Here is a 55162-nt window from a genome sequence, read left to right as displayed (position 1 = left end):
GGGGGGTTGCTTGGTGACTTACCATGAATCACTTGGCCAAAACAGGTTACTAAGTAAAAACCTACTCAATAATGAAAAGATTAAAATGAAAAAGAATTATTAAATACTTACTTTCAATAAGTTTCCGAATGCGATGCATATCTTGATAATTATAGTAAAGAAAACAATGAGATGTCTTTCCATCACGTCCAGCTCTCCCCGATTCTTGATAATAACCTTCGATAGACTTAGGTAAAGAATAATGAAAAACGTAACGAACATCTGGTTTATCTATTCCCATACCAAACGCAATTGTAGCACAAACCAACTGAACAAATAGTTGGAAAATGATTACATACTTTAAACTTTTAATAAATATGATATTTATGAAATTAGTTTTGATAACACTTGAATAATAGTAAGTAATAAGTACATTGACTTTGTTTGTGATCCATTTCATTTGAACATCGTTACGTTTAGGATCAGCTAGACCAGCATGATAGCTAATTGCTTTGATCCCTTCATTACACATATAAGTTGCTGTATTATCACATTCTTTTCTTGACAAACAATAAATTATACCAGACTGGTTTTTATATTTTTCTTTGATGAGATTAGCTATTTCTGCCATAGCAGATTTTCCTTTTTTAGGAACAACTTTGTAAAGCAAATTGGGCCTATTAAAACTAGATAAAAATCTGAAAACAACAATTCAATATACATAGTTCATAGACAAATAAGATTTTTCTCACAAAAGTATTTTGTAGGTTCTTTTAAACAATTTTTTTTTAATATATAGTTATTAAAAACTACTTAGAATTACAATTTTGTTCCACTGATCTGTAACTGGTGTAATACATCTTCACGGACACGAGGTGTTGCAGTAGCAGTTAGAGCCATAATTGGAACATCTGGATACTTTTTCCTGAATTCTCCCAAACGTTTATAATCTGGTCTAAAAATCAATAATTATTTTAAAATTAAATGCAAATTAAAATTTAAAAAAAATAAAAATAAAAATCATTTAAATTTTAACTAACAATCAAGTATAATATATAAATTTTACAAACCGAAAGTCATGACCCCAATGAGATACACAATGAGCTTCATCAATAACTAGACGAGCTAGTTTTCCACGACAATGCAAATTGTTTAAAATTTGTCCTAATTTCATACTAGCAGCAATTTTTTCCGGTGTCACATACAACATTTTTAAACCTTTACAACAATATTTTAAGTAAGTAATTTACTAATATAGTATCACAAATAATAAAAATAATGCAAATTCAATTACCTGGTTCAGACATACACAACTTTGTGAAAATTGAGTTTTCTTCTTCGTGCGGCATATTACCCAACAAATGTGCTGTTGGAATCTAAATATAACATAGTTAATAAAATACCTTAGGATAGTAAAAATAATATTTACATCTAATGATTTCAATTTCTCTGTCTGATCAATGACTAATGATTTCAAAGGTGAAATCACAAGTGTAACTCCTTTGGATATAACTGCGGGTAATTGATAACACAATGATTTTCCACCACCAGTAGGCATCAATACAAAACAGTCATGGCCAAGTAACGCTGCATTAATAGTTTCCAATTGATTGGGGCGAAAATCATGGAGACCAAAAGTTGACCTAAATACCTGTAAAATACACACAGCAGTATCACATTATAAGCTATATATAAAAATGAGTAGTTCAATTGATAATTATTTGATATACATACAGTAAATAATTCTCTTGAATGAGGATAATTTGTTTTGCTGAATTCTCCCTTAGAAACTGGTATGTTTGAGGATGGCATTTTATTCACACTACAGTTAGAGGTTGGTCGAGAAGTATTCCCAAAAGAAATATTACTGGCTAACATTTAAGTAAAAATAAATTAAAATTTCTGAATGGTTTAAAAATACTATCATCTTTAATTTACTACCTTCTTCATAATTATACGAGGATAGCATTTGTTTAGTCTCATAATTGTTTTGCGTATTCAGATTGTTGTCATACACTGAACGACTCTGAACATCAGACACAGAATATGAATCAAAATTATTGTCATTGACAATAGAGTCCAATTCATTTATGCTTAGACGTTCTCGAGAACAAATATCAGTATTAGTTTGAAAATCTGACTGACCGTCAAACCATTTATTGGTACTACTAATATTAATCACATTAGTGTTATTGTATGATGTGTTTAATCTAGAATTATCAGTATTAGTTGTTCCGTATTTTGAAGAATTGAATGTTTGTTTTTCATGATAAGGATTGTTTGATGTATCAAATCCGTTTGAGAATGATGTTCTGGATTTATTTTCAGGATTACACCTATTGTTATTACTTGAAGTAGTTGGTTCATTCATTAAACGGGTATTACCAATTTTTATTTTATTTTTTATTTTTTGTCGCATTCTCTTAAGCTCAACCAAAACTGAAGGGCTTTTGATACTAGGAATAGAATATACAATAGTATCTGATATGTTTAAGATTATATTATATACCTCCTCCAACATATCTAATTCTAAATTTTTCAAGCTCATCAAATGGTTTTCTAAATTAGTAATTGGAATCTAAAAAACAAATAAACAATTTCAGATTAATACACTTTTTTCACTATTACCTAACCTAACCATTATTTGACATAGTTTAACAGTATTGTACTACCACCTATACTCAATTCCAAATTAGTTTGGAAAAACTGAGCATCCTCGGAACAGTAGCACTGGCAAGTAGTTAGCAGTGCACTAACGACAACCAACAAGGCTGTATATGAGCAAACCGCAACATGTTTCTGTTGTCAGTTTTTCCAAACTTATTTGGAATATAATATAGTTGCAAAATATACTTTATAATAGTATTGTACTAAATATATAATTTACATATTTATAAAATAACTAGTTTAATTTTTTTCTAAAAAGTGTAGAACAACAAGTTTAATACTTACGTCAGAAATTGTTTCACATAATAAAGAATTATTATTTAGATCATTAAGCCAAATGCCCAATTCTGAGGATCGATTTTCTACAACCAAGACAAATAATATAAAGAAGATAACAAAACACACAATAATGAACAAATTAACACAAACCTGTATTAATAATAAATTCTCCACTGTTTGTTGGTGTTTTTTCACTTATGACATCTTCAAAATTGAGTGTTGAAACTGTAGAAAGTGACAGGTTTTTTTTTAATTTTTGAGGAGTTGAAAATATTGTTTTTGTTAATATTGATGGACTTTTGGATACATCAAAATTAATGTCATTGCTTCCTTTAGAAGTCTATAAGTAAATACATAAATAACAATCTTATCATAACATTCACTATTTTTCTGATGTTTTTAAACGTCAAATTTGAAATCATTAAATAAAATAATTAAATGGTGTCTAATTGTTTTAAAAGATTAGGTTATCTAAAAAAAATATTATATGGTTCAACATTTCAAATATAGCAAAATATAGCAGCTTATATTTAAATTGTAATCAAATAGAATTAACAGAAAACTATTATTATAAGTAGATTTTTTTTTTTAAATTATAAAAAAATATGAGAATAGAATTAAAACATTTTTCAGCATACTAAATGGAAATTAGGCATTAGTAAAATAACAAACCTAGTCCAAAATTATCTGAATACATTTGTTACTTACATTATTTGAATTTGATGATATTGGCTTCTCTGGGCTAAAAATAATACTTTCACCGTCATCATCATCATCAACAACAAAAATGTCGTCATATTTTTTATTCGTTTGAACATCTTTTGGAAGTCCTGACACAAAAAATAAGCAATTTTTAACTTTTGCATAATATTGATCTCTTTGTTTTATAAGTTTATCATAGGTAATATTACTATTGCCATAAAAAAAGTACAACAAATTATTAAATATTTACCTACTCAAGTTGTAGATAATAAGTTTAAACTGATTTTTAGCAATTCAGTAGGTTTATTAGTAATGGTTACATCTCAGTTATATCCAAGGATATTTACACACTTTAATATGGATTTTGAATCTTAATATTCACAAAATAAATGTAATTATCATGGTTTAAAATGTAATAAGTAATAAATAATGATATATTATGTAGAACAGTGGTGCACCCAGTTCACGCATCCTGCCCAAAATATTCATTATTCATACTTCTACCAAAAATTAGATATAATTGTTTATTTGTGTGTAGGAAAAGTAGAACATTTTATATTTAACCCCCCCCCCCCCCCAAATAAATAAATAAATCTGAGTGCACTTGTGTAATGAAGTATAAATATATATAACATTTCAGTAAGTGAGTACACTTATTAAATAAGAGTGAAATAATTTTAATGTGGTATGGCATTATTTTAAGCTAACTAAATTGTTCAATTTCACTTACCTTTTTTAGCATAATATGTAGGATTTTTGACTTTGATATTTTCTTCATCACTATCTATCAAACTTACTATAGATGATTTGGGTTTACTGAAACAAATCAAACTGTACATGTATTTTTTTCCAAGTGCTTCTTATAAGGTATTAATTTTATTGTACACAGACCTAACCTAAATTACAGTCAAGAAACAATTCTATAATTTATATTACTATAATGTATACAATGTTGTGTTATTAATATTTATGTTGTAATGGTGGTTTATTACACATTTTTACAGACTGGGATAATTGATATAAGTAGTACAATAGCAGCTCATCGCTCATGTATTTTCTTTTTTGGTACTTTTCTGTTGTCGTACTGTTTAATAGATATATCTTGTTCTACTAGACTCTAATGTTGTCTACCAGAGAGTTAAAAAAATATTTATCATACGTAACACATTTAACGGTGTATTAATGTATTTTTACAAATTTCATACATTTTTGAGTTATTGCATAATTTGGTATACTCTAGTAATAAATGATGATATTAGACATTATGAATTTATCATTAGTTTTTTAAAAAATTATATTCATCATTGACAGTGTAGATGTTTATTTTTCAACATAACTACCATTTTTAAATAAGCCTTAAACAAACGGCAAACAGTCATAAACAACAAATCACAATGTACCCTGTTAAGTATTGACCTAACAATTAGTTAATCGTTATCAACCAAATTTAGAAAGTAGAGCTAAGGTAGAAGTAAGATTAAAAGAAGGTTATAGTACTTAATATTATTATTGGGTAATTTGATTTTCCATTCCTATAAAATTATTTATTTAATTAAAAACACTGCCGAAAATATAACTGCATGAATATAAGCGTGTTTAAGCTGCCAACTAGGCCAGCCGATATATTCATATTTCATACCATATATTTTATTAAAATACCTACTAATGATACACATTTTCATAGATAAAAATAATTATAAAATAATTATGGGTACCTACAATATTCAAACTCAATTTAATCATCATATAATCTTAAATAAAATCTGTCTTTAAGGTTTTCAAATTAATATTTATAGTTGTAGTCTATTCAAATCAAACTTAAGTGATAAAAACTGCTTTTACCATTGACTTCCTTCTGATTCGTGTTTGACATTAGTAGAACCAAGACGTTTTAAAACATTACTTGGTTTTTTTAAAAAAAATTCCATGTTTAAGATTAATTTAGAGTAAGTTAATTGAATTTAACAGTCTCAAACATTATTCACGAAATGATTCATTATAACTTGAACAAATTCGAAATAACTATATAAAATATACTAAATATAACACTATAAGTACAACATCTTTCAAATTCCAAAATTCACATTGAAAGTTGAAAAAATTTTGATAAAATTAGTATTTGTTAAAGACAAAGATTAGAGTTTTATCACACGAGTTTATTTGGCGCCAAAGTGTTAAAAATTGATAACATCATTGAATGATTGAATTTTTATCATACACTCCATAAGACCATAAAGTAATATTACCACCACGGACTAAGATATCCTTAGGTATATCTTAGTCCGCGATTACCACAGAACAATATTACTGGCTGCTCTTATTAAAATCCATGATTTTAAACAACTTCTATTCAATAATATTCGTGTTAAAATCTAAATGATCAGTTCCACTTTCCTCCTGGGCCCTGGATTAGGTTATCTATTTTCTAGTTTTCATGACACCACGGACCACGGTCTTAGAAGATAGATCTTCTAAGACCGTGCTTAGTCCTTGCTTCATGATTGTGGCACTGCAGCTTTCTACTTTTCTAGTTTCTACTACAGTTGAAATATTTGTATGGAACATAACACTTGCGAAAAACAACTGCTCGCAAATGTCTTCTTTTTTGTCGCTAGATAGATAGCGCTGTTGTTAGCGATTTTTGTTTTCTTGTAGATACTAGATGGCCGAATGCCGAGTGCCTGTAGATCATAGTATTCCAATTAAACTAAAGTTTAGTTTAATTAATAGGTCTATGCTGTACATAATAGTGTAAGACCACGGAATAGATTGAATACATCTATTCTATATTTCTATTTAATCCATTATGCGGTAACACCACGGTGTAGAGAAGATAAGATGACATCGCTTGTATACACATTTCGGTCGCAAATTTTCTCGACAGTTTGGTAGTACCACACAATAAGGTACGTATGTCTCGTGCAGGTAACACCACCATTCGCATGACGACCGGTTTTTATATTGTAAATAATATGTATGTAATACGTTATTTTATTAAACAACTAGTTATTCTATAAAATTCCTAATTATGCTCGTTAATATATCAATTACACGGTTTTACTAATTAATATTCATAGGATACCGATTGGGTTTTCGCTAATGTATGAAATTTGTATCGTTTGGTAGATATGCCAACAAGAGTGCACCGCAAAACGGTGCATATTATGTTTAAAAAATAATTTACTTTGTAACTGAGAGTTCTCAATGCCAACCGAAAAGTTCATGTACTAATAAATAAATTCTAAATTGTAAAAAAAATAACAATTTAATAATTGTAACCATAATAATAGAATAAGTTTATTTAATTCTATTATAAAAAACCATTGATGACTATTGATTTTTTATTTTTATTTGTATAGTTTGTTTAAGATTTTAATAATTCTAATTCTGATTTTTTTTGTAATCTGTACCAAAAATAATGCAAATAAAATAATAGTATTAAATACATTAACTAAACCCTTATTGTAAGTTTATAAAATATCTAGTTAATATGTAGAATAACTAGTTTAAGTATGTGTCTATGGATTCACTCAATACATTAACTGAAAGTACCCATAATTCTATAGAATAACTAGTTATTTTATAGAATTACTAAGTTTCATTCATTAACGCTAACAAATACATTGTTTAAAATTAAAAACAATTTGTATTAAAAATTCCACACATTTTTGTCGTTTTTGATACTATTAGTTATTACTCCAAAATTAGAAATAGTAGCCAAGTAAGAATTATTTTAAAGTAATTATTCTGTTCAATTAGGTATAATTTAAAATAGTTTAAATTAAGGAAGTCTTATTATATTATATTTTAGCAACTATATTATAATCTAACACGGTTACATCAGTTAAGGCTGCTTAGCTAATTTTTTCTGTATTTAATTTGTCTGTAGTAACGTTCTTTGCATCACATACAAAATGCATTCTATTTTGTAAATAAAATGTAATAATTATTTAAATTCTGAGCGTACCAATGAATGTAGTGATTTTACAATGATGTGTGTGTTTTTATTTTTTTGTCTGCCATCACGGTTTGAGGCAGTAATAGTGCTTCTATTTTCTTCAACACTAATTTTTTTGGTAGGAAAGTGAATATAGTTGGTGCATTTGGTAGGTCAAAATTTGAACTTCTCAATAATTTTCAAGAGCGACAGGAAAAACGTAAAAAAAATTAAGGAAAAGCTGGAATTTTTACGCAAAACCAGTTTTTGATAAAGTTGATTTTGGTTTTTAGTGTAGGCTCTAAATAAAATGACCGCAAATAAATGAAATGTTTACTAAATGTTTATGTTAGCATTTACTATACATCACCATAAAAGATTTTGACTCTTGTTGAACTATTTATAGGCTTATGCAATTTTCGATTATTATTTGTCTTTTAAAATTAATGTCGATAAAAAATGTTAGCTCCGTCAAAAATCTTGTAAATATAATACAAGGTTCCTCGTAAGTAGTTGTTAGTGGAAATTTTAAAAAAGTTTTGCGTAAATCCACAATAATTTTATACGAGCGTTTGAATTTAAAATTTTGACAAAATTCGTAAAAATCAAAAAACTAGGAAATTATTTTAAGTTAGAAATGTATAATCAATTTTCTTTTTATATCTATGATTTAAAAATTGATTACGAGATTCCTTATAAGTTTGTCCATCTTAATTAAAAAAATATCTATACCTAAAATTCAAATTACATTTTTACGAGTGTTTGTTGAAATTGAAGTTGACATTTTCACAACATTGAATATTAACTCGATTTCTCATGTAGCGATTTTTTAATTTTGTTGTGATTCAAAAACGAATAACTGTAGATACTTGAAATTTATACCTTATGTTTATTTTATCAATTCATGTACTTCATCAAAATATTGTGACACGTTTGAGCTGTTCAGAGACATTTTCAATTTTCGTTTTTATTCTATAAATGTCAATAAAATTTTATTGGTTGGATCAAAAGCATGAAAATTTAGTACAAGACTCTTGATATATTGCAACAATAGCAGTTGAAACATATTAAAAATAAATTGGCACAATTTTTTTTTATAAGCATTGAAAGCTCAAATTTTGATAACATTTATCAAATTGAAAATGATTCTGTTGTTAAAAATGTATAACATTTTCAATTTTTGTAGCTAAGGATGAAAATTTAAAACAAGGTTTCCACTTAAGCAGTTTTTTTACTAACTAAGAAATCTAAAAATATATGAATACAGTTATTTTTTACAGACATTTTAAGTTCAAATTTATACAAAATTGCATATTTGCACAAAGAATAACGTTTATCATTTTGTTGTAATTCGGTTCCAAAACAGCCCAATTTTACATAGGTATATTTAATATTTTTCCAGCATCACTGATAGTTTAAGAATAATATTAATTGAACTTACCGGCTACCATATTATTTAAGTAATAACAATAGGTATAAAATATCCTAAACTGACATACCGTCTCCGCTCAGAATAGTTTTTCGTATAGGTACAATGACTTGATATCATTGAATTCAAATGTAATACCATCCATTACAGTGACCTTCCACACACCTAATGTACAACATAGTGACATCCCCTTACCCGCTTTTTTGATTTGTAGCTAGGTGTTGTAATCCAGTGCTATAGACCATAGATGAATAATATTTTTTGGAGTTAAATTTATTCTTTAAAGGTACTAAAAATACTATATTGAATGTGATTTTATAATACAGACTTTCTGGGCGGGGAGCTTTAAAAAAATACGGCCTTCGGCGTATAGGTCTTTCTTTGGTTCGTTAAAGTATTGCGCCGGTCATTATAGCTAGGCTGCGGCTGTGGATGAAGTCTATAGTCTCACCCATATGAGCTATATTATATTGCATTTTCAATAATTAAATTGATTTCGAATGAAAATCAAATAATCTACATTTGTGTATGAGTTTCGTTAGAATCTATTATAATTTAAGAATACTAAAAATATTAATTTTCAATTTTTTTTTTTATTTAAATAGAATATGTACAATCTATAACATTTATACAATAAGCAAATATAATATAAGGATAATTATTATTTACATGACGTCATAACGATATAGTATGAGGAGGGGGAGGGAAACAGTCAAATAACAGAACCCTCAATTTTAATGTTAAAAAGAAATATTTCAAGTGATAATATTTATTTTGTGAGAATTAACACAATTTTTAGTGGCGTTATTTATTTTTATCAACCTTTAAGAGCTCTAAATAGTTAATGTCTATGATCAACAGCTTTGGTTACAGAGTGAAACTCAGAATCTATAAAATATAAATGCATACAACTGCACATGCAGTCTGCAGACAGCAGGTTTTTATTAATATCGTATCAAAGTTACCAAAACGCTAATGAAGGTCGAACGTGTGAAAAAAAACTGTCTAGTGGGATCGCCGCCGTCTCTATCAAATCCGGCAGCATGCGTTGTGTTGAAACACTCGAATTTAGTAGGTATAGTTACTAACATTTAAATATAACATAACGTAGTCGTATTTTACATTTTTACCACTTAAAACCGATGAGTAACCATAAACGGTTCAAACCGAGTCACTGCGGTAAATCGCCTACGATGCGTGGACATGTGTGATATTTTATAACTTCTCATGTGTTTTTAACAATAACGATTTGGATTTGGCTATGGTTGAAATATTTGTACATAATTTTTCTTAAACATTTTCCGCTTATTACATTTTATGAACCCACGCAATAGTCAAAAACATGTTAAACAATTGTTTGAGGAAATATAGCTGCAGCTATTTACAGAAAAAAAAATTGACTCAAAAGAAATGCGTTCGTATGATTAGGTATGTAATCGTGTTATAGAATGTAGATACCATTTATTAGATATTAAAACTTAAACTATAAGTATAGCCGTATTTGTTATTATATATATTCATATGCACACAAATACACAATAATTATTGTATATTTTATACAAGCGTGAAACGGGGTACCTATATGGCTATTTGTATTTAAAGGATTTGACAGTTTTAATGCCACGTATAATAAAATTAATAATTCACACAACAGTCTACTGTACAATTTACGACGATTGCCGATATTTTTCACTTAACATAAAATACTTGAAATGTTTTACTAACAATCACTACAACTTATGACAGAAGCCAACAAATTTTAATTACATTCATTTAAATGTTTTGGTTATAGTCATATGACTGCAGTTATTACTAATTCGAGTAAGACTGCAGAGTATATCAAAATACAAGTATTATGAAAAATGAATGGGTGATTAATTCCAAATAATTCTCACATTGGAATGGTCAATTAACCGTACATAGTTTTTACACATTTTTTTCTTCGATGCAATTAAAAAAACATATTCAACAACTTAGTCAGCTGACAATAAATTATTGTATAATGAAGGCATTTTTGTCACTACATTATACACAGGGGGAGGGGGAGGGCGGGTCATGCTTTTTGTAGTTGGCGGGCCAATGTATACATTTATACAAAAACTGGGGGCTGCCAAAAAAAAAATTATAATTCATATTTTATTTTACAGCAAGATGTTATTACTATTATTTAACATGTTATCACTTCACAGATTAATATTAATTTAGTATAATTTATTATTATTTGTCGGCGATATGACCGACTATTGCCGCCTTTCATCGCCTTATTCTTGATATTTACTATGTATTATTATTATGTCTTCTAAGAAGAGCCAAACATCTGAGGTCCATGTGTTGGTCCGCTCTATTATTCACTATTAAGCGTCAGTTGTTTTTTTTAAAGATTGCTCATGTGTAACTACCTGAAACCTGAAGCAGGAAGGATTTGACAGTTTTAAAGTCACGTTTAATACATTTAATAATTCACGTCTATAATATTATATTCTATTGTACGCTTTACGACGATTGTCGATATTTTTTACTTTACATAATATTTAAAGCGTTTAAGAATATATGCAATTACAATCACTATAATATGCGCTATAACTTATTGAAAAAATCCTATGAATTTTAATTTAACTGAGCAGTAATTTTAGTTAACATCTAGTTTTTACGCAATTGTTCTACGATAAAATTTAATAAAATTATTTAGAAACTTCGTCCGACGAGCGACGGATAGTTATTATTGTAATGTAGGCGTTTTGTTCGTCACTATAGTACTATACTGCACTATTAGGCGTCAGTTGTTCTTTTAAAGATTACTCATGTGTAACTACCCAAGCAGGAAACGGGAACCTTCGACGTGAATACATATTAATTCCTAACCTCCCACTAGTTCCGATGCGAAAGGGCAGAGCAATAACGTTGGCATGATGACATCGTATAATGCTACACACTCGCAAATACTATAGATATAAGTGAAAGCATTCACTGTTCAAAATTGGTTTTCATGCATATTTCAGTTCAAATATAATGAATGTTTTTCGTGATATTTCTCTAAAAATATCAAATAGATAAATTGGAAAGTTTGTCTTTGCTGTCATGTACATATGGGTACCTACTACCTACACATAAATGCTAATAAAATTATCGTTATTATTGTCGGTACCCGCCATGTAGGTATTATTATGTATATGGACACGTATTTATATTAAAGTATACCCACTTAGGTAGTACACTATAATACACAGTTAAGTTAGGTTAGTCTATATACAGACTTTGTGAAGATTTCTCATGTTCGTCCGAAAATTGTCTCATTTGTAATTTTGTAAATATCATTCTACTAAATTCAAATAAGAGGCGTTGGTGTTCGCGTGCATTATTGCTTCTATTCGCATCCTAACCATATTCATTTGCGCATTGTTGTAGTCTGCCCGACTCCGGCGTATTTACATAATACAACAAATTGCTGCAAGGTCAAAATAACGAATGTCTACTTATCTAAACCAAAGCCTACAGGTGCCTACTGGCTACTTTCATATAATATACGTACCTATACATACCTAATTTAATTTACAACATAATATATTTTATATTATTTACATACACGGCACGATCAGTGCGCAATAATAATATCAATAATGTAATACGCATCTCTACGAAATATATTACACAGCAGTTTATTAAAAACATAAGACATATATTGTACACTTATTTTTTTAATCAAAAAACTTATTATTACTAATTAATACATACAGTCACTATGGTTTTGTTGGTAACATTATTTTCTTACTTAAAAAACTTACATAACTATCTTACACAAATACAAAATACAAAAAATTCATTATGTTGATGCATTTAGATTTTTTTTTAAATTACCCCTCGATTAACTTTTTATGTTTGTTTTTATTATAATTGGGCCATATTTATAGACTTATAGTCACACTTTTACAATTTATATAACAGGTACCATTATTATGAAAAATAGTAAAAACTTAATTTAATTATCGCTGCACCTCTGCGTTATGGAGACTTTACGTGTATATATGATATATATAGATCATAGGTACCTAATTAAATTATTATAATATATATTATATAGTAGGTATAGGAAAATAATATATGAGCTAATACGCCATCATAAAAAATTTGTGTCGATAAATTTTCAGAAAAAAGTTAAATTATGATTTTTGAATTTATGACTCCTTTTTATACTAATGGCCTCTCCGTACATCAATTTACTGTATGAAATAATACAGATTTACTTGATGTTAAGATATATACAATGTACAAATCGGCAAACCTACTTAGATAGTAAACACACTAGTCACAAATCACAATTCATATTGAGTGATTACTAAAATAAAAACAATTTATAAAGACTAATCAAGAGGATTCGTACAAGTAAAAAAAAAAAAAATGTTTTGTGGTGGGCTCTAAACGAAAAAAAAATAAAAAGTTCTTAAATTCGACGATGGTCATAATTTAAAACAAATAAAAATAAAAATGTATATTTTCATTGAAAAATGTAAAAAATTAAAAAATTGATAACGATAAAAAAGATGTAAAAATCGTTTTTTTTTCTTGAAAATATTTGTAATAAATTCAAAGCAGGTACCTATGTAAAAAAAATATTTTCAAAACCGTTAAAGAATCACTGCTACAGTTTTTTATGCGTAGCTATAGGGGTAATATGAGGGTCAATGTCAAGATATATAGCAGATTATATTTACAAAAATTAGGTTTACAAATTAAAAAAAAAAAAATACCTAATATAATAATACTAACATACGTACAAGGTGTACAGTTAGTTAAAACTAAGTGGTTTGACGATTTTCCGAAATTCCGACTTAAAAATGTCATCGGTCCTCCGACTCAACGTCTTGCTACATTCATCATAATATTTATGATTCATTATTATAAATAATATATTATATGTAGGATGATATAATAATAATATATTTTGCAGTCTTGACATAATATGATATTTAATTTAGTTCACGCCTCGTTCCAGAGACCAATAATATATTATAATAATATTGTAATCATCGCGTCCGGACTCCGTTGTTGTTGTTACCGTTATTGTTATCGTCGCCGTCGTCGTCGCCGTTGCCGTCACCGCGTTCGTCGGTCGTGGCGCTGTTGTTGTTGTTGTTGTTGTTGTTGTTGTTGTGGTTGTGATTGTGGTTGAACTCTTCGCTCATGTTTAGGAACTTGGCCAGCGTGACCGTCGGCGGCTGGCACGCCGTGGCGTTGTTGACGTCGCCCGGCACCGGCACGGCCGTGAACCCGGGCCGGCACTCGCACTTGCCCATCTTCCAGCCCCTGCCCTTCCTGGTGCCCTTGGCCCTGTCCGGCACCACCCACTCGCCGGGTTCGCACGGCCCCTGCAGGTACAGCTGCTTGCACGACAGATCGGTCCAGGCGACGGTGCCGCGACGGTGGCCGCACGGGTCCTGCGGCTGCAGCAGTGCGTCCGCCCGCCGCGGGCTTGCGCCGCCTGTACCACGGGCGTCGTGCTGCTGTTGCTGCAGTTTCCTGGCCGCGGCCGGCGGCTTGCAGGTGAGCGCCTGCGACGACGAGTAAAACGTGCCGGCCGCGGCGTCCGCGTTGGCGCAACCGCACATGCCCAGGTACGACACGCCCTCGATGGACGTCTTGACCGTGTCCTGGAACAGGACGATCTGACCGGACGGGCAAGGGCCCTGCGTGCCCACCCGGTGACAGCCCTTGCCGCCCGGGAAGTACAGCTTGCCCGCGGTGCACGGCAAGTCCACGCATCCGACCGCCATGCCGGTGGCCGTCGTGTTCACGCTGTACATGTTGCCCGCGGCGCACGGCCCGCGCGTGTACGGTCTGTAGCACGCGCCGTCCCCGAACCACTTTATGTGGCCCTCCTTGCACGTGCACTCGGCCTTGGAACCGCCGGCCGGCACCAGGAACTGGTGTCCCGGGGAGCAGGGTCCGATGCCGCCCAGTTGGTAGCACTTGCCAGTGCCGTTGTGGAAGTGCGGCAGCGACGGGTCGCATCCGCACTGGCCTCCTGGCAGGAATATTCCCCCGCGTTCCTGGCACGGTCCCATCGTGTAGTGTTCGTGGCACGTTCCTATAGAAACGCCAATGTAATATTATGACTTACGATATGGGTCGTGTGAAATTAAATATTATTTAATATTAAGGCTGCAGACAATATTTTGGAATATTGACAAAATGTAGTATTCGTGGAACCTCTATTATACGAGTAGTTGAGTAGTGTGTTAGCGTGACAGAGTTAAAAAGTAAAAATCTCTTTGAATTCGAAAATATTTTGAATGTTCATCAAGGTCCCCCCCCCCTAAACCTACGGGTTTACAAGTGGAAACTGCTGAGAGGGAAAGATTTTTTCATGTAGGTACTAATGATCCGATTTAAATGTTGTCATAAGATTTGTATTCATTATCCCTTTCTCTAGGTTCTTAATTATAATCAAAATTATTTTTCTCCCATAACCTAGAAAAGAAGCTTAGAATACAATATTGAAACTTAGGTAGTATTAGTTGGTTTTTATTGTATAGGAAAACATCATAAGACTAAAAGTTTATTGATAGAAAACAAGAAAGTGTGACTGCCGAATTTGGTGGGATTAATATTATTGACACATTGAAGAAACTGATTCCTCTGAAGTTCACCTATTGTCTCGATTTTTATCAAAAATCTATTCTTTACTGTAAATATATATATATTATATTCTACAGCTGTTGGCAGTGGCGTAGCCAAAATTATGAAATAGGGGGAGGAAGTCTAAATTAAACCAAGATTTTCAGTTTTCGTATACAAATAATACATTTATTAGGGCGGGAAATGACTATGTGGTGAGGGTAGGAGGGTTTACAATGTCTGAGGGCTAACCCCTCTGGCTACGTCACTAGCAGCTGTAGGTGTATTAAAATCTATTTTTTACTGTAAATATATATAATATTATATCATGTAGCTGTACTATTATTTCTAACCTGCAGGTGCCCAAAAGTAAGTCGCGAGCTCTGGAACGTTTTCACATCTACAGTCGCCGATTAAATCGTTCATGGTGCTGGGCACCAATAGCTGTCCTTCGGTGCATGGTCCTCTGGCGTGCTTGCGATAGCAGCGCTTGTCTTTGGGCCAAAATAGTTCGTCTTTTTCCGCGCACGGTGATGGATCCTCGCATATTCCCCACCTCTCCCGGTCATCCCTGTGGAATACACAATACAAATTTAATATAATATCACATAAATTTTTAGCGGAGTGAGTTGAGAGTTGGATACAGTATAGGTATTATATTGTTTTAATGAACTATATACTGATCGGGCTTACTCTGCAATATACTAGGTTAAAGCTATAGGTTATACCTATAAGAGAGTTGATTTATTTTAAAGATTTTACTTAAACCGTTTCAACCCTTAACTGTGGACGAGGTGGACTGCTTTCGCATTAAGTACAATCTTTGATTAGAAAACCAACCATAGTAATAACTATAGCTTTGTATAAACTATATTAATATATTATACACTACCACTATACTTTTTATTAAGCGATCGAGATTCGAAAGACAACCGAGTAACGAAGGGGGCGGGTGTTTATTTAACTAGTCAAAATTTTCTTGTTGTTATAAATAATTATTTTTACCAAAAGAAAAAAATATTTATAATAACCAATTATGTCTCATATCAGTTGGCAATTTTTTGTTTTAAGAAACTGAATAATTGTCTAGCTACGAAAATGTGTTACAAACGAATATGTTTATTTTTTTTACAAAAGTTTGTCTATTCTAAAACTAAATGTACATAAATATTGGCCGTTGTAATCAGCAAAAGTTGAGTTTCACTGCTCATCTTGCGCGTCCTTTCAAACTCAAATGTCGATAAAAAAAAAATGAATTGTTTGATATTTGGCAAATGTATACATATTGGTATTTTTAAAAATGTATTCTGCTGCGAGATCAAAAATGTAATATTTGTCTAAAAAAAAAACTTAACGAAAAACGACTAGGAACACGTTGTCATCCAACTTATGTATACTATCATTATTATCAATACAGTATTGAACGGTGGCCAATTAAAAAATAGAACCGATCGACTATCGATGGACGATGATGATCACTTACCTGTCCAGGTCGGGTGCGAAGTACTGGCCGTCGTCGCAGGGACCACCGAGCCGGAATAGCGGATGGCAACGAGAGTCGCGAGCGCTACGGACGCTGCCGGGCGGACATGCGCACTCCGCGGAACCCTTGCGGTCCGGTCGCGGCACCAATTCCATCGTCTCCGGGCATGGGTACCCTCTTTGGAATATTCGGTAGCACTTCTTATCGTCTGGCCAGTAGAGCAACTGCCATCCGCCCGATGGTTCAGCGGCACACGGATTTTGAGACGGGTCCGCCCAAGGGGGTGGTAGCACCGCACCCGTAGTAGCAGCGGCTAAGCATGCCAAGCAGTGTAGTAATAGCATCACCTGTGCATTATATCAATTGTTGTTAATAACAATATGTCACACGTGCTTATAGGTAGGTTATGTTTATACAGTGTCTACAAAATAAGGGTGCATCGAACAAATATATACCCACCCCTTTAGTGAGCCACAGTGTTTGAATCGAGAGGGGACGACGGAGGATGGAGTCCCTTTGAGACGCATTTAAATATTCAGGTAGGTAAGTGCTTTTTATTTACGCTATTGCATCCCTCTACTAATTGTTTTCCAATTCAAGAAATTCGAGAGTAAACATATTATATTTTCGAATCGCTATTGTGTTCTACAAACATACCTAACCTATTCGTGTTATCTGTAGGTACATATTGTAACTGCACGAGTTGTAATAAAAAACCAAGTAAAACTTTATAATTGTATACAAATAATGTAATATATAATGTATATATATATTTCATCAGATCAAATAACTGGGGATAATAATGATCAAACGACTTACTTGGGGTCCTCATCAAGTCTAAAACGCAAAATATTATCAATAACTACCATCATTTCCTTTGCCTTATGTTTAAACCTTAACTATCAGTTCACACGAAATCCACACACCATACAAATCTTTACTGAGGCCCATTTGGGCTTACGGTAGCAAATCTGGGGACACGCTAAACTATCTCAGACAACACAATTTAATTGTATTTGGACGTTTCCTCCGTTAATTTTAGCGGTACTGGACGTCCCCCCTCCCCCCCCGGACAGAGACATTTCCCACCTGAATCAATATATACATATTTTTGTACACATGAAGCCGATGAATATAATAGGTCGGAAAATGGGTTCTTTGGTTTTACCCGAAATATACAATCATCATTCACGTTTTTATTGAAGCTCTACAGATGAGTAACTCAAGCGAATCAATAGACATTTTAAACCATAGAGAAGACGCTTTTTGTAATGATTTAGATAAAGAAGACAGGTTAAAAAAAATATGTAAAAGTTTTTCAAATGATGATATTTGAGCTGTATTACCAGGATAAAAAGTATAATTGATACGTTTTGTTTTACCTGTATTATTTAATTATATCATATTTATTTAAGTATTTATAATTTGTACTTTTATAGTGTTTCATATATTTTTTAATATTTATGTAAGTGAATTTTGTATTGGCATTTGGCAACTTTTTGTTTTTGTCCGGGGGGATTTTGTCCCGTTCGGGGGGAAACATCTTAAATTCCAATCGCAGATTTGTAATCTATGACTATTTACATTAAGATTTAAATATCGATCCTGTTGACCAACTACCCAAAATCTACTTCAATCGGTTTCACTCGAGACTCTAACACCATCCAAATCCAAAACCCTTTAATCTTTCATTTACCATCGTGTGATGGTAAATTCACATTCTTTTTATCACATTCTTTCTGATAACCCCTCGCGTCGCATCAAATTTGTTGGTGTCGAGACACCCTGAATTAACTTATTTGAAATTAAATTTAAAACGCTGTCATGAAGGGTTCTATCAATGAATAGGGCTTCCCTCATTATGTTTTTTTACGAACATTATTCAATTTACTTATTGCGTCGGAATTTGGAATAAATATTGGAAGTCTTAACAATGATAGAAAAAAACAACTTTATATTCGTTCACAAGAATTGTATTTATAGACTCGCCCACCGAATTTGAAGGTGTCGTATCACGATGGAATATGAATAGGTATACCTTGACTGCGGGATAACACTATTAATCGTCAAATTAATAAATTAATAGCGATATGATTAAACGGGACGGGGTAGATAATAGGCACACAAGTTGTTTTCAGGTCCACCACATAGAATAGAATATACGTCACAAGAGCGATACTCTGGGTATCCACGATTATAATCGTCGAATAGAGATTGTGGTGCCTCGAAACCATATTCCTCTTATAAAATCAATTCAAGAGACAATATACACAGTCCTTGAAAGTTTAACTTCAAGATAGTATATTGTTCGTATCAATAAAAGCATCTTGAAGTAATTAATAATAAATATAATACACACATATACAGTCTATACAAAATCAATAAAATACTTCATTGCAAAAATTGATGAGGATTAATTAAAATCAAATGCGATCTCCGCCGATTTTGTAAAGCATAATTTGACTAACGATGTATAATATATTGATAAAACTGCAACAAAATAATATTGATCTATTTATAGACGTACAATGTATAGTACATACATTATATAGGTAACTCTATTATAGTGTATCAATGTATGATATACTCTGATCCACCATCCGCAGCCCGCAGGAAACGATATTAAACAAAAAATAATTTTTTTAATAAGCACTTAATGGCTCATACGAATAAAAAGTATAAATACCTAATTATAGTAATTATATATTTGTTTTCTCAGCCAACACATTACCATACACCGCATAAATTATTATTATTTTTATATTTATCACCTATTATGACTGCAAGCGCACCGTATATTTTTAAACTAAATTATCGCAAAGATATTTCAACGACTTACTAAATATTTGAATATCAATACAAACAATAGTTAATAATATTCTCTAACAATCGTTTTACCAAAAGTTCAGTAAGATATTCCATAGTTGTGCAGTTTCATGGTCATGTGGTACTTGCTATGTATATATCAATATATACATACGTATATTATAAACGACCCTGAGAAATCTATCGGAGGCTCCGATCCGGAGCCTTCAAATGGTTGTACAAAATTCAAACTCTCAAACATTTGTTACTTTGTTAGTATATATTATGTAGCCAATATACAATATATATATATATATGAACAAGTATAATATATGCATCAACAAAAATATTAAATTGTTTTCATACCTGAAGCAGTATACGGTTTAACGTGCTGAAAATTCCTTAACGCCAAATTAAAAAAATTAAAAATAATAATAAAATTGGTATATAATATTTTACAACACGTTAATGTTTAAATATTTTGAAACACTCGCGTAAAAAAAGTTAAACACATATAATATATATTACATACAAATATATTGAAATGGAAACTAGGGTTTTCACTTTCGTTCCGTTCGATAGGCAATGACAACGATGACTGTTATGGTTTGTCTGTCAATTCTGTATCGGGTTATATTTCCCTCCCGCGTTTTACGTATACACATATATATATACGCGAACCACCAGCCGCACTCTTATTCCATTCATGATGTCGACATTGTATTATAATTTTTTATCCATTTTCTCTAGTTTAGACGGTTAGACCACAACACTACGTAGACGATATGGTCATTTTTCTTCGCCGACACGCAAGAACAGTCGTTTTGTATACAATTTTTAAATTTTAATTACCGATATAGCTGCAGGTATACACAAGAGGTGCGTACCTATATTCCTGCGTATATATCACATATTACGTTCGTCTTGTTTGGAGTTTAAACACAATGAGAAAGACAGAATAATATCGTAAGTCGTAACCTTGTTTCGTCCAAATTGTATAAATAATGAATAGGATACCTCCAAATCCAGTGATGGACACAGAGACAAAAGACATTCAGTATAAAGTATAATGACTAATAAGTATTATTCAGGTGTCAGCATTTAAACAATGGAAAATAAAATGAAAAGTAATTTTATTTTAATTTCTCCCACGCACGTCATGAAAACTGAAAAGAGGAATCTAAACTGCAGCTACACTACTACGGTGTATATACCCAGGCAATAAATACAAACTCTATACCCGTCGAAACTAGGTACACTTCAAATTTTTTCTACGATACATGTACCTACTGAACATTTTGGTATACAATAACACGATATTATGTATTTTAGTTTTACAATACGTCGACATAATATAGTTATTAGTAATATATTAATATATAGGTGCATCGCGCATGATATAATGTACACAAGCAACACCGCACACCTACGCGTCGAAGCGAATTAAATACTTTCACGTTCGAATCTGCAATAAGCGCGTACGTCTCATCAAGTCAAATTGCGTTTTAAGTGCCTTCGATAATATTCCAATATAGCAGATCCGCAAAAACACCCATTTATAGAATGACATTCCGCTAAGGCATAGTCGACGGCCCTCGTACGCGATAAAGGGGGCCACCTTACACACGAGCTAACTCTGTAGTTAAGCATAGGTGTGTTACATGTTTCTTATAATTCGTATTTATATAAATACACGATATGAGCGTGCCAACACGTAATAACAATGTACAAACAGAGAACAGATGATGTGTGCATATTATTTAATATTTATTGTAATACATGCTTATATTGTGTACGATTTTGTCGTTGTTTCAATAAGTCGTTAAAAATGCTAAAATGTAAAAAATACTTTGGTTGCTACACAGTTAGTATATAGTTATACGACTATAGTCTGTACATCTATGCCTAACATAATAATATTAAAACATTCTATGTACGAGGACCACGTCATCCGTTGGTACGCGTAAATCGACTTACAGAATGTGATGCGTACGTGTTTCGGTGTTTTGAATTGTTTGAATCCCAGTCGATTTTTTATACTGTTTAGTGTTGACGGTCAAACAATACGAATTACTATAATGTGCCTATTCGCTCATACCTATACGCTATTACGGTGCTATATATATATATAATATATATATATAACTATGTATATAATATTATAATATGTTTTATTCTATCGTTGAATTTCAACTCATCGCGGCATTTCACAAGCCGTTTGAACTCTCGGTGTATTGTGAACACGATGTTATTACTAAAATTGAATAAAATATGATATAACAAGTATCGATTCATTGTCAATTATGTTACTGCCCGTGCTTTCTTTTTCAACAACAACTATTCCCAGAGAAAAACGTGTCTGCATATAACATATTTCGTTGTAATTCTAATTCACGTATTGAAAAACGATAATTTATTGTCATTTTTTATCATCCAGATTATCAGAAATGTAGTAGGTAGTAAACTAATAAATATTCAGTATGCACAAAACGAATAGTACAATGTTGGTACTATAATTAATTATTATATAATTTAGAACAGCACCTTAGCGATTTATTTTTATTTTTAAACGAAATCGCAGTTCAAATATAATCAATTCATTGCGAAAAAAAAAATGTAGTTAAACAAACTACAGTTTTGTTTTGTTGACTGTTTTACCGTAACAGGTGCGATGTGCGCAATATTATAAATATATAAATATAATGATTCGCATGAGGACAAATAATCAGGTTTTACTTTCGAAAACACACAAACCAGTTGACTTTTTTTTTAAAAGAATACCCGTAATTCGTAACTATAATTAGTAAGATTACGGCGAAAAAAACGCATGTTACAGTAGGAATTAAAAATATTTAAGAACAATTAATAACACAAATAAAATCCACATCAACAATATGTGTGATTAAAGTAATTAAATATTACAATCACAATGTTTATAATTTGATGACCCAAAAATTCGTTACATGTACATTCAACATTATTTTAAGAAATTTGATAGGTGCTATAATAAAATCTTAGTTTTACAATTAAGATTTATATTTATAATGGCATTTTTATTTTATAATGGGAAATCATTGTAAAAACATCAATTGTAAACGTGGCCATCATATTTTAGACATTAAAATATGATGTCTAAACCGAGCATACATTTTATATTTTGAGCGGAGTGAACAATGAACGAGAATCTATTTATATCTTCGAGGATGATATATGATAGTAAATTTGATCTATAATTGGGGGTCAAAATTAGGGAACCTGTTCAAACCTTAAGAATTGGGGTAAAAACCATTGAAAAAACTAAATACTTTACAAAAGTATAATTAGAAAGTGTTATAACAATTGAAAATTAACTTGAACCGAAAGTCAACCAGCCCTGCCACCCTATTAGGTTTTTTTTTTCATTTAATCATATATAATTTTCGTTAGTCTTTGGGCCTATTATCTTTTGAGTCTTCTAGGGAGACTTATTTTCAATAAAAGATGTGGAGGATAATTACCTTCGATTCGTATTATTACCTTTAATTTTTCAGCGATTAGCTCATAAGCTAATCGTGTATAAATGATTTTGAATCATTAATCTAGCAGTTACAGGGCAACGATTTAACGCCACTATAAAGTGTGTCGTCAGAAAATGTGCCTTTAGGAATGCCTAGAACCCATGGAGTACAAAAAAGATTAGGTCATCGCAGCTTCGATTGAGTTTAGGTATATTTATTGGTTTTAAGTACATTGAATATGTTTTGTTTAGAGTTGTACATTTTATGCAATATTTTTAGAAAAAATCAGTTCAACCGATAACACCAATATTTGCCTAAAAAATATAACATGTAGTCATGAACTATACTTAGAAATAGATACTGATTCACCAGTCTCATTCCCTTCAGAATCATGTTTCGCGGTATACAATTAAGTAGGTGTTACCATTGGTTTAAAATACAACACATCCATTACAGTGACATAGTGGCATACGTAATTTACATGCACACTTCAAACTTTCTAGGTGTACAACAGAACTAGTTTTTTTTTAATTTTCATGTTATTAAATAATTAATGAGAATCATTATGTGCCTATATTATGTAGTACAATTTGTTTTTTTTTTTTAATTTCAAAATATTATTTTTTATGCAAATTCATAATTATTTATTTTTAAATAATATAAAGTTCATAAGCCATAATAATTTCAAGTAGGTCATTCTTCATTCACTATTTATTCATTTACACTTCACTTTATTGAATTTTTGTCATCGCTGATACTGACATAGGGAACTACACTGCGCATTTTTTCCACTATATAGCAACATATAGCAACTTTCAACCATGTGGTTTGTACACAATAATGATACATTTTTTTTATCCGCAGATTAAACTGCAACACATAATTTTATCGGCAAAAATTAATATCTAGGCCAAATTTACATATACCTACGAATTCTGTTCTAAGTTTACATAAAACATAATCGAAATACAATTTTAATTAGGAATTTTTTAGTGTATGTTTTTTGAGAACAAAAATATTATGACATTGTATACGTTTACGTCTTGTACGTCCGTCTTTACCTACGTCTCGCACATTATTTACAATACGTAGAAAAAATATCAATTTGAGTTGATATTATTTAAACTGCATTGTTATAGATCAACCTTGGATTTTAAATTGAGAATCAATTGTATAATTAAAATAGGTACGTACAACTTATACAGTTTGCGTAAACTGGCAATTTTATTTAAATGTCTAAAATCGCCCGTATTTCTAGTAGTATGTTACACAAATATACGCACATATTGCCACCATAAAATATATTATAAATTATAATATTATGAAACTATAAACAAGAATAATATAATTAACCTGCACAGAATAAAATTTAAATTATTTAAATGTGTTTCATTCAAAATGTGACAACAAAGTTATACAAATAAGTACTACTTTGTAAATTTGCAATAACACGTACCTATAGAAAAAAAACAATAATGGAAATCTATTAAAATGTATCATTATTATTATTATTATTATTTTAAGAGTTATATTTAAAGTAATGTCTGCTGAACATGCCTATTTTTTTCAAGAACAACACACCCGCCTTTTTCTTTGAAAATGTTGCACAATAACTACAAGTTGGCTCATTGTCTAAATAGAATAGAATATACCCACAGTGTTATCGATTTAATCGTTTCAATTTATACTCGTTTTTTAATTTCAATACCTATTATCGAAAACGCAACATTAAATATACTAGATATACATAATAAAATAATATATGTTTTTTTTAAATTACTCGTACCTACGAATATTGCGAAAGATGCATAATATTATATATAATATAATATGTATCAGGTATACGCTCTACACACATTCGTCTCGATTTAAACAATTGTTCTCTAATAAGACTATTTTTTTTTGTTTTGCGCAATATTTATCATGTAAATACAATAAACTATATACACAATGTACATAATATATACACACCTTCCCCCTTAGTCCCCCAGTTATTATACCTATATTTATGTTATATCGGTAACGTTTGCGGCGTTGGCGGCGCGAGGCGCGAGAATTAGATTTGTTACAATTATATAATAATAAAATCTAAATGTATATAATATAACATAACACTCGTACACCAATTGGCACGCGTCCTTGCAGTGACGAAAACGACACTGTGACTTACATAAATAATAATGTAAACGTTTATGAAAAATCGAGATTTTAATAATCTGTATATTGTAGGTAATAGCGGTATAATACATAGATAACTATAGTACCTATTGGCTATTATAAATATTCTCTCATAGTCTCTCCGGTCTGCACGCACCAATACGGTTTAAGTATATTGTATGTTTTGAATAATTATTGTGATACACGAACGCGATATTATTATAGTTTCTAATAACGCCATGTATATGTTATTGAAAAAATATATAATTACAATAATATAATATTATATGGAACCTACACAGCAAAACGTAAAATAATATTTGGTAAAAATGAAAATAAGTACTTATTTATGTAAAAAAATATATTTATTTTATGGCAATGGCACGACAATATTTTATAAGTATACATAAATATATACACAATGCACATGGCACATGTATAATACAAACGGACAGTCAGAAAATGCGTCTCAAGGGTCACATGTAGGATTTAACTCTAAAAATTGTATCATTTTTAATTATAGGTATCATCATTCATTAAAGCGTTTTTGTTTAATGAGTATATTTTTAAGAATAGTTGCAGGTGATTTTTACAATGTCGAGATTTCGATGCAAGTAAAAGAATAATTCTGCATAAATACGTGTTCGCGAAATAATTGGACTTTGGAGTTTGGAGGACAAGGCCGAAACGTGACAAAATGTGTAGCCGTGGAGCTAAAACATATTTCCAATGAGAATTTTTTTATAAGTAAAATGGTATGGATGTATTATAAATAATGATATTTAAATTGATTTATAGTCAACACTAACAATGTTTATACCAGACTAGAAGAAATACATTTGCGTCACATCGATTTACGACTTATAGGTATGCGTTGAGGTTGGTCGTTTTAATTACATTACAAAATGTATATTAGGTGCATTTGTGTGTTACTCACACGTGACACACATACCGACATACTTACAATTAATATCCCATTACTTAGTATACAAAATAGTTACATCAGGGGCGTCATTACAACTTTTTTATTGTTGGTGCCAAAAATTTTGCAGGCCATTTTAAATCATTACCGGCCACAAGGCACCTTTTTTTTGAGGGGAGGGATTAAGTGGGGACAAAAACTATAGGATATTTGTATAATTTATTTAATATTATGTAATTTGTATTATTTGTGAGCTTTCTTACTATCACAATATAATGAGTAGCCGATATTATAAATTCCCAACAACCTGCGAACGGTCGATGTTTATAGGTTAGGGGTATCTCGGGACTCGGAGGTAGCCGCTCAGGCCTCGGAGTAAATAATTACGTACGTAAAAACGGACTACAGTCTAAAAGCATCATTAATAGATTATTGTTCTGTACTACAAGCCGAGTAGCTATTTACCAATAAAGGCGTATCTGGGCCAACATTTTTAATATTGCATTATTGCCCAGACTGACAATCTATGTACTTTTAGCTCATTCTTACAAATTAAAGTATAAGCATTAAATATTATCATGACAGAATAGATCTATGTTATGGATAATATTGTGTTTGTTATCATTTGTCTTTAGGTTGAAAATCAGTTATCATAATTTTCTGATCACCTTGAATATTTTTTGAAGTAAAACGCATTAGCAAAATACATTTTTTTTTTAATCCTACAAAAATTTAAAAATTAATAAATAAATAATATGAAACACTTAGGTATATCGACACACAAAAAAAGTTAGTGCAAATGTACACCCTGCACCCCCCCCCCCCCAAATGACGCCTCTGAGTTACACCATATACTAATAAAAGATGGGTTTATGTGTTACAGTGATTTGGAAAAAAATTAAGTTTTGTCACATTATACATTTCCGGCGTGAGTTTACGTATAAGTACATACAAACTCAATACATAGCTTATCGCTAAACAGGGTAATTCACCGAGCATTCTCACCATGGAATAATTATAGATTTTAAAAAAATCGTTTACTGTACGAGAAAAAAAAATAGATTTTACAATAATTTTGAATCTACCCAGCTCTTTAACTGCGCAAAGAAATTTATTGTAAATTAATAAATTGTAAAATGCTAATAGATGATTACTGCAATTTTAAAATCATACAGGTATAATAAGCTTGCAATCTTCTAAACCGCTATATTATTTCGTTTGTTTATCGAACCTAATACATACACTATATAGTATATACATTATAATACAGCACCGTACTATATCATATAGATATGTATAAATGGCCGTATTTCGTATCGCATAAAAAGGCGTATTATATATATGCTGCGAATAATATTTACTATAATAATTATTGTACACGTTATGAAAGCGTCGTGCGATAGGCGAGGCGGGCGGGTCGCGTGTCGGGTGTGCAATGACATTATAATATATATATAGGTACTCACGTATATTATAATATTATATTATTGCGGGCCGTCGTGCAGCGTTTGTTATAGTTGTCCGTGGACGACGCGCCGAACGCGGGCCATGTATAAGAGACGTGAGTACAGCAACGGGCACGGCTGCGGACGAAAAGCAAAAAAAAATAACAACAATAATATCGCCGGCGAAACAGCAGCGGCTATGGGTGGTGGCCGAGAGGAGCGTCGTCCGCGTCGCAGTCGCAGTCGTTTCACAGCGTTATGTCAAACGCGCTGTTGCGTCCCGAGTTATGTATGAACGCCGCCGACCGTCGATACCGTCATAATGCGCCGACCAAGATCCGGTTACGCAATGGTCAAGGCTTTGGGGGTTCCCCTCGGCGCGGCGGCCCGTAATGCGCTCCAGTCTGTGCGTATGTGTGCGCGTTTATGACATGTAATTCCCGAGCTCGTGATCTTGACCCGAAAAATCAAAAAGCTTTTTCACAACGATATCATATCGATATTATGTATGTGTATATTGTATTTTTATATGCGCGCACGAGTTATAGGCCCTTACGGTCTATACGTACAGGTATATACCGTCGGAACTCGTAGTTGGGTACAATAATATTATACCTTGTGCCGGCCCAATGTCGCGATTTTTTTTTTTCTCATTACGAATTGCCTCCTATATAAACCTATATATACCTATATACATAACATAATTTTTTATCGCGCCGTGTCGACACGGTAATAATACACATCGTATATGCACACCGTGTTATTATTGATGAATTATATGAGTTTCTGGTTTTTCCTACCTACTTCCTATTCAAAAATTTCAAACGTCGGTATATAGTAGGGCAAGGCGCACACGGTGAAATATTATATTATATTATACATATACACGAGAGTAGCGGTTCACGGCCGGTAGTCGCGATGGTATAATATACAGCCATATATAGGTGTTTGGTATATAATGGTACATCGTACAGTGTATTGTATTTACAGTACAAATATTATGTACAACAGGTGTATCGGGAAGATCTGGAAATTTTACATTAATTAAAGTGTCTGATCATCATGAATCATGATGCACGCTCCGTACACATAATATGTTATATATTATATTATGCACAGGATGTATTTTGAAACACGGCCACCCCGCTTTAAAGTAAAACTATATAGGCAATAAGGCATATGATTGTGTACAAATTCTGATTTTGGAATTTGTAGTTATAGGCTGTGCACTACCAAAGGATTGGACAGGGGTCACCATGGCGAGTGCGGACGAACTTATATGGGGCCAGCAGATTTAAAAAATTTTTTTTAGTGGTGAAATTAAAAAAGGTTTTCATTGTAGGTACTCAATTAAAATTAAAATTTGATTTTTTGATTTTGTCTTTACATTGTTTGGGTAAACATGTACATATAGTACACGATTATGACGGGCCCTGAAAACTTTCTAAATCACAGTGGTCCTTCAAAAATATTAATTGATGATCCTTGCCATGTATAGATACTTAAAAGTTAAAACCATATTATTTTCAAATACCAAGATTTTTTACAGCATTGACGAAAACTACCTTGGCGGCGGCGATTGGCATCGCAAAATTATTTTTAAAAATGAGAATCTGCTTTTTTTCTACAAATTTTTAAGGAATAAGGAGATCCGATGAAATAGAATATATTAATCTATAACAAGTTATAAGTATTGACTTATACTTATAAAGTCATGTAGTGAATGTGTTTTTTTTTAATTTGTTTGTTTATCTGTATAAAATATTAACACAAGAGTTCGGAAGTTCTTAAACTTGTATAAGGTCTACTAATGGTAATATAATATTATAATATCGTCAATAGTCAATATCGAAAATTATGTTCAGTAGACCTTTAGTGATTTGAACAAGATGTCTGTACTGTAGCGCTTTAACTGGACAGAAGCTACTAGTTCGAAATTAAATTCGTACGTCCATGTACATTTTAAAATTAATAATCTGCTTAACAATTCACACTTCAGAAAGAAATTATTTAATCATTAGAAAAAAAGTTCCCGTCGTGTTAGGACAGCTGTTATAATTATTTAATTGTAAACTTAATAATAGTTTTAAAAAATGTAAGCCATTTTAACATTTGACTAGATCTCCAGATCTCCGCCTATATGACGTAGGTACATTTACCGGCTACTGGCTACTATATATACACATGTTATTTATATACGCGGGGAAAGTGTATGAACTCTACTGTATAATTGTGAATATAATATCTGTATATATTATAAGATTATAGTATTATTATTATTATTATTATTATTTATTATGTATACATACGCGACTATTATCATTATTATACACACAAACATAATATACATAAATATATGATTTATACATTACGCATGTACGATCGCTCGCCCATAACGTAAATTATAAACATCACTGCGAACGCGTTTGACGACGACGTACTTAAGCGACGCCCCGAGGGTTAACGTCCCGACACGATATTATATTCAGATTTCAGACATACACGCGGGAGGCGTATACACACCACGACGTCTAGTCGTGACGTATAATAAGTTTGTGCATTATATCATGTAGGGATAGATAGTAGTGTATTATATTGTTACGTATATTACTCGATCGCATAATATCATTGTCGTTAGTGTGTTCATAAATATTTTGTGTGGGTACGTTAAAGTGGGTAAAACACTAAATTATAATTATAAATGTTCACGTTATATTGATGAACAACTCGAGAGCAAAAAGTCAAAGTCACATGTTTCATCATCAAATACGTAATATTAATAATATCCAGCGGTGCTAGGGTTCCGGAATCGATAAGACCGTCGCCACCAAATAAATGTATGACTCAAAAGTGCATACAGCATAAGTTTATAATGCCAATATTGCTACAGAACACGTCTTAACTCTATTAGTTGTTAATAATATAAAATATATTGGCACAACTCTTAAGATATTGAAGATGTACAAAAAAATTAGCCCCCAAAAATAATTTTCCTCTAAAAAAAAATGTAGTACCTACTAATATCCACTACCTATATTTATTGTAATTTAAGTATCGGATTTACCACAGAAACTTTTTATAAAAAAAATTGTATTGACTAAGTTCAATAAGTTTTACCAGCATGAAGGTTTTTAACTCCGCTAAAATTATTTTCGAAAGCAAAATTTTGATTTTATACATCGTACCTAATGAAATGTACAACTGCGTAAATTAGTAATTATAAGTGTTCCAACCTGTAGTTTATATAATTATATGTTGTATCAGTTAGCAGGTTTTACATTAAAAACTTAAAACGTATAAAAATGTCTAGTATTTATAGTACCTGTGCTGATTTAAGTAAGTATATCAATAAAGCTATTAACTTTTTACATGCTAAGTAATAAGTATAACCAACAAATCTAAGGTCTCAAAATCAGTTATTTTAAAAACTTATAGGAAGCGGTGAGATAACTAAAAATCTAAAAAGTAAAAAAATAAAGAGTTCAGTAAAAAAGTTGGCAAACACTAAGCTATACCGTCGTATAGTTGTAGAAATGTATACTCGTATAGCTGTATCTATATATGAGATTTAAGTAGGTAAGTATATGCCCATTTAAATACGGTTCATACCACGGCAATGGCATTTATAGTTATTAGTCATTACTCATTACATATTTACACATTAGGAACATGTGGTCGCTGCAACGATTTTCGTGGGTGGTAAGTGGTAACTGGTAACTGGTAAGTACTTATTTAATACCTATAGTACCTACATACCTATATAGGTACAACAAGTATATATTCAACTAGAATAATATAATATTAATACGCGCTTAACATCTGATCAAACGTCGGTTCAGTGGTTACGAAACAATATCTATATAATACTTATCAGTTATCAGAGCTATTACCCTTGAGTATAAATGTATTATGTACTTTAGCAAGTACAATATAATATGTATAGTGACATTTAAACATTATAAGTTATTACTTTATACGATTATAGTAGTCATTATCATAGTCATCAACATCTATAACACAAAAACCTAACTTTATAATTTTTAAACTTAACTCATCAATGACTTTATCTTGTATAATTTTGATATTCCAATGACATGTCTGCAATAACGCCGGGTTAGACTTGTCGGATTTTATGTAATTTATTCTATTATATCCAATTTAGATCGTTCGGCTAGTTAGACAATAGCCATCCTAATTATTATTATAGCTCAAGCAGTAAAGCCTAAAATAATGTTGAACGCATAACATTATAGACGTATGGTAGGATAATTCATCAGGCATGCTCAACCCCATTTTTTCATTTAATAATGGTTTTTTGCGATCAGATTTTTCTTGAGATTTTTGATATTACTTAAAGAGTCCTGTGACAATACAAATGAAACCCCCTGTTTTTACTGTGAATTATTAAGGCGATATTTTCCAAAAACATATTGATGTATTTAATTCAAAATTCTAACGAGTAGTTTTTTAGTTATAAAATGTTTTAATAATAATTTACAAAAATATAAAATAAACACAATATTGGATATATACAGTATTTATTATTCACGGACCAATTTTAAAAGTTATATATATTGATAAATTAATATAAATTGGTTAAATTTTCGAATTCTCATCGTCGGCTTCCCATAATGTTCCAAATCCACCATCATGTACCTATTATTGTCACATTATAACTTTCGTTCCATGTAAAAACTAATTCATATTAATTAATTAAAAATGTACATTAACAACTATTTTAATGTATTTAATTAATATAATATACAGTAGACAGTAGACGGACCAAAAGGAGGACGTCATTAGACGTATAGGGAAATAATTGCTTGGAAAGCTTGAATTGTTTATAATGGAGTTGGTTTGGAACAGCTTCTGAATTGAGCACCATAATTGGTGGCCCAAATTGGTCTTAGAAATAATTTGAAAATAAGAAGTTTATTATTTTAAAATAGAAGTTTGGATTTTAGGTACATCTTAAAAATTGTAATAAGTGCGATTGAGCATTTAATGTCTTTCTTTTTAATTTTAAATAAAGACCAACCTATATGGTTAGTCTCTTATCAAAATTAATACCAAGATATTCGACTTGATATGAAGGGAATATGAATTCCTTGGAGGCAGCAAATGATGGATGTAGTTTTTTTTGTTGAGAGTAAAAGGATTTATGTGAATTTGGCCTCGTGTTGTTTTTAATTTTCCGGTTTGATAAAAAAAGTAACAACTTCTTATATTATAAGGATAAAAAATAGTAAAAATAAACATTCAAACATTTATTTTTGTGATAAATTCAAACCATATAAAATTGAAAAGAAAATATTTTCAAAAACAAATACTTTTCGAGAAAATGAGTGTTTAATATTAAAATAATCACCCTGTATAGCAGATAGCTGTTTTTTACCTTGATAACATGATTATGATTTATGACATACAATATAATTAATATAGTTGTTAATTTAAGGTCATTTCATTTCACTTCCTTAGAATCCTTAGCCGAATGAAATAGCATAATAGGTATATAAAGTGATAGAATTTAAGAAATATTGACATAATAGTCACCTTTCCCCCCCTTTTGAAACCGGGAACGGGTGGGAACTGTTTAGCACACCCGAGATGCCACCCGAGATATTGGCATAATAGTCACCTAATTTATAGAGTTAACCAACTGTTTATATAGATTAAATAATTATATTTAAATAATGATTTGAAGTATGTAAATTTTACGTGCGTGTACATTGAGAAAAAAACACAATTCTCAAAAAACCGTCAGTCGATCAGTAAATAATAAATTATGTTCATACAAATATTATTTATAGTACATATATTTTTAAATCAAATTTCATTATTTTAAAATAATATTTAGTTTCAGGATATATGATTTAGATTGGTTGCTTGCAATATCTACAACTTTGTGAACTATACTAAAAACGTTAATGCTCCCACTATATGAATAGATTTTGTGTAATCTAAGGACTAAAATAGTGAGACACTTATGTAGTTATGCTGCAGTACCTACAGAATTGTTTACAAAACCAATTACCAATGACTTATCAGCTAATTTACGGTTAACAAAACTTTACTATTAAATTTAAAACAGTGATCCACTCGACTCATATATTCGTAAGGTCACTTAATTAATTTATTTATTAATATTAATTATAGTACAAACATCACGACACCGAAAGTATAAAATATGCATAATATAATACAACAATACGTTAGTGTTATAAGTTTAAAACTTAATGATTTAGTGTAACGATAACTAAAATATAGGTTTAATGCGTTTTAAGGGTTGTTTTTACAATTGTACTATTTTATACTTAGGTCTTAAGTACAGCAAATATTGTTATGAATTAAAATAATATTTAAGTCATATAGGTCAACCGAATAAATGTTACTTTTACTTTTCATTTATAGATATTGTTTTAGCATAGAAAACTCATTACGTGTGTCACTGTGTCATGGTAGATAGTAAATACTAACTTATAGACTATAGTAATAATAACTATAGGAATATACTTATAGAGTAAGATTATAGTTAATGTAAATAATATATATTATATACCTAGGTAAATACTTTAGTGGTTGCCAGAATTTTTATTTTTATTATTTATTGGTAATAAACGATTGATAGGATGACTAAAATTTGAACTTGCGTCCTAATCTATTTAAATCTACAAACCGTGCACAAAAACAACGACGAGTATGAATCAAAATGTAGGTAATTCCAAATCCCTGCAATAAAATATTAAAATTCCTTAAAATACCAACTTAATAGGTACCTAGTTATAATGTTTGATATTACAATATTACATTATACATTTATACATTACAGCTTATTGGTGAAGTTATTACGAAGTATAACATTTTTATGTATGGGTGCTCAATGCTCATAATGAAATAAACTAAATAATTAATAGGTAATAAAATTGTCACAACGACATACCTAATTAAATATTTGACTAAATCTACAAAAAATTGTGATCGACAGCTCGTCAGCGTCTCTGATGTTATAATAAGCGTAGGTATAATATATATAGGTACAGGGGCGTGCCTAGAAATTTTTTCGGGGGGGTTTCTATCTCCTGACCTAGCCTAATCAAGCTCCACATATATATTATATTATGGTTAACTTTTATTAATAATAATTTTTATTTTTCGAGGGGGGTTTGAAACCCCCACCCCCCTAGGTACGCCCCTGTATAGGTAGGCACTTACACATAAATTATTATTAAAATAAATAATAGTAGGTTTATAGTTACCTGCGTGGCTGCGTGTGTTTGGTATATTAAAACGCGTACAGGTAGGTAGTTATAGCAGGTGGTACTCGGTATTATATGCTATATTGGCTGTAGACTCGTCACGGTGTATTCAGTCACTGCGCGTAGGTACGTTGATTTCACTTTCTAATGGTCGTGATCCTCTTCCTATGATGTAACACGCGCGGTCCGTGCAACAGGAGGAGTCTGCATATGATGTTTGATTATCGTCGATATGCATAATATTACTGTAATAATACGCACGCGACATCGTATATTTTCATATTCAGTACCGCGTTATTATAATATAACCTATATTGCTACACATTATACTATGTATATTATAATAAACGCATGCGAAAATAAATGCAACCGTTAATATTATTACTAGGGCTGGGATTTTGATGCAAAGGCATCTATTTTTCTGATGTTTTGGAACGTTGATCCGTAAGTATAAAATGTGTTTTGGGTGATACTGATTATTTTAAAGTATTTTTTATTTTGCATTTTTTTTGCATTTTTTGACAAAATTAATTATTAAATGCATTTTTAGGACATTTTTTATGTTTTTAGTGCATTTTCTTGGTTTTTAGAGCATTTTTCATAATTTCTTCATAAAATGAACGAAAATTGTTGCGATTCACAAACAACTTTCGACAAACTGCTGACGGTACGAATAATAAATTATATATAGTATCATAAATTCATATATTTCATCATAGCTAGGGTTTCCCCGTAAATTATCACCGTTAAAAAATTTAATTTTTTAAATTATTATCTTAGAATGAATGATTAAGAAAACAGAAGCATAAAAAAAACTAAAGAAGTAACAACGTACAATAAACAAACAAAAATAAATTACTGTAGTATAATTTAAATTCTTTTTCTAATTTTTAACCTATAATAAATATAATTTAAATGCATTTTGTTAGTGCATTTTTTGAGTTTTTTAAGTCATTTTTGCATTTTTTTAAGGGCATTTTTTGAAATTTTTTAGGGCATTAAAATCCCAGCCCTAATTATTACGTTATATTATGTATAAAGGTTGATTCGTTTAGTTCACTTAAGAGACACTAATCATCTCAGAAAACAATAAAGTTTTTGAAAATATTTCTCTTGCATAATTGAAAGTCGTAAAATGACAACGAATATTTTTTATTTCATACTCCGAAGTAGACATAGGTATTATTCGGAGTGTTTCAAACTACAAAAATCAAGTTTGGTTTTTTTAATTAAGTACCTAGTTTATTATAGTGGGTACCTATACAATAAGTATTTAAAGCTTAAACGAGTGGAGTAGTGGGCCAACATTTTGAGGGGTACTTGGTGTATCGCTTCAATCCACTCATCTAAACTTTAAAATGCAAATACTTATTGAGTTTTAACTCATAAACTGGCAAACTGCTCATCCAAAATTCCATTTTTATTAACTTTAAAGTACCTGCTCCAAAAAATTTTCTCTTTTGAAGTAAGAATTGAAAATGCGTATTGTCATTAAAAAATTAAAAAAACATTCAAGAACGATAACGATAAAAATAGTAAAAAATTGTTTTTAACGACCTAAATAATTATTTTAATGAGTGTCGTATGTTAGATGAATCAACCGGTACATGTCATTAATAGTATGATTAATCCACTCATAATTATAAATTGTAATACATTTATACAATTGACACAACGGTTGGTTAAATACCTTCAAATTAAAAATGCTTATACCGTATGGAATTTTGAATGCAATGCAAACGATACATCGTATAATCGTGTAGGCGCAATACGTAACAGATGTAAGGGGTAGTACCACGTTGGAGAATGTCAACTAATTTTTCAAATTTAAAATATTCGTACAGGTAAAAAATTAAAAAATAGAAGGGAAATTAAGTTCAGGTTATTTTACGAATTATTCAAGAAACATATAACTAAGTATTTGTAGATAATATTCTTATTGTTGTTAGTGAAAATTACAAACCGTTTTTACATCTAAAAATCAGTTTTTGAAAATATTTTATCACACAAAATAACACATAATGTTGTCATGTATACTCTTGTACGGTGTACCTATGGTATACTTATAAATCATGAAATAAGAAATAATCCCAATAGATTGTGTAAAATACCATACAAATTAACTATATGTTGACAATAAACAACACGTATAGTGTACCCCAAAGCAGCAACTTGGGGTGGGGGTGGTGCAGTCTATATATATACTTTTGTATATTTAGAATATATATGTTCAATCCACTCAGCACCATAGAAATTAAAATAAAAGTTGAGTGTTTATCCCCAGTAAGTTTTAATGATTGTTTTGAATTAGAATTTCGCCAAGATCAAAAATATGTATAAGTTATTTTGCAGGCAGTTTGAAATTCATAAAAGTTTTAACATTTATATTTTATATACCTAAGGTTTGAAAATTTAATACAAGATTCCTCAAAAGTTATTATTATTACGGAGATTAAAAAATTAGTTGTGAGTTATAATTCAATAAAAGTTAAAATTTTGCCGAAATTAGATATTTTTATCTTAATTCTATTCCTGCGTAAAATAATAGTTTTTCATCAAAGGTTAAGTATTTTGTTATGATTCAAATTTTAAATTTTTCCCTAATGTCTATTTTAGCATTTTCTATACATGTGTAATTTTCAAAATTGTCTGACTCTTATAGTGCTATTCTTAGACCTTTGACATTTTTTTTTCACTAAATATCGATAAAAAAATGTTTGCAGGATTAAGAAACTTGAAAATCAAATACAAGGTTTTCACAAGTAGTTCATACTTGAACCAATATATCTGAAAAATATAAACCATGTGTTCACCAATTTAGGGAACACTGAATTTCTCGGCTGGATTATGTTGGAATAAATCGAATTTTTTTTTACAAGGTTGTGGTATATAAATACACATTTTCAGATAAATTTCAAATTTTTAAACCCTTCGGTACGCGCATGCACAATGCAACTTGCTTTTTTTTAATAGCAACAAGTAGTTTTGATACCAAATTCGAATAGACTGAATTTTTTTAAGTCATTTTAACCAATTGACCATGGCTCTAAAACCAAAATTGACTGAATGAGAGCCATTCAAATTTCAATGAATAATACATTTTTATAATTCACTATAAAATGCATAAAACCATTTATAATTATTTATTATTGGTTACTTTTTGAATATCTAAGTATTTTTTTTTTTTATACGTGTTATAAATAAGATTAACATAATATGGATATAAAATTATTCAATCAATATGTTAATCTTATTTATAACATGTATAAAAATAAAAAATACTTTAAGATATTCAAAAAGTAACCAATAATAAATAATTATAAATGGTTTTATGCATTTTATAGTGAATTATAAAAATGTATTATTCATTGAAATTTGAATGGCTCTCATTCAGTCAATTTTGGTTTTAGAGCCATGGTCAATTGGTCAAAATGACTTAAAAAAATTCAGTCTATTCGAATTTGGTATCAAAACTACTTGTTGCTATTAAAAAAAAGTAAGTTGCATTGCGCATGCGCAGGGTTTAAAAATTTGAAATTTATCTGAAAATATGTATTTATATACCACAACCTTGTAAAAAAAAATTTGATTTATTCCAACATAATCCAGCCGAGAAATTCAGTGTTCAGTAAATTGGTAAACACACGGTGTACATAATTTTGACAAAATTAGACATCTTAAAAAAGAAGAATGATTTTAGTTATTTAGGTAGTTATATAATTTAAAAATATTATTCATTGGCACTTGGGATTTTCAACTCCACACTTACTATACTGCAGAATAGTTATCTACCGTTTTTATTTTAACAATAAAAATATTTTGGATCAATGAATTTAAAATAGTTGATAATGTATTGGTTACCTATACAAGTCATTAAATACTGCATGCCTACAGACATATAAAACATAATTTTATATATAATAATTAAATGAATAACTTTTTAAACATATTTACTCACAGTTGTTCCTGGATTCTTTCCATTTTTATTTTAGTAAGTATCAATATTCATTAATTCTTAAGCATATTTGTTATTATTCATTGACATTAATTGCAGTTTATGTTTCCATAGACCATACTGTTATTATATCTAATTACATTTTTTTTTTATGTTGTACACAATGATCTTTTCTATACTTGAATTGTTTTAGATAAAAATAACCCAAAGAAAAACTAAAAAAATGTATGTATGAGGAAAGAAAAAAAAGCACATTTTATTTATATTAGTTATAATTTATAATAAATTACCATAATGCTAACACAGTTTTAAGATGTTACAAATAATGATGAAACTTTTATACACAAGTCAATTTACAACATAGTTGAATACAATTATTTCAAAATGAGTAGCACAATGGTTTTTAACCTTGAATCAATCAAAGGTTAAAAACATATGGCATAGCATAATATTATACTTGCAATGTTGTTTTATCAACACTAAGTATAATTTTATAATAAAAAAGTTCAGTTTGATTATTATTAAGATAATTTCTGTCAGATCATACAATAAATATGTTATAAGCAACTAAAATAATCGTATCAGTTCAAAAAATGTTAACACAAGTTTTAAATAATTTGTTCACACATGAAGTTCAGTAGATTAAATAAATTATATTAGCTAAAATTAGTTCACATTGGGAAAATGTACGTACATTTTTAAAGACTTGTGATAAAAAAGAAGAAGAAGAATGTGGTCGTATACCATGTGTTAAAATAATTCCAGTTCAACAATTAATTTTGGGTTACTTAAAATAATATTGCTATAAAAAGTAACTATTTAATTTGTTGATAGATTAAGCATTTATCAAACAGTATTTTAGTTTAAAAATAAAGTATTCAAACGAATTAATAAAATTAGGTATATATAGTTAATAATATATATTATTTTTCAAATAGTTGTTATTTTGTATCGTTACTAACACCACAGACATTTCTTAAAACAAAATTAAAAAAAACCTTAAATTATATAGGTAACTAAAGAAAATTGTACAACTGGGTTGGCAAGAAAATAAAATTAAAAACATAAGAACATGCAAAGAAAAATTAAAATTGGATATTACTCTTTAATTCAGTAAAATAATATTATTATAATATATTATATATATCTGACATATATTCATAAAATTAATGACTGTTTATTTTTAAATATAAATACTGTAAAAATACTAGATAGTTAACTTTTTAAATACTTTATTTAAAAAAATATGTTTAATTTGAGTATTAATGATAATCATAAAGTAAATTGAAATACTATAAAAAGTAATGAAAATGCTACAATTTTATTTAAATAGGAATTTATTAAATGTTATAACTTTTATATGATTGTATGACAGTGTAAATTATAAATTATTATGCACGTATGACTTATTACTTTACTTAAATAAATTGTTTTTATTATATAAAATATAATCAATATTGCACACATGATGGCAATATTCAGAAATATATTTGAGATTCAGCATAATGACTTAAGTTATAAATTTTAAGAAACAGTATACATAATAAATAAGATGTTATATTAAAAGGTATAGAGACAGTAATACCAAATACACATCTTAGGTACATTTAATTATTTTATAATTGATTAATTTAGGCCAAGTTACCTATTGTAGGTTTTATACAAAATAAGATGCCAATTGTGCCATTTTATCTTTAGGCGGTTTTGGCTTACCTTTACCCTTGTGCTTAGCTTTCCCTCGACCCTGGCGACTATTAAAAACTGGCTTAGATGCTTGAGCTCTAAATTTCTCGACTAAATATCCAAAGTCTTCACAGCAAAATAAGCAACCAGTCATCTCAATAAGATCACGGGGCAGTCGAGTGCGTTCCTAAAATGTTTATTTATTATTTAAATTATATTTCAATAAAATATATTATAAGTTTAAAAAGTATAATGCACCAAAATAATAACAATAAAACAAAAGGTATTAGATTAGAAATACCTCTTTATACTCAATTTTTAGAAGCTGAGCTCCACAATCGCATTCCTTACTCTCTTCCACAGTTATTTTGTGTGCATCCTCAAACAAATGGAATATAACATCACACTTGTTACAGCCAACTTTCCATTTAGGCCCAGATGATGGGTCTAATACTAACACTCCGTTATCACATTGCAAACAACTAGCAATACCATTAACATAAAATCCCTGTGGACAAGTTGGATGAAGACACAGATTACAACCGCTATGCTTTTTCATATCCCTGAATGCTGGCTGGTTATAACAATATGGACATAATGGGTAACTGCGACCTTTATTTCCAGTTGACCAAGTTACCAACTCAAAGTCATCTAATGGACATTTTAGTTCCTAGAAATAATACATTGTTTAATTAGTATTTTCTTTGAAAAAACTTAATTACACAACAAATTTACTTTATAAATTCTTATATTTCCATTTTGGGGCAAATTATATGTTTCATCACAATGTGAACAATGCAGTCGGGATGGTTTTGCTATGATAAGTTTCATATAACGTCGACATTTTCCACATCTATAAAAATAAAGCAAAGGTTATTTATTATGATTATTAAATTCTATTTCAATTATAATGTACTACAAAAAGTAAAAACATTTACCTTGAAAGCGCCTTTCCACTAGCAGCTAAAGTAGTAAATGAAACTTCAAACAGAGAATCCATAGCTTCAATAGATTTCACAAAGTATAAATACTTTTGTCGAAAAGCCTCAATAGTCTGTCTAAGAACACGATCATAATTTGCTTCACCTTTGGCTATAAGATTCAACTGGTCTTCAATAGTAGAACGCATGGTTGGTTCCACCAATTGTTTATCAATCTTCATAAATAGTAAAAAAACATTAAAAAATATAAATATAAATTATAAATACATAATGCTAGTAATGTATACAAATTAAAGCAATTAATAATTAATTATAGAGAATTTAATTATTTTTCATTTGTTTCAGATATGTACATTAAATAGCATTATATTCATATTATAAAATACCTAAACAATTACAAAAAATATAAATAAAAATAATAAGACAGTAATATATTTATAATTTTAACACAAACCTTTTGATATCCATGCACTAAAACTATACCCAAATTGGTAGGTACAAGTCTGCGTCCAGTAGCAACAGTTACATAATTACGCTGTGATATATTGTTAATATGAACAGGAATAGATGCATCGGTTCCAATCCCATGTTTTTCCATCATTGATATTAGTTCAGACTCAGTAAGGTAACCTGGAGGACTCGTCATGTGATCTGTAAGCCTAGCCTAATATAGAAATAATATAGTATTAAAAATTTTTTTTTTAAATCATAATTTTTATATCAATAATCATCGTACATCTTTGATATTAAGCTTTTCATCACGTTCAAAATTAACTGCCAATTCATTTTTAGGTAATGCTTTCCATGGTGTAATGGCAGTAAATCCGGCATCAATTAAGGTTCGCCAATTATATGTGAACATTTCTGATCCAATTTTAAAAGTGACAGTTTTAGAGTAATATCTACAATCTTTTGAAATTGTAGCAATGAAATGTCGAACAATAAAATCATAAAGTTTCCAAGAGTCGCCATCTAATTCATTACGAGATGCTAACATAGTGGGTGTAATAGGAGGATGATCACCACAGTCTTTGCCATTTCTAGGCCTGGTTAAACCATTATTAAGTACTTGACGTATTTCTTGACCCCATTCATTGCTTTTTTGGAGAGTTCTCATAGCAGGTCTGAAATTATAACATAAAATAATATAAAATGTATGTATTTAAAAATGATACATCTAAATGTATTAATATAGTATATATTCTTACAGCAATTCAAAATTATCTGAATAATGAGATGTTTCTGTTCTGGGATAACTAATGTAACCTTGGGTATAAAGACGCTCGGCTAATTGCATTGCATGATGGGGACCCATTCCCAGTCCAGTACTTGCGGCTCGCATAAGTTCCACTGAATTCAAAGCTAAGGGACGTTGTTTTGATTTTTCTTGTTGAGTTACAGAGACAACACTGAAAAAATGTATAATGTATAATTATTATTAACAGCAGTTTATTTGAGCATACGTTGCTGTTTGTTGTTTTTTCAATGCTTGAAGTAAGCTGTTTGAAGCATCACGTTCAAAACATCGACCCTTTTCCCAATTAAGAACTACATCTTGTCCCTCTTTTGATTGAATTGTAACCTAAATACAAGCGTTTACATATACAACTGTATTATGATACTAAATATTTGTATTTTCTTACTTGTATCACCCAATAAGGTTCAGGTTTGAATCTTCGAATTTCATCATGTCGTTGAACACAAAAGCCTAATGTTGGTGTTTGACAAGGACCGTAAGATATTAATGAAGAGTCCAAATCTCCATATTTTCCCTAAATTTAATGAGTAAAAAATAAATAAAATAAAAAAATAAAATAAAGAATTCATTTTAAAAATACTTGAAAATATTTAGTTTGAAAACGAGTGAATGAACAGCCAATACGAAGATCAAGTTCTTGTCTAGCATCAACACTCATTGCTTCATTACGATTAGGAAAATCTAATTTTTCCATAGCTCCTTTAATATCTTTTGCCGTAATTGCCGAAAACTTTGCCCTCCAAATCCTCTGCAAACAATTAAAAGTTTTATAAGCATAATTTGATAAAATACATACAGTATAGGCCAGTGATGTTTATTCATAAAGTTAACATCATAAAACAATAATACTTATACACTTTACACTCTCCAAATATATATATATTTTTTAATAGTTTAAAACTAAAATTATACTTACGTTCACTTCACCAGAACGTTTCATAGAACTTTTAACAGCATCAATCACTTCAAAGCAAATATTTTCACCTTCTTTATCACAATCGAGCCACAATATTAAAAAGTCTACACCACGTGCTTCGGATGCCAACATTGCTGGAATACGCAACTTAGGAGACGCTTCTTTCTTTTCAGTTGGGCAAGAAAAAAGCTCTTCCTATTTGAAAAATGAATAATATTAAATTAACTTAAAATCTTATAATGATGTATCTAATTGCTTATTACTGGATCAACTTTATCCCAATTGTTGAATTTACTGTTGAAGTCTAAAGTCATAACATGTCCACAGACAGAAGTCATTTTAAATATTACTGGTTCCCCAAAAAGTGTTCCTGACCATTCATGTACAGGACATGCAGAATTCATACCTGTAAGAACGTACCATTTTATCAATTAAAAAAAAATTTAATTAAAATTCATACATTCTAAAAAGCTAAAATTTATTTTAGAAAATATACAATTTAGATTCAGTCTACATAGAATATAGATGTACACAATATATTTTATGTATAACTATAGTTATCATAACTATAAACATAAACAGTTACTTTTAATGAAACAAAATGTTCAATGCAATGAAAAGTATTTGTTAAATAATAAGATAACAACATTAACCCATCATCACAACCAAGATTGATAATACACCACAACTATATAGGTACAATGAACAAATTCCTTGAATGCTTTTTTTCAAGAAATATCTTTGTAACTATTTATTTAATTTGTTTTGTAACTATCATACTGTAATATAATAAATTTTATCTGACATGGTCAATCATTTTAAATGTTAAAGCATAGCTCAAATCATAGGAACCTAACACATATTACAAATTTATGCTAGAATCAAAACCAAAAATGAATCAAACTTTTATTAATGAACAAATTATTTGGTACATTTAAAAAATAATAAAGTAACTGTAAATACAACACACACATTAGGTAAATATTTCAAAACAAAACATGACTAAAAACGTTTTAAATTATTCGACGAATAATTAGGAAGACGCAACTGCATAATGTCGACTGTCAACTCCATTTTATGAATATTTAATTTTTAATAATCAACTTACTTTTTCTCGAATTACTGCGTCCATTGCTCAGTATGTTGGCGAGTGAAGAAGCCAAAGAAGGTTTTTCCGCCACCATGAGAGCGGTCTTCATATTTACGAATTATTCGAAGCGTAATAGATGAACCAATAATGCAATATCACCGACAAATTATTGGACGAAATGTTCATCCATCTGCTAGGTTAACGTCAAATATGCCGCAAACAATAGCATTTGACGCATTCAAGTGTTCGGATGACCGGCATTTACCGTGTTGCACGCGAGTCAACTTCACGGCAACTATTTATTAAAACATCGAATCAGCCGAAAGGGTTTCACAGCGACACTCGTGTCACAGATCTAAAGTGTAAGACATTTTTTTATTTTGAATTCTACAATTTATTATTGTTTTACACCGAAACAAGTAACAACCAAACCAAACAAATTGATAAAAAAAAATGTAATCAATGCACATGTTTGACGCATTACAGTCTGGCCAACAATCGCGGATTGTGACAAGACTTCTTTTGCGATTCCCTTCTTTTACGGTGATAACGTCTGGGTCGGTACCCATATTCTAAGACCGTGGTCGGTACAATTCGGCCCCGTGATAAGAATTCGGAATTGAAATTCCCATAGGCCTCATACAGTCATACTTAGGTATAATAGTGCTATATTGCTATTTATTTTAATTAAATATGGATAGGCATCTGAGATTTTTTGAAATTGTATTAACTTTGTATTAAAATGTCCAGAACTAATATTCAAATCTTCAAATTCCGCAATAAAGCTAATTTTCTCTTCCTCTTAGCCGTCCTTGAATTTCAACTATGAATACAATACATAATATTTAAGTACAATATTATATAGTAATATAAAAATGAATGAACATTAATATGAAATAAAAACAATTTAAAAAGCATAGACCTAATACAACATCTAAGTAATGTTTTTTTTGAAATATAAAATGAATGTTTTTTTTATGTCACTAGAATGTTTCTACAAAACATACAAAGAATATTTTCTGAATGACGGCAGTTATAAGCATTTGCAATCGTATACATATTACAGTAACGTAATTACAACCTAAAATGTGATGTTCTATTTCCATGTTTCCATAAAACATCGCTTGAATATCTATCGAATATAACTTTGCACACTGGGGAACCTATTACAACTAGAATAAAAAGAAAATGCAAAGTACAATAAAAAGGCAGGGCCCCTTACAAGGGAGGGCTGTTGAACCTAGGGTTCAGAGGACCGGATAATTTAGGGGCCCGCCGAAATTAATATTTGTAATTTTTGAATATTTGAAAATATTGATATAAAGGGCAAAAAAACATTTATAATGCAGGAGGCCAACATTTGATGTGGTGGGGCTGTATAAAGGACGTCATATATTTTAATATTGTAACTACAAAAAAAAAAGGTTGCTATAGTTATTATTTTTTAAGTACAATTTTTAGTTTTTACCATAAGCTTTTTAAGTTAATAAAAAAATAAATTGAACGTTAGGTATAGAGAAAGAATTTGAAGAGTGCCACTTTCTACATTGTCTACACGAGCAGTCTATATAGTATAATAGTTCTTTTACACACAATCAAATTGTTGCTCCTTCAGGAAGTGGATTATACTATTATTATTATAAATACACGTTATATTCCATTCTGTATATTTGCAATGGTAATTTTAAGCTCAAAGTACGAGTTTATTATTTGTGAAGTGTGTATATCAATATCTCACGCAATGTCGTTGTGAGACTCTGAACTTGCCAAAAGCTAATAATGAAAACTAATTAAAAATAATAAATTTATGTAAAGACAGAGATTTTAAAGCCATAATGTAATATTGAAAGAGTACCTATCTACTTACACAAGTAGAATGTCAAATATTATCGTTTATCAGATGGCTCGCCGAACAATCGGAAAGGTAAATATTTGATATTTTAGAAACCAAATAATTTATTAGGTGGGTATTCAAACTAGACAAAATCAAAAAAATCTCAACTGAAGTATTAAAAGATTGTATTATATATTCAAGTTTTTTGATAGAGTAAATATTTTATATCGACAATAATTTTTAAAAAAACTATCATAAAACTCGACATTTTCTTATCCTTATAATTGTATAAATAGCTTAAAAATTGTAATTTCAAAAAATTTTGTTATTACTTGGAAATTGCTCGTATGAAACATTAGTAAAAAATTCACTAAACTGTTATATTTTAGAGTTACACTAAAAAACAAAATCAATTTTTTCGAAGACTGGTTTTAAGTAAAAATCTCAGTTTGTCCTTAAATTTTTGTTTGTTTTCCCAGCGCTTTTGAAAACTATTGGAAGTTTTTTACTTTTAGTCCCCCTCCCCTCTTCCTCAAAAGAACCAACTAGTTTCACTTTCATAACAGAAAAGATGTCGTTGAAGAATAACCTACGCATTTTTTCTGCATCAAAAGGTGATAACAAACACAAAAATTAAAAAATTAAAGATAAATCGCTATAAATCGTTATAAGCTCAGAATATAAAATATATGTACAATATACTAAACTACTAAAGTATAAAAAATTATTACATTTAGAACATCTATTAAATTAAACTTTACATTTTATTAAACTTACAAGTGTTTTAATTTTAAGAGTAATACATTTACAGATTATTCAAAATACCTAGAAAAAAAGTCAAGAGATAAAAAATCTCAAAATTTGAACATCTACAAATTACAATAGAAAATCTAATATTCGGTCCTTATTTTTTGAGAATATATATTAGGTACTTGATCTATATCTAAATAGAAATATCCATATGAATATATTAATGAGAGCGAGACGTAGTACAGATGATAATTGTCCATAAATCCATATTAAAAAAATGTTGGACCCTCAGGCTTTTTTTCAGTTAGGGTCTTGTATGTACTATGACAATATACATTTTTATTTAGGTAATTGGTTCTTTTTTTTTTCTAATTTTATTTTGTCATGGTGTACTGAACCAGATTTTAAGCTGTCGTAATGTTGAAAGAATCTCTCCGTGGTTAAATGATTTACAGCTGCAAGCATTGCAAATAGCAAATTGCAAATTTTATAATAATTTAAACTTCAGACTATGTAATATACCTATACCTACATATAAAAAAAATGATACGGGGAACCCTTTTTTAATTGACTTTAAACAAACATTTTATCATCCAAAAACAAAAATAAATAATGTAAAAGTAAAGAATTTCAAATGTCTATAAATATCCCAAAAAGTGACATGTTAGCTGACGCCTGACTATGATAAATAGGTACCTATATTTTTTTAATATTTCAAGTCTCTATTTCGCTATTCCTTTTTTTAATAACTGCAAGCAGTGCAAGCAAAACAAAGTTGTATTTAACCCTCCCCCTCCTCATTTAAGTAGGTACAAACTAGATCCATTTTTCTACCAAAAACCACCCATCAAAGTAAAATATTGAAGCATTTATTGTGTTTCAAACGTGATGACAAGTACACGAGTACACGACACACACAAATAAAAATATTACCGTACAACCTGCAATATACATAATACATATATATATATTGCTCCACTAAAAATCTAAAACTAAATGTTCATTTACTTAGACAAATAAATTAATCTATATTTTATGAACTTTGACCAATTACCTTTACGTAATGATCGTTGTTTACAACAAATAAAGAATATATACCTCGTACCTAATAGGAAGAAACAAAGTCTACATTTGTCTCTTGAACACATTATCAAATACACTATTAAAAAATAATTAATCTGTAAACAATTAAAGTTGTTTTTACCAATTTCGAATAACATATCTACATTTTATGTCTTAATTTAGTACCTATGCAGGTTAGGATATAATTTTTCTATATTTCATTGTTTGTTAAAACTATTCAAATTATGAGTATATTGTTCTGTGGACTAGACATTGTAAATAATTATACCTATTAATTATTGTTATTATTTATTTTATCGACAATCGTATAATAACAAATATGTTGTCTCTACTCTCTGCCCGTCTTACAAACAGGTAGGTTGGAGGTGCATATAAACAAATAAACAAAACATATCAAATTGTCCTTCACATGACGTTAAACAGTTTCTTGTGTTATTATTTATTAAGTTATTAGTAATAAGTTATAACTTATTAGTTATTACCAGGGCCAGGAACTTTATGCACTAAATAAAATGAAATAGGGTATAGATTATAATATGTATATGTGTATTGTGTAAACCAAAAAAACTAGAATAGGTGGCCGTAAAATGTGTAATTATTATTTTTTTCCTATAGAAATGGCAATATACATTTATCTATGTATATGGGAATAAACTCCAAGGTACTTATAATTATTCAAAAAACAATATTATACTAAATCTATATAGAATTTTATGTTGTTATGATAATTATTATTAAAAAAATATAAAATATTCTTTGATAGGTAGGTAGCCCAGGTAGGTATATATAAATAAAATCATTAAATATGAAAAATCGTTTTGATTTGGAAAAATATGCAAAAATACACCTTCATAATATATTTTTTATTCAGGTCGATTTGAGTTGTACTTCGTGTATACAGGTACCTAGCAACCCAGAAATTATGAAAATGAGCTGCAGTTTCCCGTGAAATGTATGAAAAATAGTGGCTGAAGCCTCAGGACCGCTTCATACATAAGTACCAAATACGACGGTTGTTATCAAACCTTAACATTGCCTAACTACAATAATTCATTAGATCTTATCGTCATTCGAAAAAAGTTCAACACACATCGAGTTTAAAAGAATTTCATTAAACCGACCGGGTATCTACCATAATATAGTATTGCACTATTACCTGAGACGTATTTTGTTTAAATACTTAAAAAACAAATCTCAATATTACGGATTTAGACAACATTATCGTGTTCATTGGTTTTCTTGTTATTAGGTAAGGTCACACTGTGCACGCAACGTCCTTGCCGTGACCTACACCCGAACTCCATAACAATATCATTGATTTTTCCCATACGTCGTTGCTACCCAGACCCAACCCACAATCTATTCCGTTTTCACTCTTCAGTTTCTGTAAAAGCTGGGCGGCTGCGAAATCTATCATTTTATCTTCTGCAGCTGTATCGCTCTAAAGTTTTTTAGTTCTACGACGGTGAAGAATACAAGTAAGTGTCATCCGGTTACCGTACAATAAATGTTTTGACATTAATTCATCTTAATTTCAATTGTGACCCATTTATTTCCCATAGTACCCTCATTTAAGTGTCGAGTATTACATTAATTGACTTTTCTGTTGAAAATGCTATAAATTCCACGAGTGTTTGAAATGAGAAACGACTCGTTGATTAAGGTTTGCCCATTGTTTTAAATTGATCTTAGATTTCGAGTCACATCCATATTACATGCACTCGATCAATGTATTTACCATACCCATAAGACGTGTTCGTGACCTTTGAATTTTGATTTGTCTATATGGCTATATCTAATACTATTTCTCTATTTGAGTCAATGCCACTGTTGTTGCTTGGCCTTTTTTCAAGTTCAAATACTTGTCAACTTGTAGGTCACAGGTATTTGTTGGCGTCTATTCAGTGTTTAGTGTATCACTGTATCAAAAAATAAATTTAAAAAAAATAATAAGTATTGTACTCTCAATAATATTTATCTAGGTAAATAGAATTACATAAAAGTTTTTGTAACTTTAATATATAAATAATAAAAATTTTTTTGTGGCTTAATTAAAATAAAACTGATAATTGTTACAAATGTATACCAGAAAATACTAAATTAAAAATCAAATTTGTTATTTTTTGTTTTTACTATTTGTATTTTGTATAATTCACATGACATTGTAAACTATTTAGATGATATAGGTGGATTTGTTTTATAACTTTTAGTATTCATATGAGTACATTAAAACCACGGAATAGATTAGATATATTCTGTGATACCTATAGGTACCAAACTACTTAACTAATAAATTTAAAATTTATCTAAAATATTATGCCTATTATAAATATAGGCAATATTTTATTTAGTCACAAAATAATATTTCTTATGTCAACAGATATAATTTTTTTATTCATTTATATTTATTTTTACATTGATGGCCTACCTACTTATTATTAATACAATTCAATTATAAATAATAATTTGTGAAATGTCTAGAATCTTATCTGTTTTAATTTAGATTATGACCTTTTAATAAAGACATTTATTAAAAATAAAATAAAACTTGATTGATGTATAGGCTATAATAATATGTTAACATTATTGAATGAGAGTTGCTTTGAGATCACCAAAATAAGTCCAACAATATAGCTAAAGGTCACCTTGTTGATAACCAGTAGTTGTTTGAAATATGTCAGTAACTCAGAACTCTATCAATAGTGAGTGTGTTATTAAAAAAAATTGTGACTTCGCTTAATTGTTTTATATTTTTCTATAACTCGAGCTTTAACTGTTATAGTTGCCTAAGTATAATTTATACTTATTCTATTATTAATAATTCAAAGTAAGTTTATAAAAGGTTTTACTCCTCTTTTTTGGTTTCCAGTTTTACATGTTATTGTGAATTATTCATTATTTAATTTATATATTATGTGTAATTTTAATGAAGTTGTTGGCTTAATTTTTATCATAGAATTAAGAGAAGAATTACTAAAATAACTATAATTTAAAATTTTAGAATTAATAATTATTTATTTCTGATAATATTATCTGGATTTTCTTATTTGGTATTTATCCGTATAATATAATGTATTATATTAATAATTTATAAAGAATTTATAAATTATAAATTTCTTTTTTTTTATTCTTGTGAAAATTAATCTTCTTTCTCCTAACAGTCCCAGCCATTATTTTAACTCTTTTAAATAATTCTATTATAAAATAAAATCAACAATGTCATTCAAATCACATAATATGTATAATATACAAAAGAATACATAATGAATGTACAGTAATATCTCAAGTTCTCCCTCATCTCACTTTATGAATTCTATCAATACAATTGACTTCATAATTTTTTTTTCTATCAACATGCCACTTTCATTGTATACATATAATTTATATCTACATTTTTTCACTCATTAATTAATATAACTTAAAAATTTAAATACGTATAAAAATGATGAACAAAATGTTTGTTTTAAAATATTAGGTCTACTTATTATTATATTAAATGATTTGTATATATATATTTAACTGCTAATTGATTTTTTCATATAATCTGATAATTACAAAATGAAGGCAAATTCTAAATTAAAAAAAATCATTCAGTTATATACCTTCTTTTTTTTTCCCCCGTTTAAACCGACAGCAGAGGAGGATCTGTTTGAACACTACTACTCCCAGTTATATACCTTAGCACTTAAAGTATAAAACAATTTATCTAATTTTAAAAATGTCTGCACATATTTATTTAAGTATTTGCATATTATATTACACAGTAATATTTCATTGATGTTATTTACTAAACAATTTCAGACTAAATATTTTTGAAACAATCAGGTCTTAATGTAGGAACTAAAATATTGGGTTACATATATTTTTTTCAAGTTGTCTTAAACTCAAATATAAGTTAATAGGTATAATATTTATTTTCAGAATATTTTCAAAATGACAACCTACTTTGAGTACCCATCTGTAGAACTCCAGAATGAACTTAGCAAGATTGCCAATGCCATGGTGGCTGACGGTAAAGGTTTGTTGGCCGCTGATGAGTCTGTGTCAACCATGGGTAAACGTCTTCAAGATATTGGAGTTGAAAATACTGAAGATAATCGCCGTGCCTACAGACAATTGTTATTTACTGCTGATGAACCTTTAAATGATCGTATTTCTGGTGTCATTTTATTCCACGAAACCCTCTACCAAAAAACTGATGATGGTGTACCTTTTGTTGAAATTCTCAAAAACCGTTGCATTATCCCTGGAATTAAAGTTGATATGGGTGTTGTGAACTTATTTGGATCGGAAGGAGAAACTACCACTCAAGGTAAATTTTAAAAGTAATTAATAATAAAAATATTTTAATCTTATTTCAATACAGGATTGGATGATTTGGCTCAACGTTGTGCTCAGTACAAAAAAGATGGATGTCATTTTGCTAAGTGGCGTTCAGTATTAAAGATTGGTAAGAATATTCCTTCATACCAAGCTATTTTGGAAAATGCTAACGTGTTGGCTAGATACGCTTCCATCTGCCAAGCCAACCGAATTGTTCCAATTGTAGAACCTGAGGTATGTTCTAATAGCATTATCTATTTTGTTGAAAATAATGTATTTATGTATGTTTTATATTTCATTTTTATAGGTATTGTGTGATGGAGAACATGATTTGGACCGTTGCCAAAAAGTCACTGAAACTGTGCTGGCTGCAGTATACAAGGCTCTGAATGATCACCATGTGTACCTTGAAGGTACTATTTTGAAGCCTAACATGGTTACTCCTGGCCAATCTGCCTGTAAGAAGGCTACAGCTGACGAAATAGCTAAAGCCACAGTAACTGCTCTTCAACGCACTGTCCCTCCAGCAGTTCCTGGTATTTATTTATTTTTAAATGATTATAAACACATTTTTAATTTTATTATAATTAAATATTATATCATATTATTATTATATTTATTAATTTTTTAGTTTTCTTATTATTTCTTATTATTTATCACTGTTTATTTATTTATGCTTAACAATTTTATTATTTTTTAGGAATTATGTTTTTGTCTGGTGGTCAAACTGAGGAAGAAGCATCCGTAAATTTAAATGCGATTAACAAGTATAATGCTAAGAAACCATGGGCATTGAGCTTCAGTTATGGGCGTGCTCTGCAAGCTTCAGTCTTAAAAGCATGGCAAGGAAAGAAAGAAAATATTAAAACCGCTCAAGATGAACTTCTTAAGAGAGCATTGGTTAGTACAATTATAGTGTTATATTAATTGAATGCATTTAGATTAAATTATAATATTAATTGTTGATTTTTTGTTATTTAGGCGAACAAACTATCAGCTCTGGGCAAATACGAAGCTGGATCCGTACAAACAGCTGCTGGTTCTCAGGGACTATTTGTTAAAGATCATGCCTATTAAGCTACAAACTACATTTTCATAAATATTATAAAATTTATACATTTTTAAGTCAGTTACCAAATTATGAACACTTATTATAGTAACAGCTTTTCTTCATGTTTTTATTTCACTGTTAGAATGTGTCAACATTTAAAATATATATTATATTAAAATACTATTATTTTATTTTGATTTAAATTTTTAGTATACAATATACTGTTAATAACTATTAAATATTAATTTAGAAGAATATAGAAAATGTATTGGTAATTGTGCTATTAAAGTACATAAACTTAAAAAGGACAGTCAGATTTTATATTAGAAGTTGAATCTAAATATGTACACTGTATTTAGAAAATAAAATCTTAGGTCTTATATTTTATCAAATAATTCATATATTATTATAAACAAATTATTTATTTCCAAGGTATTAATTGAGAAATTAGGTCCTTAAATTTGTATTCTGAAGTAACCTTTAAAACAATGGTAAATACAAATAAAACAAATTGTGTTATGGAATACAATTAAAATATTGTAGATGTTAATAATGTAGTTTTTTTTGTAATTTATGTTCCATAATATATTAAATTGTTACTCAACTATATAAGCAACAATCTTAGCACTTGTTATTATAAAAAACACTGACATATTATTGAATCTAAATAAATAAAATACAATTTTATTCATATTTATCTAATATTTTTACAGTACAGCTATTATGTGACCCACCCCGCCCCCAGATTTTGGCTGTTTAATAAGAGTCAGCAAAATCATAATATCCAACTAACATAAAATTAATTTCAATTTCGTAACAAACATTATGGGCATTTGTCAAATAATTTTACATTTTTAAATTTATTTATTTATTAGGTAATCCAATAGTAAAATCTAAAAATAGTCTTAATATTTAGCCCCCTAAATTTTTCTTGGCCGCCTAACCACAAGAGAAAAAAAATTCTTTAAATTTATAATAAAGTACACATTTTTAATGTAAGTTTGTTGAAAATGATATCTAATGTTTAAGTGTGTAAATATTAAATAATATACCTATACCTATGATATTTATTATCAATTAAAATGAAAACCAATAATTATGTGAAAAC

The 55162-nt window shown here is 29.7% G+C and overlaps 4 protein-coding genes across 8 annotated transcripts in view; 1 reads left to right on the top strand and 3 right to left on the bottom strand.

Annotated features, from left to right (window-relative positions):
* The window catches only part of LOC111042913 (Bloom syndrome protein homolog), a 9418-nt gene extending 3669 nt beyond the window's left edge, over nt 1-5749 (bottom strand). The window contains exons 1-13 of the mRNA XM_022327637.1: nt 5470-5749; nt 4358-4443; nt 3634-3755; nt 3076-3265; nt 2932-3008; nt 1921-2557; nt 1714-1850; nt 1409-1630; nt 1274-1355; nt 1050-1197; nt 803-934; nt 413-677; nt 112-307 (exon numbers count right to left, since the gene is read on the bottom strand). Coding sequence (XP_022183329.1) covers nt 112-307; nt 413-677; nt 803-934; nt 1050-1197; nt 1274-1355; nt 1409-1630; nt 1714-1850; nt 1921-2557; nt 2932-3008; nt 3076-3265; nt 3634-3755; nt 4358-4443; nt 5470-5555 — 2380 coding nt within the window. The 5' untranslated portion in view covers nt 5556-5749. The remainder of the gene's footprint in view (nt 1-111; nt 308-412; nt 678-802; nt 935-1049; nt 1198-1273; nt 1356-1408; nt 1631-1713; nt 1851-1920; nt 2558-2931; nt 3009-3075; nt 3266-3633; nt 3756-4357; nt 4444-5469) is intronic.
* Nucleotides 5750-13514: 7765 nt separating this feature from the next.
* LOC111042620 lies at nt 13515-40241 on the bottom strand. Of its 5 annotated transcripts, XM_022327322.1 has the most exons (6): nt 39129-40241; nt 35171-35415; nt 34591-34643; nt 17089-17435; nt 15959-16176; nt 13515-15075 (listed from the first exon to the last, which is right to left on the bottom strand). In XM_022327322.1, exons 4-6 carry the CDS (start codon nt 17430-17432, stop codon nt 14015-14017), a joined length of 1623 nt encoding a protein of 540 aa, XP_022183014.1. In that variant the 5' UTR covers nt 17433-17435; nt 34591-34643; nt 35171-35415; nt 39129-40241; the 3' UTR covers nt 13515-14014. The 5 variants fall into 5 exon arrangements, with proteins under 5 accessions (XP_022183014.1, XP_022183001.1, XP_022183008.1 ...); XM_022327309.1 differs by lacking the exon at nt 34591-34643; XM_022327316.1 differs by lacking the exons at nt 34591-34643; nt 35171-35415; nt 39129-40241 and adding an exon at nt 27936-28304.
* Nucleotides 40242-40489: 248 nt separating this feature from the next.
* LOC111042947 (DNA topoisomerase 3-beta-1) lies at nt 40490-45452 on the bottom strand. Its single transcript, XM_022327706.1, has 13 exons — nt 45032-45452; nt 44187-44329; nt 43924-44118; nt 43588-43755; nt 43393-43521; nt 43213-43331; nt 42958-43158; nt 42486-42873; nt 42204-42413; nt 41747-41964; nt 41544-41661; nt 41110-41478; nt 40490-40995 (listed from the first exon to the last, which is right to left on the bottom strand). The coding sequence occupies exons 1-13, from the start codon at nt 45120-45122 to the stop codon at nt 40783-40785; spliced, it is 2562 nt and encodes an 853-aa protein (XP_022183398.1). The 5' UTR covers nt 45123-45452; the 3' UTR covers nt 40490-40782.
* Nucleotides 45453-50023: 4571 nt separating this feature from the next.
* LOC111042681 (fructose-bisphosphate aldolase) lies at nt 50024-54741 on the top strand. Its single transcript, XM_022327371.1, has 6 exons — nt 50024-50158; nt 52602-52992; nt 53047-53237; nt 53311-53539; nt 53704-53903; nt 53985-54741. The coding sequence occupies exons 2-6, from the start codon at nt 52614-52616 to the stop codon at nt 54078-54080; spliced, it is 1095 nt and encodes a 364-aa protein (XP_022183063.1). The 5' UTR covers nt 50024-50158; nt 52602-52613; the 3' UTR covers nt 54081-54741.
* The last annotated feature ends 421 nt before the right edge of the window (nt 54742-55162 follow it).

The sequence above is a fragment of the Myzus persicae genome, unplaced genomic scaffold (genome assembly GCF_001856785.1).
Source record: "Myzus persicae strain clone G006 unplaced genomic scaffold, MPER_G0061.0, whole genome shotgun sequence".
NCBI classification, from domain to species: Eukaryota; Metazoa; Arthropoda; class Insecta; order Hemiptera; family Aphididae; genus Myzus; species Myzus persicae.
This window is presented reverse-complemented; position numbering and strand designations above follow the sequence as displayed.

Bases quoted from the DNA above. Each gene is read 5' to 3' on its own strand.
- LOC111042620 (XM_022327304.1), bottom strand. From the start codon at position 20,155: ATGTTTGAGAGTTTGAATTTTGTACAACCATTTGAAGGCTCCGGATCG. The intron at 16,177-17,088 runs GTAAGTGATCAT...TGTATTCCACAG, and splicing joins TTCGCACCCGACCTGGACAG to GGATGACCGGGAGAGGTGGG. The intron at 15,076-15,958 runs GTTAGAAATAAT...GCGTTTCTATAG, and splicing joins TTACTTTTGGGCACCTGCAG to GAACGTGCCACGAACACTAC.
- LOC111042947 (XM_022327706.1), bottom strand. From the start codon at position 45,122: ATGAAGACCGCTCTCATGGTGGCGGAAAAACCTTCTTTGGCTTCTTCA. The intron at 44,119-44,186 runs GTAATAAGCAAT...TTTTTCAAATAG, and splicing joins ATTGGGATAAAGTTGATCCA to GAAGAGCTTTTTTCTTGCCC. The intron at 43,159-43,212 runs GTATGCTCAAAT...ACATTTTTTCAG, and splicing joins AAAAAACAACAAACAGCAAC to TGTTGTCTCTGTAACTCAAC.
- LOC111042681 (XM_022327371.1), top strand. From the start codon at position 52,614: ATGACAACCTACTTTGAGTACCCATCTGTAGAACTCCAGAATGAACTT. The intron at 53,238-53,310 runs GTATGTTCTAAT...TCATTTTTATAG, and splicing joins TTCCAATTGTAGAACCTGAG to GTATTGTGTGATGGAGAACA. The intron at 53,904-53,984 runs GTTAGTACAATT...TTTGTTATTTAG, and splicing joins AACTTCTTAAGAGAGCATTG to GCGAACAAACTATCAGCTCT.